At 34.6% G+C, this 72,089-nt stretch overlaps 4 protein-coding genes and 2 long non-coding RNA genes across 11 annotated transcripts in view; 3 read left to right on the forward strand and 3 right to left on the reverse strand.

Moving 5' to 3' along the window:
* The first annotated feature begins 1,273 nt into the window (after nucleotides 1–1,273).
* LOC135640922 (uncharacterized) lies at nucleotides 1,274–7,865 on the forward strand. The gene is made up of 3 exons (XR_010497496.1): nucleotides 1,274–1,338; nucleotides 1,932–2,147; nucleotides 3,193–7,865. It is a non-coding gene; the product is annotated as an uncharacterized LOC135640922 (long non-coding RNA).
* A 5,667-nt stretch (nucleotides 7,866–13,532) lies between these two features.
* Nucleotides 13,533–18,289, forward strand: LOC103988544 (uncharacterized). Its single transcript, XM_009407099.3, has 5 exons — nucleotides 13,533–14,486; nucleotides 17,077–17,156; nucleotides 17,303–17,567; nucleotides 17,673–17,980; nucleotides 18,098–18,289. Exons 1-4 carry the CDS (start codon nucleotides 13,616–13,618, stop codon nucleotides 17,957–17,959), a joined length of 1,503 nt encoding a protein of 500 aa, XP_009405374.3. The 5' UTR covers nucleotides 13,533–13,615; the 3' UTR covers nucleotides 17,960–17,980; nucleotides 18,098–18,289.
* A 962-nt stretch (nucleotides 18,290–19,251) lies between these two features.
* Nucleotides 19,252–21,652, forward strand: LOC135640265 (uncharacterized). The gene is made up of 2 exons (XR_010497244.1): nucleotides 19,252–19,389; nucleotides 21,386–21,652. It is a non-coding gene; the product is annotated as an uncharacterized LOC135640265 (long non-coding RNA).
* A 1,164-nt stretch (nucleotides 21,653–22,816) lies between these two features.
* Nucleotides 22,817–35,251, reverse strand: LOC135639737 (3-isopropylmalate dehydrogenase 2, chloroplastic-like). The gene is made up of 11 exons (XM_065153613.1): nucleotides 34,983–35,251; nucleotides 34,753–34,882; nucleotides 34,560–34,671; nucleotides 27,572–27,647; nucleotides 27,379–27,467; nucleotides 24,645–24,731; nucleotides 24,100–24,216; nucleotides 23,891–23,998; nucleotides 23,734–23,787; nucleotides 23,490–23,642; nucleotides 22,817–23,077 (listed from the first exon to the last, which is right to left on the reverse strand). Exons 1-11 carry the CDS (start codon nucleotides 35,200–35,202, stop codon nucleotides 22,997–22,999), a joined length of 1,227 nt encoding a protein of 408 aa, XP_065009685.1. The 5' UTR covers nucleotides 35,203–35,251; the 3' UTR covers nucleotides 22,817–22,996.
* A 1,182-nt stretch (nucleotides 35,252–36,433) lies between these two features.
* LOC103988547 (WD repeat-containing protein 26 homolog) lies at nucleotides 36,434–45,606 on the reverse strand. 5 transcript variants are annotated; one of them, XM_009407102.3, is made up of 6 exons: nucleotides 45,169–45,606; nucleotides 44,979–45,070; nucleotides 43,069–43,972; nucleotides 40,116–40,217; nucleotides 38,702–39,331; nucleotides 36,434–36,910 (listed from the first exon to the last, which is right to left on the reverse strand). In XM_009407102.3, exons 3-6 carry the CDS (start codon nucleotides 43,861–43,863, stop codon nucleotides 36,689–36,691), a joined length of 1,749 nt encoding a protein of 582 aa, XP_009405377.2. In that variant the 5' UTR covers nucleotides 43,864–43,972; nucleotides 44,979–45,070; nucleotides 45,169–45,606; the 3' UTR covers nucleotides 36,434–36,688. The 5 variants fall into 5 exon arrangements, with proteins under 5 accessions (XP_009405377.2, XP_009405378.2, XP_009405376.2 ...); XM_009407103.3 differs by lacking the exon at nucleotides 44,979–45,070; XM_009407101.3 differs by having other exon boundaries at nucleotides 44,979–45,606.
* A 19,247-nt stretch (nucleotides 45,607–64,853) lies between these two features.
* LOC135641224 (protein PAT1 homolog 2-like) overlaps nucleotides 64,854–72,089 on the reverse strand; it is a 9,839-nt gene continuing 2,603 nt past the window's right edge. For both annotated transcript variants that reach the window (XM_065156434.1, XM_065156433.1), the window contains exons 4-5: nucleotides 68,588–68,657; nucleotides 64,854–67,495 (exon numbers count right to left, since the gene is read on the reverse strand). In XM_065156434.1, coding sequence (XP_065012506.1) covers nucleotides 65,475–67,495; nucleotides 68,588–68,657 — 2,091 coding nt within the window. In that variant the 3' untranslated portion in view covers nucleotides 64,854–65,474. The remainder of the gene's footprint in view (nucleotides 67,496–68,587; nucleotides 68,658–72,089) is intronic.

Consider the following 72,089-nt stretch of genomic DNA (forward strand, 5'->3'; position numbering starts at 1 on the left):
AAAGCTCGACTCAATTTTACTTCATAAATACATTGATTTAGTAAAGCTCATAAATGTATTACTAGTAACTTGCATCGGAGCATTTTCGGTCGATCATTCAGGTTCAACAAAGTTAATGTACTAATTATCCCATCAAATCAAGTCATAATAAATAATATTAGAATAGACACGAATGAACTTGGCCTAATATAGCAAGCACCATGCTACGATAAACTTATCATCTCAAACGCAGATGCTATAACATTCATATTAGCTTTGATATGCATTTGCTTCAGATTAATAGAATTTTTCGAGACATGAATATCGATCGGTATGCATATGCTCCCGGTTGCATGAATCTAGCAAGTTCCATCTCTCAATAACACAATTCATGTTTGCAAATCAACCTAGATTCATGACAGGAAGCATCTAACCTACTTTCTATTTGCATAAGGCAATAGTGACTTGGATTGTGTATTAGAAAATAGGATGACCATCAAAATAGAATTTGTCTGAGAATTTTACATCTATTCATGTTGGGAGATGCAGATCAAGTAATATGGTACATTCAAAATGACATAACACTGATTTAAAATGACTGTTTAAAATGTCTGGAATTTCTATATGTGAATTGTGAATTGGGCCTTAAAACCTACCTTCTCATCCTTGCTGCCAATTGAGAGGATGAATTACTTGTGTATTCTCTCAGTAGAATCCTATGCTAATCTGAGTTTTCTGTGTTGCCGAACCAGAAAAAAGCTCTGGATTTGTGTGCTGAAAATTGTGATTGTGTTGTTGAGGAGTATGCATACATGTGGTACATATGGATCAAGCTAATTAAGGATGAGGATTAGTTGGTGTCTTCTAAACCAAGTGTTGACCTAACGATAGATATAGTTAAGGACTCGAGTAGGAAAGTACTCTCTATAGACGACGAGATTAGAGGGTCGATCACACTATATTATACATTGTTAAAATCAAATCTTTAAGTGAGTAAGATTGTAATGTCCTCTAAATCTAGTCTAGAAATTTAAAAATTAAATTTAGGTTAAAATTAATTAAGGGTATTTTTTTGATTAGATATGTATGTTATTCCTCTAATGTATATCTTTGAGTAAAAGGTGGAGGTGAAGATCTAATGAAAATCGTAATTGGATTAGAATCACAAATCAAACTAAGTTAATTAAATTAGGATTTCTAAATATATATTAGTGTTAGGATTCTTAGAGAGATAAGATATTCATCCTATAAATACAACTCCTCCTCCTCCTCCCCCCCCCCCCCCCTCTTTTCTCCCAAGCCATCATCAAAGGAGAAGCGAGGCCAAAATGCAAACAGTGGGAGAGAGGAGTAGACGACGTATGGATCCCTCCTCTTTTTCTCGTTAATATGTTTCGTCGATGCATTTTTCTCATCATCATCTGTTTAGGATGATATGGATCTCTCTCTTAAATCTTTTATAAACATACTTTTTTATTTACGGAGGAGAAAGATGAGTGAGTGGTACAATCTGCCTGTAGGGAGGGATCCTTAATTCTTATTATTTCTTATTCCTTTTACGATGTTTGTTGAGTTTAGTCTTAAAATCATTCAATCTTCCATGTTAAATTTACTCTATCTATGGTATGATACAATCTTGTTTGCTTTTCAAGTCAACGTCTGCTTAGCATATCCACAAGAAGATTATGATTGACTTGATGAATGGATTCTTTAGATCTCTGTAGTTTATGCTAATGCAATCAAAAGATCATCATATCCTAGAACATGTACACAGCAATTTTCTAAAGGATCGACTTGCGGCAAACAATAGACAGACTGTAATCATGAATCAAAACCATATATGCTAACTCAATTAAGCCTCATCCAGTCGAAGAAGCCATACTTACCAACATAAACCTGCAACTACGAGTCGACCCTAATCGTTTCCGTCGGTTTCCCTTCTTGCAAGCCAGTAGGTGCCGATCCTGGCGGCGATCTGCGGAGGCCAGCACGAGGCACGGTCCTCCTTCCTCTCCGAGATAGCTAACCCGATGTGCAGGCACAGGTTCTGAAACAACGTAGTGTGCCTGCTTGGCACACTACACCAACGCTTGGGACTCACGATGCTTGCATGGTCCTTCGCTGGACGTGTAGCCTGTCACCTTGTTGCCAGTCATGCGGCTCCCCAGGTTCTTCTTTCTTTTAGTCTCCAATATGCATCACTTAGGTTCCAATGAGCTATACGCAGTTATGCAACAATCCTTTTTTTTTTTTTTTACCTCGATAGTTTTACCCTTTAGAAAATTGAGAAATTTGAACTTATACGAGAAAAGTCAATTTTTTTTATTTTAATGTATTTTAATCTTTGACTTACTTAATTGATTTTAATGTATTTTAATCTTTGACTTACTTGTCCAATTAAGTAGGATTGATTGGCCTAATTTAAGGTTTTATATAGAATTAAAAAATAAATTATAATTTTTTATAGTTTTCTCATATATGATATATTGATAAAATTTTATATGTGATAAATAAAAATCTAATTATTGTTTTTGAATATTTATTTAATTTTTCACATACATATATTTGAAATTATAAAATAATATTTATTTTTCACATGAAGATATTATTTATCATGATTATAGTTATCATATGAGTTTTTTCTCTTGTTGATTAATATTTAATAATTATTATGATTATTCTTTTATTATTAATAAATTATTTTTACATACATTAGATTAATAGAGACTCAGTGAATATTATTTATAATTTATTTTTCTAAATTTTATCTAATTGATAGCTATCAAAGTGGCTAGACTTATGAGATATAAATTATAAAAAAATATTTTATCATTTTTAAGATATTTATATTTTATATTACTTTATTGGTCTTATAGTCACTAAAATGATTTAGATCAATAACTTATAAAATTATATTAAAAATTAATGTTAAATGATATTAAAGAAATAATATTTATAATGACACATATAATTAGAAAATTTAGATAATTTTCAAGAAAAATATACTTCAAATAATTATGTAATGAGGTACGATGATACTATTTTGGATAATCCTTATAGTTTAGAATTGTACACAACACTATTCCATATGGATATCATCTTTCAAAAATAATTTTTAATAAATATTAGATATGTCAATATTTCAATACGTGATATTAATAGTTCATCATATCTTGAAAATTTAAAGCATTAATATTATTTTATTTTTTGCAGTGATATTTTCTTTCATACACCCTCGTGTTTCTACGACTCAGCATTGTTTGTTGAAAGACCCGCAGACTTGACTGATGAAAGTACCGTGGAACAAATTAGTGAAATGAATATTTGGGAAAGATCTAATAGGCTTAGTTTAATGTTTATAAAAATGACGATTGTAAATAATATAAAGTTTTCATTACCGACTACAATTAGCACACAAGAATATCTAAGGGCTATTGAAGACATATTTAAATTTATTGATAAGTCATTGATCGATATATTAATGAAGGAATTAACTACGACTCAGTATGATGACACTTGAGGAATTCAAGATCACATCCTTATTATGATTGATACGACAACGAAATTTAAAGTATTAGGCATGAATGTTGATGATTTTTTTTCTTATGCAATTGATTCTTAATTCTCTTCCTTCTCAGTTTGACCCATTCAAAGATAAGTGGGACTTGAATGAGCTGATTAGTATGTGTGTTCAGGAAGAATTAAGATTAAGGCAGGAAATATCTCATAATATTCTGACTACTATTCAAGGGGCTAATAACAAGAAAAGAAGGTTGAAGCACTATCCATCAAATGAGCTTGTTGAGTTTGGAAATATTAAACACCCTACAAAAAAAAAAGTCATCGTAGTAAAGTGCTTCTTTTATAACGAGAAAGAACATGTGAAAAGAGACTGCATTAAATACAAGACTTGGTTCAAAAAGAAAGGTAAAAACTCAACTTTTGTATGTTTTGAATTCAATATTATAGAACTTCCTTCTAATATTTGATGGATTAATTTTAGTACTTCAACTCATGTTACTAATAATACGTAGGAATTTCTTTCAATTTGGAAGCTAAACGAACATGATAGATTCGTCATTATGGAAAATCAATTCAAAGCAAGTAATATCAATGAGAATTTATCGCCTATGCCTCAAGACAAATATCTGATGGATAATCTTGTTGACATATGTTCCTATTATTCTTAGAAATTTAGTTTCTCTATCTAGAATTGATGTGTTAGGATATTATTTTTCTTTTGTAACTATAAATCATTATATTTTATGATTTAATAAAAGTTGATTCTAAAATTTTATGTGATGATTTATATATAATTAATTTGAATCTTGACACTATAATCAAATGTTTAATTTATATATAGTTTTAATAATAAAATATCTTTGATATTATGACATAGACGTTGAGGGCATATCTTAAAGGAAAAAATTAAAAGATTAGTGAAGAATAAGATTTTTTAGGATATAGACTCTATTGATTTTGATGTTTACATAGATTATATTAAGAGAAAGTAAATTAAACATATAAAGAAAAATATCATAAGAAGTAAAGAACTCCTTAAGATTATTCATATTGATATTTATGGTCCACTCCATATTTTTTCTTTGAATAGAGAAAGATATTTCATCACATTTATAGATGATATGATCATGTATATCTAATACATAAAAAGTCTAAAAAATTGTTGACACTTTTGAAATATACATAAATGAGGTCGAGAGATAATTAGATAAAAAAAGTCATGATTGTTAGATTTGATAGAGATGGTGAATTTTATGATAAATATATTGAATTCAATTAGAATGTTAGTCCTTTTACTAGATTACTAAAAAAATGAGGTATTTATGCTTAGTATGTCTTAACAAATACTCTACGATAGAATGACATTATTAAAAGTGTAAAATTATACTCTTATGGACACGATTAGGAGTATGATGCTATTCCTCTATTCATAGGTCAATGTGAATGAAATTCTTAGTATAAGTATGTATATCTTAAACAGAGTTCATAATAAATCGATTTCATTAACTCCGAAACTTAGTTTGAGACATCTACATATTTGAAGGTGTCTTATAAAGATAAGAGTGTTTAGTCCACATGAAAAGAAATTAGATCCAAAAATTATTTTTTAATATTTTATTTATTATCCAGAAAAATCCAATGGATACAAATTTTATTGTCTTAATCATAGTATGCGGATAGTAGAATTTGTCAATATAAGATTCTCAAAAAATGATAAAATAAGAGTAAAAAAGTTTGAATGATCAATTTTGATATTGAGGAGATACAAGTTAATACTTCTTTTCATCTTCTATTCGAGAGATTACTATTTCTCAAATCACTGAGAGAACTAACGAGGATGAATAATAAAATAACATTGATAAACTCTCATATAATGTTAATATCATCGTTAATGATCTTATAGAACAATTATAATTAACAGTTTTGAGAATCTCAAAGAAAAAAAGGACATGATATTTTTGATAATTATATGGTATATTTATAAGAATCAGATTATAACATAGAGATGAAAGGGAACCCCTTATCATTTTTGTCATAAAAAGTAGTAATCTTGAAAAGTATATGTAATATCCCCCATTTTTGAAAATTTAGTAAATGCTTATTTGTAAATATGAGGATTATTTAATAATTTTTTATATTAAATAATATTATAATAGAAGTTTGATATGATTTATGAAAGTTTCAGATTTAAGTTAAAAAATAAAAAAAATTAGTGGACATGTGTCATTAGCTAACCTAATGGTGCCACCTAAGTTTGCTCTAAGGATGACATCTAGCACTTTTCATGCATGCTTGCCACCTTGAAACTTTGCAACTCTTGTGTTAACCAAAAGTAATTAAATAAGAGATTAAAGGAGAAACTAAATGTAACCTTCAGATGCTGCATCCAACGTGAGTCTAAGAAAAGAAGAGAAGGGAAGAAGAAGAAGAAGAAGAGGAATTGAAGAAGAAGATTTGATTGAGGTTTTTGCATCAACTCCCTCCATTTGGGAATCAAATTTGTTTAAGGCAAGTGTTCTGACCTCTTCCTATAGAATTCCTAATCTCTGTTTTCCTTTTAATTTTTCATAATTTAAAAGATTTCAGCTTAGTACCAAACCGTTCTTTCCTTTTGATACAAAGCTATGAATCTTAAATTTTTCGGTAATCTGACTTCTATACATTGTTTTGGATCTAACTTTTAGTACTAAACTCTGATTTATGCAAAACCTAATCCATTTGAAATTAGACTCAAATATCTCTATTTTGACACTAAGATTGAATGATTTGGAGTTTAAATGCCTACTAAGACTTCTGTTTCAATTAACCTTACAGATTCTGCAAAATAGGGACTGAAATATCTGACCTTCTATTACTAAATTGCTCATAACTCTCTAGAAAAAATTCTGAATTATACAAAGCTTGGTTCTTTTGAAACTAGATTCGCATATCTTTCTTTTGACATATAATTTAGTAATTTTGAAGTACGTTTGCCTTCTGAAACATCTGTTTAAATTGACTCTATCAATTCTGCAAAACAGAGATGATCAATTCTGACCTTTCTTTGCTCTATTTGTTGTAACTTACTGTTAAGAACTCAAAAAATTATAAATCTGAGTTTATCCGAAAATAGATTGATACAGCTTTCCAATGAAATCTATTTTTAGTGATTTGGAGCATGCTTGGTCACTCAAACAATTCAGGAAATGTACCATTCAAATTCTATCAGAATTGAAAACTTTGTTGGGTTTTGCCTATTCAATTTTCATCCTATTGGAAATATGATTTCTGCTAAATTCTTCTTCAATTGAGCTTTATATTAGTCCTTTGAAGTTCTTGTATTGTTCATCCTGAAATTATTGTATAACTGAAATTTATTATGTAATGCTTTGTTTGCATTTCCTTGTTTGATAAAGGCACATGCATATCTTCGTTGTTCCGCATGTGCTTCTGATATGTGTCAATGTTATTGTTCATACTACCCTTTTGTACTCTGGTATCTTGTGGGATATTATGAACCTTTGCTAGAAATGGTAAAGGGAGTTATGCTTAGAGCCCGCGATTACTCTGCCGGCCCTATTGACTTCACTCAGACGTGGGTGGATGGAGCTCCCAGACGTGAGAGACTTATGCTTGGTGGTCATCCAGAAATGGATGAATCACATTATATATGTGGTCCCACAGCGCCATCTATGTTTATTGATATGATATCCAAAGCTTTGTTTATGAGTTCATATTATGCTTTGGATAAAAATGGAATGCATTCTACAACAAAAATGACATACAAGCTTGTGTTTATTACTCGGTTCACTTGTTATACCTTGAAGTGTTTCGTATGTCATTGTTATGCTCTCAAACACTCTTATGCCTTTGATATGTATCTAAATGCTTCATGTGCCATTTGATACATGCCTAAATGTTTCTTTTGCCAATGAAATGCTCCAATTTCCTTTCTCCTATTGTTATGTCTAATGCCTGTTTTTGAACGAGGTAAACCTTTGTGATTTTATATCAAATGAGATGACTTCAAATGAACATTTGTATTTCTACTTTGTATCTTGATACTAAACCTGCTTGAACTTCTCCTATCGCCATGGATATGTTAGACACTTGCTAAGCTCTTTATGCTCACCCTGTTGATATATAAATTTTTCAGGGTAGCTTGTCACGCACTGAAAAGCTAGAATTGGGTTAAAGCAGTGAAAGGCTAGAAGATTTTTGAGCTAATTTTGTTGGATGATGGTTTTTGTTGTATAGTAAACTTTACTTCTGATGTAATGTTAAGGATCTGTTGATTCTTATGTGTTGTAAAAGTTTAAAGGACCGCTCATGTGTATGGAATGATAAGTTTAAGTCTTATAAGGATAAGAACTCATGGTAAATAATTATCTTTTTGTGATTGTATATACTTCTATGTTTATGGATTTGTGTTGTGGTTGATGTTTAGTTGAGTTGTCTTTGGATTTTGTGAATCTTTGAGTGAAGTGGATAATGATTTATGTAACGTATAGGCTTATGAATTGTGAATATTGATTTTGAATGATTCTTAGTATCCTCAAATTGTTAGATTGGATCCTGGATTGAATTGATGATGAATTATAATATAATTAATTTTAGACAGGGTCACACCTCCTGAATGTGATAATTTGGGGGGGGCGTGACAGTATATGATGCGAATGGTTAAAATTGATAAATTAGAATGGTGTTTGAAAATTTATTGAATTAACTAATAATTGTAAAAGAGTTAGTTACAAATGAGTTTTTAAGACAAAACGTAACTCAATATCAAATGATATAAAGTCAGACTTGTGACTAAAGATTTTTCTTAGAAAGAAGATATTGATTATAATGAAATTTTTTTTCAATTTATATAAATTATTTATTAAGGATTGTCATAATAATAGTAGTTCATTATGATCTTGATTACATCATATATATATATATATATATATATATATATATATATATATATATATATATATATATATATATATATATATATATATAGTATTTTTAAATAGAGATTTGGATGAAAAATTCTATATAATAATCTGAATGATTCATAGAAAAAAAAAAAAGGAAAGTTGGGCTTGCAAACTTTGTAAATTTATTTATGACCTTAAATAAGTTTTCATGATATCATTACTTCATTTGGACTTTAGAAAAATACTATTGATTAGTATATATATCTGAACATTAGTAGGAGTAAGTTTATTATATTTATCTTATATATAGATATATTTTACTTACTAATAGTGGTCTTAGTTTATTACATGAAATTAAAATATTTCTTACTAAAAATTTTAATATGGTTGATATGAATGAGGTAACCTGTGCTATTAGTATTGAGATATTCAAGGATAGTTTTCAAGGATTGTTAAGACTATCTCAAAAAGGATATATTGACTAACTCTTGGAGAGATTTAGTATGCATCTTTGTGTAGCTAGCGATATATATATTACTAGAGACGAAAGATTTAATCAAAGTTAGTGTCTGAAAAATAATTTAAAAAAGAATCAAATGAAGAATATTCCTCATGCATGTGTAATTAGAAGTCTATTATATACTCAAACTTGTACAAGACTAAATATTAATTTTATAGTTACAATACTTAGTAGATATCAAAACAACCCAAGAATAGAATATTAGAAAGTTGTAAAGAAATTAATGATATATCTATAAGGGACAAAAGATTATATATTCATATATAAGAGATCAGATCAATTTGAAGTGATAGGATATTCAAATATTAATTTTATAAATTGTTTTGATAGTAGGAAGTCCGATTTATATTCATGTTATATCATCAATATAATTTAAAAAATACAAAATAATTGCTTATTATATCATCAATAATGGAATCTAAATTTATAACATGCTTTGAGGTCACAAATTAAGTTTTATGGTTGTAAAATTTTATTTTATGACTTGGTGTGATTGACTCAATTGCCAAGCCACTGAAGATATTTTTATAATAATATTATAGTAGTTTTCTTCTCTAGAATAGCAAGTACTCTAGTATCTCTAGGTAGATCAAAATAAAGTACTTGGTGATTAGAGAAAGAGTTTAGAAACAACGTGTCAATTGATAACCTAAACACTACCTTAATAATTATTTATTAATTTACTAAAGTTTTAAAGTTTAAAATATTTAACGAATATGTTCGTAGAATGGAGCTTGTGAGTAAGCTATCAAGGATATATTGATGTATATTTAGGTGAATGATATTATTAAATTTTTTTACTTAATTAAAGTTATTTATTTTTACTATCTTATTTATATTTATGTTTATACATATTATAGTTGAATATAATACCATGATTATCTTAATAAAATAAATTACGAGAGTTATTATAGACTATGTTAGGAAACGTTGACAGTTTTATGGTATATGGAAGAGTATGACATTAATGACATACAATCACTCTAACTCGTATTGATAGTTAGACTTAATATAGTATTATTGTACTTATTGGATTTATTGGTATATTTTAAAATTCATAGACATGTATAAAATAATTTTAAATTTTTTTTAGAATCCAATTAGATAAAATTATTTTTAAATAAATTTTTATTTTTATTTTTATTTTTTTAATATCTTATGAATTAATGAATCAAATGAAAGATTATTAGATTATGTGGCTCTATTTAATTAGATAAAATATATTATAGATATAATTGGATTCTGATGATGATTATTAGCCAAATGAAATGAAGTCTAATTATGATAAGTTTCTTCGAACTTGATGGGAGGGACTTTCCTAATTATTTATCTTAGACCTTTCCTCTGCTCTCGCTTATAAATATATATGATCTCTTAGAAACTTAATATGGATATGTGACATTATCGAGTGATTATGAATTTTTTTTCTCATATTCGCTTAGTCACGTGAGTAGTTATTGAAATATTACAGATTTTTTTGCATTTCCCATTGTCACTAATTTATTGCTTATAGTGATCTTATAAAAAATAGAAAGAGATGAGAAGATGAGTCTAATTCTTATAAATCGACATTGTGACTTTCGGACTTGATGATAATGTCCCTACAGGTCAGATAAAAGTTTTTTTGGATGACATTGAAATGTATACATTATAAATTTAATCTATTATTATTTGATTTTAATTATGACATTAAAGTTTTTTACATAATAATAACATATTATGAATTTTTAGGTTTACAATGTAATTTGGGTAAGGGGACCTTATAAAGCTTGGCTCCCACTTTTCAATATGATCCAATTATTATATAATGCATTAGTAAACCTCTTCCACGATCTCATGGTAAAACCTTGTTGGCGAGAAATTATCATATATAAGATCAGAATGCATGACTAATTATAGAACATGTTTAAGGGTTATAGAACATTGACAACCTAACTACCTTGAAATTAGTCGAGTTCATGCTACCACAATTTGCTTTGTGCATTGGAGTAGTTGTGGCCTACACTAATATAATGATAATACAACTATAGTCAAGTGTCACATGACCCAACATTTATGCACAGGCTTAAGTCAAAATGCAAGCCAGGACAAGCCAAATCTAAGAGTATACGTTCCATTTACAGCTGTCTTACTCGACTAAACCTAAGAGTGCATGAGTGATTCTATCTGACTTCGCACAATAATGTGCATTATACAATGCATATAGAACAAGTGGCCGACGTGGCCTATCAACCCGAGCACTTACCCATCTTTGTCATCAACCACCTTAACCGTCATTACCCTCCTTGACGATCGAAACTGCCACCCTGTGTAGTTGGCATAGATGTGGAGCTCGAAGGTTCCACATCAGCTTCCCAGATCATCGGTGAATTGAGTTCAGCTTAAGAGTTTGCATTGTGTTGTAGAAGAACTTGCATCGAGCATTATCATGAGTGCTGAAGCTGATAAGGATGAGGATCAAAAAGAGTCTTCAACCCAGGAGTTAGGAGAATTGATGGACACCATATCATATGTGTAATGGCTGTCGAGTTTTGAGCACGGTATGTGTAATGCCTCAAACTTAGTAAAGTGGTAAAGATTTGAACTGACACTTGTATATTACTTGAACTCATATATTATCAGAGTCAATGATCATGATGAAAAGATACCTGTAGATGGAGCCAGAGTGTATCTCACGCTAAGATTTGATTTTTAGTTTATATTGTTTCTTGACGAGAACTTCAAACTTTAAGTAGGGAAGACCGATTCAGACGTCACATGCATCATTTTTAGATTTGATGGATGATTTCTTTTAAAAGTAATATTTTCTGATGAATTATCTGATCCGATCATATAAGGAATGCTGTGCACAACACAAGGAAAAGAGCGAAGCGAGAGTAGAAACTATCCAACTAAAGACAGCAGCAAATCGATCCCACCACCTGTTTTGAGAGATTGTCAGAATTCTCTTTTGAGAGCTGTGTTTCTACCTTCAACCTTCCACCCTAAATGTTGATGGTGGTAACTCGACGCTTTGATGCAGGAACTGATGTATAATATATATACATTGGGATGAGAGTTTTGCACATGATATAACATGGATTTAACTTGGTTGTGAATGAACTTGTTCTCTTCTTCATCATTATCAAGTGCTCTAACCAATGTAACTTGTGAAGCAAACACTTGAAGAAACTGCAGCAGGATAGACGTACATGACATCTAATGGTTCTCCATGCTTTTACATCTCCTTAGACTCGCCACAGCTGACATCCATGTCATTCTTCCATTGTAAGGTTCCAGATCTAATGATCTTTCAGACAGTAACCTGAGAGAAATGGCTTCTTTGTTTTTCTCTTCCTTGTACCAAGTTGAAACATACTGTGTGCACTGTGACTCATTTTGCCCCTGAATCTGTCATGAGTGTTTTTTTCCGAAGAAAATGGAAGATTGTTCCCCTTTTACTTTTTCTTTTGTCTTCAAGATGGAATTTATTGGTGCGCTAGCACTATATCCTTTTCCAACTTGACAAGAAACCGCAATGGATCTCAGACATATTTGGCATCTACCTCGTAAACAATCTACGCATGAACAGGGCACTTTATATAGATATGATTTCAGGGAAGCTACCCGGAAGGTGCTGCTAAATGGGTTGATTGACTACTCAACTTCACAGAAAGCACATTCCAGTCAACTATAATTTCTCAGATTAAGACTTGAACGTGTTTTTAGCTGGTGAAGTGGTTGTCCATTTGATGGACATGCTCAGAATACTAAATTCCAAGGAGATGAGAACATTGCTTCTTCTTTATCTTGTACCGGAAGCAAGCGACTTTGTCTAGAAGGTCGATGTTACGCTATCTAGCATGAGTGGTTCTTTGTTGAAGAACGTGATAACAGTTAACAGTCATGAACATGTTCTAGTCCGATCATAAAGCTGGTGCGGTTTTGGATGGCATGAGGAGGATGAAGAGATGGGTCGACTTGAAAAGCTTCGAGTAGCTCTGTGGCGCAGATTCCGTCCGGGGGAGAAGAGGCCGTGAGGTCGTCGCAATGGCCATGTCTGCTTCATGCTTCTCTCTCATCGGTGCATTCATGCTCCAGCAATGAACATCCACACAAGGCGAAGAAGAGCGGATTCGTCGTGCCCACACGCTCGAGGCATGAGCATCCACGAGGCGAGAGGGAGACGGCCATCCTGCTGCGTGTTGAACTCCGTCTTCTCCCGGACATGACCCCACCGAGCCGATACCCACTTCCAACAACACACAGTAATTAGACCGCTGTCATGGCCTACATAAACATGTGGGGGCCACTTTTAGCCGTGGGCCCACATAAAAATCCGGTTCCTTAGATGAACCAGTCCTGCCCGACCACTCCGTCACACGACCACACACCTACCTCTTAGACGACCGGTGGAGAGACCGGGTCCCACTGAGAATCGATCCTTTTTCTTTTCTTTTGGGCAGACGAACAATTTTCGGGTAAGTAGTCTTTCCCAAATTCGACGCAGGAGGTGGAGGGAAGTACGGATCGGAACTAACCAAAACGAAACTACTCCCAACCCAAATCTAAATCCAACTCCTCATCCATTAAGAACAGTTCGAATCCAATCATCATTAGTCTCTTCTTCCTCTATTTATCCATCTCCACGTAATTAATCTGATCCATTAATTACTTAATTACCTGTCCCTCGCCGTTAATTACTTCTTGGATGACCCACCACGCCATAACAAACAACAAGAGATCGATCTCCCGTTCCTTCTTCGACAACTCCACCATCGCCTTCTCCTCCTCCATGGAGCGTTTCCCGGCCGGGGCCGATGTCAACGGCGACTCCCCCGCCGGCAGTCCTAGCAAAGACCCCCCCTTCCTCTACCGCGCCCGCGCCCTGGACTCCTTGGACGCCGTCAAGCAGCGCGCCTACCGATTCGACGGCCTCGGCAACTACGTCGACAAGGCCTGGGACCTCTCCGAGGCCGCCGCCTGCCCGAAGGAGTTCCACTGGTACCACGTTGAGCTCCCTCGCGGCAATGTCAAGGGCTTCCGCAACCCGCGGCTCGCCGTCTCCACCCAGTGCCTCATCGACGCCCTCTGCCCGCCCCTCAAGTTGCAGGACATCCTCGCCCTCTCCAGCAATGGGCCCTTCTGCGCCCACGTCGACGGCGCGCTCATCTTCCGCATCAACTCCCCCGGCCCCGCCGCCTCCGACTTCACCCTCCGCCTCGCCGCCCGCGTCACCGAGTCCTCCGTCATCACCGTCTCCCTCGGCCGCGTGCCCCGCCTCGGATTCTCCCCCACCGGCCAGTCCCTGCTCTCCGAGATTCCCAAGGTCGAGCGTTGCAGCGGAGACGACGATGGCGCCTCGGACAAGGCGGACGGCGAGTCCGGCAGGGTCGTCATTCCGGTGCACGTTCTCGAGTTCTTGCTCACCATGAACCATTCGGAGGAGGCCGACAACCCGGTGCCCCGGAGCGTGTCCAATCTGCTGGTTCATATAGTCGACACTCATGTGGATCATCTGCAGGACATTGTCACCAGGCTTGAGATGGAATTGGATTCGGTCGAGCTTGAATTGGATAGAGGTATTTGCTGCAACTTATTTCATCTTAGTTGAACTGTAGCTGGTTGTTCTGCAATGAGCTTGATTTTTCTTGCAATTTCTATATTGTTGACCTATTATTATACATTTTAATTGGGAACGCATTGTTGAACGCTAAGGCATTAATACTTTAAGAGCTAAGTAATGTAAAATTTTAGACATAGGTGAAGAAAAAGGTTGGGTTCTTGGCACAGAAGCTAGCAGGAGATTTGTTCATTATGTTTGGGGCAAATCATAATGTATGGTTGACCAAACTTGACAGACATTGTTCCCATGCCAAAGAAAATATTAGTTCTAGTGATTTTAGAATGACTGTTCTGCTTTATGAATCTTAAAATGATGTGACAAATGAAATTCATATAGCTTAGGAAAAAGAAAAATCCCTATGGAAAGTTGGGAGAATTTACAAATTAAGATTATAATTTGTATCAGGCGTATTATCATCATTCTCTCTCTCTCTCTCTCTCTCTCTCTCTTTCTCTCTGTGTGTGTGTGTGTAGTTATGGTGCATCTTGGATAGAATTTTGGTGCCTAATACATGGTGAATGATAGCAAATTCATGGTAAGATTGCAGTTTGGGTACTGAAGATGTACATCAAGACATGTATATTCATCTGGTTTGTGGGGTTCATATATGTTGATTTTCAATCATAATGATGATTAGTATATATTATATCATGCAGTCTCACATGATCCGGTTGGTCGAACTAATTCACCTGAAAAGAAGGCTCTTTCAATAATTTGTGACAGTTATAATAGGTTAAGACAATTTAAGATGGTATATAAGATGAAAAATGAGTCCAAGCTTCAAAAACTAGTTACCTACAATGGATTCAAGAACTTGTTATGTCCTTAAATCAGATAATTGCAACATTTAGCTCATCTTAAAGATGTCACAACTTGAATTGATATCAGGCAGTGTCATTTATTTGATATCATTCTGTTCAGGAGTCCCTTTTATTATGCCTGTCTTCTCATATCATGACATTAATTTGACTTCATAGTTTGTTAATGGAATCTGTTATTATCTTAAGGATTATAACCTTCTTTGAGGTCTTGGTTTTCAATTGAGATGCTGAATTTTGCAAAGAAAAACAAGTGAACATTACTAGGAAGTATATGCCTTATGTGAAACCCTATTCTCTTGCACCCTCTGGAGGCCTCTCATGGCTGAATTTTCATGGCTGACTGGTTTGGAATCTCCCTAACTTTCACAACTTTATGCAGCTCTTACTTTATTGGATTGCTTCTAATGGGTAGATTACAATCAATTTTGTAATACTTTTGTCTTTGTTGCCATGTCTATTAACATGCTTTCAACTAAGTATATCTCTTTCTAGTCACAAAAGCGAGAACATTATTTTGAAAATTCTCCCTTCTTTTTCACAATTTTTTTTCAGTTACTATTGACCTATGTGAAAAATTCAACACTTTCATGGGAAAAAAAGATGTAATTTCTGACCTCAGATAGATAATAGTTTGTTAAATTCCTGAACCCTAGCTGTTGGCTACTCCATCATGCTGTCAGAGCATGGTGCAATTGCAAACCATGATAGTGAATTCAGAAAGATATTGCAAAGATTGTATGTATACCAAGCAAATTATTTTTTTCTGCACAATGAAGATATTATCAAGAATAATGAGTTTACTAAGTTCTGAAATTGGCTACTATTTTCAAGTGATTGTGGGTAACAAGATCTCCTCGTTTATGGTTTAGGCCATAATATGCCTATTTGACCTTTATCTGCTTTATAACAAACATTACCAAATTCTGAAATTGGTTAACTTTTTAAGTGCTTGTTTGCAGCACTCCTTGTTTGTGGTTAAGTAGGCCATAGTATTCCTGTCTGACCTTTATCTACATTATTCAACAAATACGCTTTCATTATAATATAAATAATCAAATATAAACAATAAATACTGTACTTTCATGTTGTCATCTAGTGGACATCATATTATTACTTCTCATACATTTTAATAGTATTATCTCTTTTAGTTGGAAGCTGTAGCTTCTGCTCAACTTGGTTTGACATTGTCATACTTCATTTCTCAATGTAGTTGGCCACTTCTCTTTTAAAGTTGACATTTTCAAAACCCTGACATGCATAGCAACCAACAACTAACTTTGTGGTATTAAACTTGTATGATTTGATGAGGAACTATGACTACTTGGTGGTCAAATTTCTTTGAACAAGTTATTCATACATGCTCATATACAATACTTGAACATGATTATATATGTCTTGGTTTGTTAAGCTAATTTAGATAAACTGTTTCATCTTAGTTATCAATAGTCTGTTGTTTGAAGACAGAATCCTGAGGTGTATGTGAAAAATATGACCCCAGTTATATAATTCTTCAAGTCTCTTTTATGCCATCAACGAATAATTTGCACAATTTACATTAATATACAACATCTGTACTTGCATGTTACGGTGTCCTTTCTGTTAGATTTAGAAAGTAATTTTTCTTTTGCTAAAAGAAAATTAATATCGGGTTAATTTTCTATTGTTGTCTCAATGTGTTGCTTATGCACGGTTTGCTTAAGTGCTATGCTGTCACTTCAATTGTAGGGGGTTCCTTACTAAAGAAACAAATGCTGGACGACCGAAGATTTCCAAAGATGCATCTGAACTTGCAACGTCTTCTACAGGTTCCTTAATTTTATTTATGATGAATAATAGAGAATTCGTGATGTCATCAAAAATACTACTTAATTTGCTATAGTGATTGTAGTATTTTGTTTGTGATCCATCCGCATTGGTCAAAATTAAAATCCTGAAGTTACTATTATTTCAGGTAGTGTCTCATGGGGAGCAAGTGTTCCCACGTGTTAAAGAGAAGTGTGCAACCAAGAGTTGGTTTGCAAATGAAGATATCATTGCTCTTGAAGAGCTAATTAGTCGTCTTAGGAGGCTAAAAGAGAACTTGGGATTTATTGTAAATCGTGTCACAGCAGTTCAGGCAGGTCTCGATAGTTGGCAGTCAGAGCAAATAAACAGAAAGCTGTACTATCTTTCTTTTCTCTCAATCATCTTTCTTCCATTGTCTATAGTCACTGGAAGTAAGTATATTTTTCCTTTTGTTTAGTAATTCACTTTGGTCTTTCAATTTTAACAAGACATTATTTGAAGTGGTGCAGTAACTTTTTTTGCATTTCCTGTTGCAGTTTTTGGAATGAATGTAGGAGGTGTACCATGGACTGGACAAAGAGATCCTGAATTACAGGATGGGTTTATTAATGTCATGATCCTATGTGCCATGGTAGTGTTTCTTCTTCTGTTATGCTTCATCTTCCCATCTCTTTATGCACATATATCTGCTTGGCAAAGAAAACATTCCTTGAAATGGAGTTGGTCTATCAATGGAAAATCATTCTTGCGAAGAAATCCTCCAAATGGCATTCGAAGGATTTCGGCAAATGGATGTTGGAGAAGTGATTACTTGCCCATCTAGAAAGATATTTGAGCCCTTGAGGTACTCTATCTCTATATTAATTATTCTTGCTAGTAAAAAATAATCAAATTATGCTTCGAATTTGAGATTCTAAAAATACCTTGTATGCTGACTAATGCATATTTGATCTTTTTGCAGTGAATTTTCCATCTCCAGCCTCTTGGAGGTGCTCTCTTAGCACTTCTTCGGCATGAATAACTAGAGAAAGATTCCTTGAATTTATTTGTAAAAATAAAACTGTTCGAGAAGCATAATTCTCAAATCGGAAGCATGGAAAGGGTTCGCGGCTGATGTACAGTTATCAATGGAAACAAAGATCATTATGCTGTAGTCCTTGAGAATTAGTTATTCATTATTGTTCGAGGATCATAGAACACCATCTCCTTCTAATAAAGGTGATCTCAGTTCCATCATGGAATGTTTTTGAATTCCCAAAACCATTTTCTTTTTAACAAGGAGATGAATTACACATGCAAGAATGGTGGTGTTTATAAAGATGTGTTTCGTGTCTCCCCTGAGAAAACAGATGCTGGAAAGAACATGTATAGGATGTCATAATGCTCGCTCTCCATATGCCAACTTATTCCACTTCATACATCAGAAATTGTTGTCATCCTCTATATGGGTACCTTTTATGAGCCATTACAGGTTAGCTCGATCTGAAACTGAACCCCATCCAACATGGGAATATTCTGAGGCTTAGTAGAGAGCTGATTAGAGAAGCAATGTCGATTAAAATTCCATGATAAGTTTTGCTTGTTTTCTGAAATTTGAGACTCGAAACATCTTAAGGAGATGGTCAGTGTGAACAACAACAATTGGGCATGCCTCCATGTCAAGAACAGCAGGCACCCATTTCAATGTTATATACAGAAACACCTTTTTTGTTCCCCTCCGATGTGTTTTCGGTCCAAACCAAAATCAACACTCGCTCCACACACAGAGAGAGGGCTTCAACTTGAACTGCATGTATTGTTATAATCATTATCACACTGGACATTTCAAATTGATCTCCTCGACATAATTTATCTAAAAGATTAAATTATCTCCTATCTTTGCAATAAATATATTATATATATATAAAGTAATAAATGAGGAATTATTAATATTTCTTCAGTGATATCTATGAAACAACATTCTAATTTCTTTTAGCCAAAATAATTTGGATCATCATTGATATGATGACCTCTTATGTGGTAACAAAGCTTTAAGAATAATTTAATCATCAAATCACGTCCGCCACTCTTTTTCCTATAATGACGAAATTACCCAGCGGCTTCGGCTCCTTTTATCGCCTCCAAACCCTAGCCCTATAAATCCAAGAAGATAACCTCCGCTGCACACCTCGAGACCCGGCGCCGCACGGCAGGAAGAGAGATCGCAAGGGGAGTTGTCGCACACTTGGCTGCTCCAACGAGATGAGGGCGAAGGTGAAATCTTTGATCTGAGTTGTATCTTCCTATCGTCTTCTATATTTCGTTTCGTGGTTACTGTTTTAGGATCCAAACTATTTCTCCTACCCTTCTCTTTTCTTGCGCTTTGTGGTGTCTATCGAGCAGCAATGTTTTCGGAGCTGGTATCAGGTTTTCTTAAAGTTTCGTCGTCGCTCAGGATCTTGATCATCGAAGTGGTCCGATTTTCTGATGTTTCTGATCCCGCACTCGGTCTTTTTGAAAGATTTTCTTCGTAAAGATGGCTTCTTTGCATGTTCTTTGAACTCGTACCGATTAGGATTTATTCGGTGTCCTTGTGAACTACATGGCCTCTTTTTTGGATTCGTGACGGTTGCTGTCGACATCCTGTAGTGGTATTTGGGGGTATTTCGGATACGATGTGGGATCTTTTATAATTTGGTCGAAAGTATAATTTGTGTTCGAAAACAAACACCGGAATATAGAATCTTGATCGTAGGATTTGACAGTGTTCTTGGATTGCTTTTGCCTTGATCATATCCCTGTCGCAACACATCTTTTTGTTTGTCATAGGGTTTTATTAGGGAAACAACATAGGGTAGAAAGTTATCCTTGAGAAGCATTGTTTATGTTTTTTCCTTTGTCTTGCGATACTTGATGTAATATGGGGGTTCATTTACCCATGGTTATCAGAAGTCAATCAAACCGGGTGGTCCGACTGAAAGAAATCGATGCTTGATGTAATATGGAGGTTCATTTACCCATGGTTATTAGGGAAACAACATAGGATAGAAAGTTATCCTTGCGAAGCATTGTTTGTGTTTTTCCTCTGTCTTGCGATACTTGATGTAATATAGGGGTTCATTTACCCATGGTTATCAGAAGTCAATCGAACCAGGCGGTCGGACTAAAAGAAATTGATACTTCATGTAATATGGGAGTTCATTTACCCATGGTTATTAGGGAAACAACATAGGTTAGAAAGTTATCCTTGCGAAGCATTGTTTGTGTTTTTCCTCTGTCTTGCGATACTTGATGTAATATAGGGGTTCATTTACCCATGGTTATCAGAAGCCAATCGAACCAGGCGGTCGGACTAAAAGAAATTGATACCTGATGTAATATGGGAGTTCATTTACCCATGGTTATTAGGGAAACAACATAGGTTAGAAAGTTATCCTTGCGAAGCATTGTTTGTGTCTTTCCTCTGTCTTGCGATACTTGATGTAATATAGAGGTTCATTTACCCATGGTTATCAGAAGCCAATCGAACCGGGTGGTCGGACTAAAAGAAATCGATTAACTGGTCTGATTGGATGTGATGTGATGAAAAAAATAGAATAACCCGATCGACCGAATCAAATCATGATAGTTCCATAAAACTGGTCTCGTTTTGTAATTTAATTTTTTCTTAATCGTTTGTTTTAGAGGATGTTTATGTCGATCATGAAATTATGATCGAGTTAAAAATAAATTAAAACTGATTCTGTTTAGTATATTTATCACCGATGTTTATGTTTATAATGTTGATTGGTATTATTTGTTTATACAACTTTTCCTTTTAATTTGTTTGATATTTTTATTTTATATAATTTTAAATCATTTAATATATTTTAAAATACTTTTTAATTAACCAAGTGACCCAAGGCTTCTGGATTAGGTTCTGATAACTATGCATTTACCTATTGTGCAAGGGTTTTTATCTACTCTGAAGAAACAAATAAATAAATTCCACGGTCTAAATACTAGAATGGTCTAGAAATTCGAGTCTAAAGTAATTTTTTTATTGTAATTCCATCATGGAAGAATTATAAATCTCCAAAATAACAGATGCTACTTAAATGTTCATCAATAACTTTTGTACAAGTTTCTGAGTTCATCAATAACTGGAGTATGGGATCTGGTGTTTCTTGAACTACTGATGCTACTTAAATGTTCTCGGTGAAAGTTTGACGATTCCATTCTGCTGTGTTTTTGTTTGTTCACATAGCTGAGCTACCTTTTGTGACTGCAGTGGAAGAAGAAGCGAATGAGGAGACTCAAGAGGAAGCGACGAAAGATGAGGCAGAGATCCAAGTAAGGTGGCTGTCTCTGGGATAGTCTTCACCTGCCCATTATTGACCAGAGATCCAAGGCCTAGTATTTCCCTAATTGCTAATGTTGGCTTAGAAGCCATATGTTATGCTTAGCAGGTGAACCAATTTGTGGTTTATTCACTGTTGGGGATGATTAAACATTTCCAGTATGTTATCAGTATCTATGGATGTTCTGTTTTTTCTTATGCTGTGTGTGAAATTGTTAGTCATGTCTACTTTCCTGTTATCGATTGTAATCTTTTTACCGCGGTGTTATTGGTATAAGATTACATTGGTTATACGTATGTGAGCGACAAGCGTGACATGAAGAGAGAGTTCAAAAACAAAAAAAAATTATATCTTGAAATAAAGTTGAGTAGTGTCGACAACGGTGAAACTATTTGATGACATCGAGTAGTTTTTCCTTCCATCATCAGTGGGTTCACCGTCGAGAGTTATTTATCTAAAGCTTTCGAGAGTGACATACATATCTTGGCAGAGAGTCTTATGTCTTGCTAATCCAAAGGACATTATAGATAGATCCCTTTGCTGAATTTGTGGAAAGCAATCTTGTATCTAACTTTGGTAAGAAAGAGTGCATTCGGTTCAAGAAAATTTCTCTTGTGAAATGAACTTTGGCCAGTTTATTACCATATCTACAAGATATGTGAAAATGCATTCGGTTCCTATATACGTAAATTCCAACATACGACAACGTTATGGATAATACTGTACATAAAAACAACACTGCATTCATCATCGATGCTAAAATAAAATATACATGTTCCATGCAATGCTTAAAAATAAATGATTAATAAACAGGGATAATAACCAACATTAATTTTTGTACATTGCAGGGCAAATCCTTCGAGGTAATACCGAGCAGCTTGCCTACGCACAATGTATAATTTCGACGATAAGAAAACAAAAACCCACAAAGGATCTCTGATCCCACGTCGGCATTCTATTCCAATAATGAATTATATAGAGTAAAGAAGGCAAAGACTGAAGTATGGCCAAGGAAAGGGTACACTGTCAAAAGATAAAAGAAGAATTTTCCAGCCATAAATATAACTGTAAATGAAACATGCCTCCGAGTTGTAATTAGATGACCAACCTGTTCTTCTACATCGAATCATCTAGTAGTTGAGTTATTCGATGGATTTAAAACGTGCTCATTTATAGCTGAAGCTATTCTAGCATGTCATCTAAACTAGCAAAATGATGATGGATACAACAACAGAATGTTTAGCGACAGACGTATATAATCCATCCATGACAATAGAAAAGAACTAATTAAAAATTCGGTCCTCACTTCAGAAATTATCTTGATTCATCTGTCTCATTGTACTCGGGTGCCGCTCACCATGTATCACTAGCAAAATGATGATGGATAGAACAACAGAATTCGTCCATGACAATAAAATAGAACCACTTATTAATTCGGTCCTCAGTTCAGAAATTATCTTGATTTGTCTGTCTCATTGTACTAGGGTGCCCCTCACCATGTATCACTAGCAAAATGATGATGGATAGAACAACAGAATGTATCAGTGCAGGGCAGCCACCTGTTTCCCAGCTTCGACAGATCTAAGCACTTCTTCTCCCATCTGCTTGCAGCCGACCAACGTCTGCAAAACAAAGGAACACATAATGCACTGTCAGATGGAACATCAAGTTTTCCACCATAACATACCAGGCTCAAATTTGATTGTAGAAATCATTGAGGCCACTTTTAGTACTTCACTAAAGCACACTTTGACCAGCTTCCAAGACTTGGTTCAACTAAATGAGTATTTAGCTGAGTAATGCATGCTCAGGATTTTGCAGTCACTCCTGTCTTGAAGATATTAATTGCTGGCTAACATATAATGACTAATTGTCCAAGGCAGAAGCCAATCCACATGAATAGGATAAGCTTGCAAGTTGTATTTCTTGTAAATCAATCGTTTAAAAACTCAATCCCAAGTGTTAAAAGAAGCTGTTTTCAGGTTATAGAAAATAAAACTTAAATTAATTGCAAATTCAAATAGATCCATTTACCGTTTCGCCAGAAAAAATATCACCAGTTCGGAACCCTCTGTTCAAGGTATTTATAACTGCAGCTTCGATCCTCTTTGCAGCTTCTTCTTCACCTAGTCCATATCGCAATAGCATCGCAGCGCTCAGTACCGTCGCTAATGGATTCGCTTTGTCCTAAAATTAAGGTAAGGAAGATTCTGTATTAAGATGCACTAAATCTAGAGAGTAGAATATAGAGCGAGATGAGATCGGTTATGAATCTAACCTGGCCAGCGATATCTGGAGCAGAGCCATGGATGGGCTCAAAAAGCCCGGGACCCTAAGAATTGGGGAACAAAAATAATGAAATAAACATTAGTCTACATGAATCCATGTAAGCGTATTAACTTGGAAAACTAAGGAAACCGCAGATTTACGCATACCAAATCACCAATGCTGGCAGATGGAAGCATACCGATGCTTCCAGTAAGCATGGATGCTTCATCGGACAATATGTCACCAAATATGTTATTTGTCACAATAGTATCAAACTGCAAATTATGTTTAAAAATATTAACTGATGGTAAATATCATGTAGCATCATGTGCACTATGAGCTCAAATACCCAAGTTTCATGAAGAAAAGAAAATACCTGTTTTGGGTTTCGAATAAGTTGCATTGCTGCATTGTCCACATACATGTGGGACAACTCAACATCAGGGAACTCAGAAGCCAGCCCATTCACCCTTTTCCTCCATAGCATCGAAGCCTAAAATTCAATAGCATACTAGATTGGAATATAATTCTAATGCAACAAAAACAAAAATTATTCTAATCCAAAACAACCAAATACTGCAACTCTTTATTGAAGTTGTACTTGACTTGAACAGTAATTAAGAATATCATGAACTGGTAAATATCATGAAGTGCTCAAAAAATGTGGTATGAATATGAATGATGTTCCAATGGCTGTTCCAAAATGCACATTTGAGGTATTACTTACAAACTTAAACTGGAAAAACAAAAACAAAAAAAACCTTTTATAAATCTTCAATATTAGTAGCAGTTGTTTAGGTGTAAGGTTAGAGTGGCAATTACAAAATTATTTTGGAACAGATATTATGATTCTTATCGTTAGTATGCAAGTCGCACTTGGAAGTTAACCTATCTATGTATCATGAGTTCCAGCAAGAGTACCTCCAAAACGTTGGCTTTGTCAACAGAGCACAACTTGCCATGTCGTTTTCGAGCAACCTCAAATGCTACTCGTGCAATTCGGTCAATCTGTGGGGGAATTGCTAGAAATAGTCAAAAATATTTGCAAGAAACAAAATGCATATAAACTTAAGAAAAGGCAATCTAAAGATGACACAAGAGCACATGTTTCCTACTAATTATCAAAAGATACACTTTCATGTTGTTTCTACTTATTATCACCTCCTAATTATAGACTTGTTATTAGTGCCTTGGTACTTGCAAAGCATAGTTTTATAACCTACTGTATTCAAGAGGCTGTGACTTAAAATTACAATATGAAGAAAGCATAAGTAGCCTTTTTTGAAAAGAACATACTATATTGTGAATTAACAAATTCTACAGTTCAATCACTAATCATATGTTTGTTGAAAGAAGATAACTAAATACAAGAAAAAAGTTGATATACAGACAACTGAAATCCATCTTGCACAATGTGCACAAGAAAGAAAATGCAAGTCCAGGCACAGACACCAAGTGTCATAACTAAAGGTTCTTTTAAGACAGTTTCTAGAATAAATAGATCTTCTAGGCTAAGCTAACTGCAGCATGTTGATAGAACTCTCTGTCATTTAGTAGCTCTTGGTGCATAAACATTCATTTTCTTGCTTCACAATTATCATATATCCAGTTGTATAAGCTTAAATGAGCTTATACTGGAGAAATTTCAAAATCCTCAAACTTCAATACTGTTTTATTTCAAAGTTCAGATTTCTTTTTTTGTTTTTTGCCAGTTTCAGGTCCAGCCAGTAGTCCAACTCACATGCTTTTCAATGGTCAATAACAAGTATAATTTTATCATGTTTAAAAGTTAAAACATGTAAGTTCTTTATGCCCATTTTGTAAAATTTTCATAGCAACCGACCATCAAGCAGATCTTTGCTTTTACATCCTTTGTCCATGTGGAATCTAGAAAATGACAGTTTTGGAAAGAAAATAAAGAAAGCAGGAAATGAGTTTTGTCAGGATGGGAGTAAGTCCCGGGTAAATGAGGACCATGAGGAGTATATTATGTTACCGCTCACCTTCAATAACTGACAGAGAGCCTGTATCAGGCCCCACTTAAGACTAAGTCAACTGCAACTTTTGAGTTTATTAAGATGGCTGAAAGTATATCTAAAACGAATCAGTTTAAGCAGGTCTCCTCGAGACTGATAACTATCTTTTTAAAATTGGTTTCAACTGCTGTAACCAGAGTTCAAACCAGGTTTCTGCCTTGTTTCTCAATAAATTAATGGAGAACTTGCATATCATATAATTTTCATATGGTTAACATATCAAACAATTATTTACATAGTATTTTATCTGGTCTTAATCGGCCTGACTAGAATGTGAATGAGCCTTTCATTTTGATCTATGTATCTGTTTCCATAGTACAATTTGGTGTCTGAAACTGATATTGCCAAAGCTTTATTCATATACATGCAAAATAAGTTGTCCACAATAACACTAAATTTTCTATTACATTTGATGCTGCTTTTGCAAAGTGCTGAAAACCTTGATCTTTCTTTGGTTCATTTAACTAAATAGCCATAAAGGAAACTGTATAATAGAAGGGATTTTTTAATCTTCAATGTTTAGAAGCACGGTAAGGCACAAGAGGCAGTAAGACAATTTTACCCTCACTTCAACTGAGGCCCATAGGCTTTGTGAGGCATATGCTTTAGACACATTTAGTGAGCTTTTCCAAGAAGCCCACACAATGAAAAGGCATGCCCTATGTAATTCCTTATTAAAACTTCATCATTTTTAAGTATTCTCAATTTTGAACATTGAGCTTATGAGTTGTTTTGATTTAATGTTTATGTTCAGATCCCATTATCTTTATAATGCTGGATTTTCAATGATTTCATTTGAGACAAATTTTTTTTATATAATTATACAACTATAATCCTAAATGATGTCCTGAATTTGTTATTATTATTGTCACTTATCCATAAAATCTGCTTCTCTTAATTAATGAAGATTTTTACCTATCTTTCTGCTACTTAAATTTGCAATTAATAAGCAAAAGCAAAGTTTTGATTAAACTCTCCGTAAATGGCACATGCATCTATTTTTTGTTAATCCTTAAGATCAGTTTTTTATATATTTTCATGCTAAAAGAACTGTGAGTTTACAAAGTTATGTGCTCAATGATTCTAATCGCCAAGAAACCTTCGCATATTAAGCCTTAAGCTTTAACAAGGTGTTTGTCATGAGCATTTATTCTTATGTCACAACATCCAACCCTTTTTTTTCTCTTATCATTCTTCCTTGTAGTAACTTGCAATGAGAGTGGCCACAGGATATACCTTATTTCGTTATAACTTTTTTCATTTCTTTCTTTCAGGGGTGGGAAAGGGGTACAAGTGGGAAAAAGCAGTCAAAAAGCAACATTAACCGTCGCAATCTTTGTTAAATTTGCTCAAGTGTACCAGCAAAGTATCATTACTTTATGAGCAACTAAAATGTTGATGGGATCATGGGACATTTAAGTACTTTGTCTTTGGTGGGCATATATAATCTTTATGAAAGACATATTTCAAAGAACCTGAACACAAATAATGAAAGTCTTCTTTACAGAGAACAACAAAAGCACATGTGAAAACAGAACAGAGAAATTAATGATGCAAGCTCAGAAAAATCTAGAATAAGACTAGAATAAATAAAAATGAATCAGTTTGATTTTTAGCACCTCAGAAGCAGAATAGACTTCAGTATTGAATCCAATGTCCTCACCCCTGTCATTAGATCCAAAACCTCTTGGTTTTCCAAAATAAATTCCTAAGAGTGACCAACTTGTTATGGTTTATCTCACATTCTCTAGAATCATGGCACCAAGCCAGTTTTACAATGAAAATTAAAAATAAACCACATTAAACATTCACCTCCAGTAAGCTCTCTCACAACCATTATGTCAACTCCCTCTGCCACCTCTTTCTTCAAAGTTGATGAGTCTACTAGCTGATGAAAAGAACACAATACTGTATGATAAGGGAAGATGAATATTACACATCATCAATAATTCACTATGCTTATTATAAGATCAGATAATTTTAGGACAAGGTAGAAGTGCAAAAATGAATCAGTGCATCTAAGTTAAACAATATATAATCAAGAATACTATCAGAAAAAAAGCAAATAGGAAAAACACAACCATTTGATTTACTAACAAAGCTGCAAGTTATCCACAAGTTTGTCTCAATGTAAGGCAACACAAGATTGAATTAAATAAATTCAGAAGTGATGCAGTGATAGGAAACAAATAAAAGAACGATTTAATTTACTAACAAAGCTGCAAGATATCCACAAGTATGTATGAAAGCCAACACAAGATTGAATTAAATAAATTCAGAAGTGATGTGATGATAGGAAACATATAAAGGGGTAGTACATCAGAAAATATTTAAATAGAAGGTTGAAATACAAAGAAATATCACCTGATCAAACCTAAAATATAATAAACACTCGATAACATTATAAACACTAATAAGAATGTTATCTGCTCTTTGAGAAACATGCAATGCAAGTTGCCCACAAAGTGTAATGATTCGGGAGCAATTTAATTGGTTTATTAATAAAATTAATTTGATTAGTTTATGGATATTTTGCATATGTAATAAGTTGTCACATAACATATACTCAACGAGAAGAAAAACGAAACAAATGCAAAAAAAAATCCGATTAGAACTTTATTTCTTTATTGAAAATTGTAAATCTTGACTGAGATTAATCTCTATAAAGATGAAAGTTTATCAATCAAGAATATCATGAAGAGAGAGTCAATATTATTACTTTTTTAAAGAAAATATATTATATATTTAATTTGATACAATTGTAATCTTTCTTACGTCTGTATTTTCCTTTTTACTCTTGTATTTGGACCTATAAAAAAGGACTAAATTATTATAATGGGAATAATTAGAAGATGAATCAATAAATTGAGTTCTTTCCCACTAAGAGATGTGAGGCTACAATTATCTTTTTGATGGTATGAATTCATCATCCACCTGTGAGACATGCGAAGGTACAAGACATTCATCCTCGAAGTATTTTTCTTGAGTCAGAGTGAGTCTAGTAGTTGTCCCTTTATTTTTCTCTTATCTTTCGACTATTATCTTTCTCTTCCCATTTTTGTAGTCCTCTATCATAAAAATAAAAAAACCACCATTATTCGTCTTATATTAGATTTGGTATCAAAAATCTTAGTTTAGCCAAGATAATTTATAATCAAGGTTGATTTATATCTCCACTATATGAACTTGAGACGAGTTTTTATGCAACAAAAGCATATGATATTGGAGCAATTTAGTTGGTTTATTAATAAAACAAATTTGATTGATTTAGATATATTTTGCATATGGAATAAATTATCACATGACAACATCAACTCAACAATGAGAAAAATGAAGCAAATGCAAAAAAAAAAAAAAAAGATTAGATCTTTGTTGAAAATTAAAATCTTAACTGAAGATTCGACTCCATAAAGAAGAAAGTTTATCAGTCAAGAATATCATCAAGAGAAGGAGATTATTTTTCAAATAAAGTCTGAATTATTATCTTCTTCAAAGGGAACATATTATATATTTAATTTGATACAATTGTAATTTTTTATTTCTGTATTTTCCTTTTTATTCTTATACTTGAACCTATAAAAGGGTTTAGAACATTGATAAGACCTTAAAGTCTTATCATAAAAAAAGGAAGATAAAAGGGGATGATTACTTCGAGAGGATTGACCTTCTAGGATTTGACTACAGACTGGAATAATATTTCATTGATTGTCCAAAAAAAAGGGTTACATCACTATTTATAGAGTTCCACCTAGAGTCCATCAGGACTTGGACTCTTAATATTAAATAAACATTAAATAAACCTTTATCCGACTCTAACTGAACTAAACAAACTCAATAAGCATTATTCAAAAGCTCAAAAAATAAAGAGATCTTAAGGGATCTTAACAATTCCTCCCCCTTCAAATCAGCCTTGTCCTCAAAGCTGAGCAGCATCAAACTCGGGGAGCTTCTCTTTCAGCACTTTAGTCATAGGCTATATGTAATGCATCATAACCCGTTGATCAAGTAAGTATGGTCTCAATTTTTTGATTGTGTAAGCAATAGGTCGGTCGTTCAGTGTAGTAACCATTACAAGAAGCTCCTGGCCCTGTATAATCAATTTTATCTTTGAACATTTGCTATCACAAGTTAAAATCCGTCCATCAGCGATCTTTACTTCGAATCTACCACAACCTTCAATGTGGTGGGTCAATCGGTCAACAGTCTCACTGTTCATAAAATTATTAGTGCTACTAATATCAATCAAAACTATAATATGTTGATGTTCTAGAGTTCCGCCAACTTTCATAGTTTGCGGGTTAGAGTAGCCGATTAATGCATGCATTGTATGTATGGTAGGTCCAACATCTTTTCATTAGAATCTAATACCTTTATGATCGGAGTCCACATTCTTAGCTTCCGGTTCCTCTCTAATTGGTTCCATCATCAGAAGTTGCCCTTGTTTACATCAATGCTTCATACTCCACTTTTCATCATAGTACAAACCCCTTTCTGATCTTTCCTTGAGTTTTTCTTGGGTTAGTCTTCGGGTGTTAGGGTTTCGATTAGGACTAGATAGGGCGGGTGGCTTGCTGATCATTTGGTTGTTGTCACTTCTGTTTCCATGATTTTCCTTGCTAATTTTTTTCTCATGTAGATGTGCGAATAAGATCGCAGCTATCATAGTGCGGGGTTGACAACCCTTAACTTCACATCGAATATCTGGATTAAGTCCTTCGATAAATGTACACACGAGTTGTCGTTTAGACCAATCTCTAGCTTGATTTGATAATCTTTCAAACCTGCTCTGTGTTAGGATCCCTTTATTTACTGAGCTTTTGAATAATATTTATTGAGTCTGTTTAGTTCAGTTAGAGTCGGATAAATGTTTATTTAATGTTTATTTATTATTAAGAGTCCAAGTCTTTGTGGACTCTAGGTGGAAGTCTATAAATAGTTATATAACCCTTTCTTTTCAGCAATCAATGAAATATTATTCTAGTCTATGGACAAACCCTAGGAGGCCGATCCCCTCGAAGTGATCATCCCCTTTTATCTTCCTTCTTTTACGATAAGACTTTAGGGTCTTATCATTTGGTATCAGAGCAGCAATCCTCAGCCTTCTCGTTGTAGTTATCTTCATCTTAAAAAAAAAAAAAGAGAAGAAGAAGAAGCCACAACCATGCACCCCTGCTTTCAGCTAGCCCACCCGCCGCCGCTACTCTCCGACCAACGACCTACTCTGCCCCGCTTCCCGGCCAGAGTCCATCGCCGCCCGTCACCTCCCACCCGAGACACCACCGCTGCAAGGAGACGACGCTGACAGCGTCCATCCCAACCCTACTGCCACAGCCCCCTCATCGATGCCAGCCCTCGATGACCGTTGGTGATGTTGCTCCCAGCCACGCCACCACCATTGCCTCCTTCTCCACCACCGCCCACCTCCCCTTGGGCCGCAACCGCTCGACCTCCCCTCCTCGCGGCGACCAAAACAGGGCAACCGAGAAAGGGCCGTCGTTGCTATTCCCGACCAACGGACCACCCCCCGGCAGCGCCTAGCCTTGGCGACCCTTTGCTGCTCCTCGCCCTCGACGACCTTGCTCCCAACCGCACCGCCACTGCTGCCTCTCAACCCCGGCAACAACCTTTCCTTCCGCAGTGCGACAGAAACAGAGCTCCCTCTGTTGTCGCAGCCCCCCTTCGATCCTTGTCGTAACCCTCGTTGCCTCCTCCACCGCCACCGTTGCTCCCCGACCACCAACCTCCCCCTCTCCAACACCGCCGCCCCTGCTTCTGGACAACCCACACCCCTGCTTCCCTTCTTCCCCACCGTCGCTGCAAGGCAACTCCTCCACCGTCGCCGTTGCTTCCCGGCCGCTCGACCACCGCCACCACTGCTCCCCAGCTAGCGACCTTCGCCTCCTCGCTGCCCCATCTCGCTCGAGCGAGAAGGGCCACGACCGCTACTTTGTAGCCAGCGGACCACCCCCTCGTCGCTTCTACTGTCGGCGATGTTGCCCCCAACCGCGCCACCATCGCTGCCTCCCCTTGGGTCACAACTGCAGTCGCTCGACCATCCCTCCTTGTGGTGATCAAAACCATGGTATGCAATTTCGAATGGTACCGCCCGGTACGGGCAATATGTTCCGGTCCGACGGTACACCGATACGCGGACTGCCCACTACCGGACTATAGCAGTGCTACAGTACACACTGTAACATTGCTACAGTAAGAGGAAGAAATATATAAAACCGCTTGGTACGCCCTGGTGTATCGCTCGATATGCCCTGGTGTACCGCTCGATACACGATACCGTACTATACCGAGTCAACTTCGAAGCACCGATACGGTACGGTATTGCATACCTTGATCAAAACAAGGCAACCACGACCGCCGTAGCCACCGTCGTTAACTCAACCGCTCGCGATCTCTCGGCGTCACCAACGCCTCCTTCCGCAGTGCGACAAAGACAGAGCAACGCTGCCTTCCATCCGCGCCGTCGCAACCACCGCAGCGGCGAGCCCTCGGTGGCGCTGCCCCCCAGCAACACCACCATCGCTGCCTCCCAGCCCTCAGCAGCAACGATCCTTCCACGCAACAACCGCAACAAGCATCACTGCCTCCCACGCAACGACCGCAGCTACATCCCCGCATCCTCGTAGCAACTCTTCATTCCCACAGTGCTGCCACCGACTGCATCACAACAGCAGCATCGAATAGGGCAGTGATTGATGCCCTAGTCCCGACACCAGAAACAGGAGTTGAGATTACAAATTTGCAGTCTTACGCAATGGCCACCAATAACTCAGTGAAAGCACAAATGGAAGCATTGGAAATCAGAATTGAGAACCGACTACAAGAAACACTTAATGATTTCAAAAAGAGCCTACTGGAGAGCTTCAATAAATTTCAACAAGATGGGGGCTCAAGTTCTACGTTGCACAGATCTGGAAATACAGGAAAAGGACCCCAAAATTGTGACACAAACTACTCACACATGAAGGTGAAATTTTCGAGATGGGAATATGGAGATCCGACCAATTGGATCTTTAGGACAGAAATTTTTTTCCGTTTTTATATAACTCCAAAAGAATCCAAGGTGGAAATAGCCTCAATCCAACTAGAGGGAGATGCAATCCAGTGGTATGATTAGTATGAAACTTGCCACGGAGTTCCATTATAGGAGCAGTTCAAGAGAGGCTTCTTGTTCGCTTTGACCCATCAGAATATGAGAACGTTGATGGACAGCTCGCCAAAATTCGTCAGACTTCTACAGTGTTAGAATATCAGAGTGATAAAACCCTAAGGTATTATTGTAAAATAAAGAAGAGAAAGAGGATGATCACTTCGAGGGGATCGACCTCCTAGGGTTTGTCCACAGATTGGAATAATATTTCATTGATTGAAAAAAAGAAACGGTTATTTCACTATTTATAGAGTTCCACATAGAGCCCACCAAGACTTGGTCTCTTAATAATAAATAAACATTAAATAAACATCTATCCGACTCTAACTGAACTAAACAGACTCAATAAACATTATTCAAAAGCTTAGAAAATAAAGGGATCCTCAGGGATCCTAACAAATGATACCAAATGATAAGACCCTAAAGTCTTATCGTAAAAGAAGGAAGATAAAAAGGGATGATCACTTCGAGGGGATCGGCATCCTTGATCACTTCAAGGGGATCGACTTCCTTGATCACTTCGAGAGGATCGACCTCCTAGGGTTTGTCCACAGACTGGAATAATATTTCATTGATTGCCGAAAAAAAAGGATTACATTACTATTTGTAGAGTTCCACCTAGAGTCCACCAAGACTTGGACTCTTAATAATAAATAAACATTAAATAAACCTCTATCCGATTCTAACTGAACTAAACAGACTCAATAAACATTATTCAAAAGCTTAGAAAATAAAGGGATCCTAACAAACATTATAATGAGAATAATTAAAAGATTAATGAATTGATTTTTTTTCCCACCTTGTGTATGAGTGGTATGAGGTCACAATTATATTTCTAATGGTATAATTTCATCGTCAGCGTGCAAGACGTGCGGAGATACGATGCCTTTATCCTAGGAGTATTCCGCTTGAACCAGAACAAGTGTAGTAGTTATCTCTTTATTTTTTTATTATCTTTCTCTTCCCATCTTTCTAGTCCTCTATCATCAAAAAAAAAAAAACCTGCCATTATTCATCCTACATCAGATAACCTGACCAAGTTGAGAAGACATGCAATAGAAAATATTCTCTATAATAATTCAGACCAAATTAGGCAAGCCTGTCTTCTCAAAATTGTATGTTGAAAAGATCTTCAAGGCATATTAGACTCATTTGTGCAATCCACCATTGAAGTGCCATTTGGATGAAAAGACAATTGACATAGAATACTGGAACCAATTAAACACACCACCTAATTGAACTTCACAAAGAAAAATTCAGTGCAATCATGAGAAATTTAACATAATGGACAGTTGATTCACATTCATATCCTAAACAGTCAAATACGTAAAAGACACATGATAATATGTGCTCTTTTTTTATGGCCGACAACCAGAGTTAACTGTGTTCCATCCCATGGATCCGCTTGGTCCTTATTTTTGAACAGAAGTAGCAGTAGGACTTATTCTCATAAACCTTGTTAATTACCAGACAGCATATAGACCTTGCAAAAACAGAAGATAAACTATAGGAATTGCTCTTTCCAAGTCAGGCCACCTTAAGATGAAAATGGAACATGATGAACCAAAAATTCCACTTTTACTCTTTAGAAAATTTAATTACAACGTCATCTAAACATGTATGAAGCCACGGTACCTGTGGCAACACAGTAGCTGGCCTCAAGTTTGCAAACACGCCGAGACCCGCGCGAAGCTGAAGTAACCCAGTTTCGGGCTTCAGATGCTTCTCGTTAGCATCCCATTTATACCTAGAAGGAACCCCCATAAAAAGGTGTTAACCCCCGTAACCGAAGTCCAAGCCTAAAAAAATTCGGCCCATCAGCAAATACCCTCCGATGGCTCCCAAAAGGACCGCGTCCGACTCCTTGGCGGCTGCGAGGGTCTCATCCGGTAAAGGGACCCCCGTAGAATCCAGCGCCGCACCGCCGACCGGCACCTCCCGGAACCGGAACTCAATACCTGCAGAGAAAAAGCACAAGGAAGCCAACCTTCTGAGCCCTTAGATCGCACAAACCCTAAACCCTAGGAAAAGGAAGGATCTTTTGTCAGGGTCCAATGCCTTGGAGAGAGCCAACGAGGGAAAGGACGTCCTTGGCGACCGAGACGACCTCAGGGCCGATGCCGTCCCCGGGGAGGAGGGTAATGCTGTAGCTCCGTCGGGGCGAGGCGGCGGCTGAGCAGCGGATTCTCGCCGACCGCCAAGGATGGACCAGTCTCCGCGAGCCCAGGATTAGGGTCTCGAAGGGCCGGGAAAGGTTCGCCTGCACAGCCGCCGCCATACTCAGTGCCTGTGGACTTCGAGACCCGATGACGCAAAACAGATCCCATTCTCAGGTATGCGAATTTTATCTGAACGGAAAATAGAATATATATATATATATATATATATATATATATATATATACGATTTATACAAAAATTGAAGATGTTGAAATTAAAAATTTGAGATAGGTCTTTTCGGTAATGATCAAGTTCATTTGATTTATTTATATAATTATATAAGTCAACTTAAATGGTTGATCGAAGGAGATCAGAACACCTCTTATTATCATAGTATTATTGTCCTTAATAGACGTATCAATCGTATTCATTGGTATTTAAAGTGGATTAGGAGATTGTCGCTGATGTGTATAAAATTTTAGATACCTGTGTGACTTTTTATAAAAAAAAAAAAAAATAGATCAATTTTAAAATTAATGATAACTAAAGAGATCTTATCATTATAACTAAATCTATATCGCATCTAATGTACACTAATTGATATCTTGTTTGTTTTTCGTTCTCTAATAAGAAATTATGTACAACTATTACTAATATCCATTACTATTTTATTCCATAATAGTAATTTTAATGATGGCTTTACAAAGAAATAATCCAAGTTTCAGCTAATCAATCATATTTATCCCATTCGCTTGGGGACAGATAATAATGCTGCCTATTCCCTTGCAATGCATGCTAAACTTACAAGTAGGGTGTGGAAGTCTCCACGGCCTCGTTCCCATCTTCTATACTTGGGTACATTCCAAAATCTAGAACACTTTCCAAACTCTCAGCAACTTTACTAACGACTGATCTCAACGCACCCCAGCCATTATCTTTGCAAGTAACATTCAAATTAATTGTAAGAACATCTAAAGGAGAGAGTCTTGATTCTAAAGATACAACAGATTTTCAAAATATATATATATATATGTTGGATAAATTCCTATATGTGAATCTGACGGTCAATTTCGGTACTACTAATAACATTCTAATACCTTTGTGGATGAGAAGAGCACTATGCCTGAGATAGATATGGATTCTAACAGTGAAGAAACCAATCATATAAATATAAGAAGCTCGCTAAATTATCTGTCTCGCACCTTAATGAGGATAGGATGATGATGGCAACCAAGGCAAGGCGGAGCACTGAAATTAAAAGACAATTCTTCTTCTCTTCTTTTTCGGTGAAGGAAGCAAGACAGACGAGCAAATTGATAATCTATTTGGACATTTAGGTAACCTCAGAAATCAACATAAACTGCACACAAGTAATTTCCAAAGAGGCCAACAGCAAATTGCCATGAAATTAACAGACCAATGTCAACGACTGAAATTTTTATCCTGCTTCAATCGAAGAAATTACCGTCCAAACTAAAACAGTCATTAGACTTCATATCAGCAAACAGCAACTGTGTCATTACAGGCGCATTTGCCACCGAAGCCGTGGACAAGGATTTAAACAGTCGATGATGCAGAGTCAAGGTACTTGACTGCTATCTTAATTCATTTGATGTTTCCGTTGCACAGGTGAACCGTTCCGTTGCTGTAGATCTCCTTGCGTTTCAGATTCACCCTGTTTAATCCCCAAATACGGATCGTGTGGTCGTCACTGGCGGATGCAAGCATGTGAGGATTCGATGGGTTCCAGCTGACACAGTTGACGGTGCCAGAATGACCAGGAAGAGTTTGAATAAGATCTCCTGAACTTCGATGCCATATGTACACCTGATAATAGGGATCTCACCAAAATCAATAAGACAAGTTATCAAGGTTCAACACTAAAAATATCTGTATTTCTTGAGGAAAGAGGACCAATACCTTGCGATGACATTTACTTGTAGCAAGTTGAAATTTGTTGTGTGTATAGTTTAAGAATTTCAAACATATTTTCCTAACCCAGATTGAGGTTTTTTGCAAGCATAAAAGAGTAAACTATAAGTTGACTAGCGGAAAATATAACTGTTCCTAAAAGAAACAAATTTGATTTATTCATGTTCTTGCATATCTGGTCCCTTAGGTTTAGCTGAAAAATGAATAGTTATTCATAAAGAGGATGATCTACTTTTATAAAATATTGCTGAAGATATCAATGTTCAATATTATGAATTCAAAAGCACATATGAAAAGGAGAAACAACAGACATTATTGCTTGAATTGTCCAAATCATTAATATTTCATGATGGCCTAAATTAGACAGTAGAGATGATTATTATTTTTCTAAGCAGTCATTTACCAAGCTATCGACTAAAAAATAGTTAACAGACAATTTGCACAAAAAGTTGGTGCAGCTAAGATACAAATGTTTAGATAGACATGGAAATATTGGGAAAGACAGCAAAAATACTAAACTTTCCATTTGTGAACAGTTGTGTTAACCTGATAAGTGATATAATTATTGAGAATCATCTAAGACAATATGAGAATATTTAAAGAAAACTTATAACTGTGACTAAATGAGGTAAATCTATTAATTCTAGTGCTGCAAGAAAAGTTAGCAAATTTATAAAGCTTAACTAAAAAAAATAAAAGGCTAAATGCTCTTTGATTTAAATAGAGGTATTACTTTATATAAAGGACATTATGGTTTGTCGTTGTACAAAACATGCAGCTTAAAAGTCACCTGTTATAACTACTTCTGTATTTTCCATTGGTAAACAGAAAAAGAAAAAACATCAAGAACAATCTCAAGCAAATAACAGGTATTTAGAATATCAAGACAGGAACATGTTTAAATCCCTTGCGCCCAGGAATGCAGATCATCTGGCCAGGTGATAAGAGGCATTAGCATTGGTCCAAAGCCTCACATGAAATACAAGGTCAAACATGAGAGGCAGACATCGAAGAAACGACATCGATATGAAGTCTCAAATGAATTGCATGGTAATAATATGACAGGCTAGTACATACAATTATTTCTCAGCCTATGCAGCATGAGCTGATAGATCATATGCCTTGCCAGCTTCGCACAACCCAAAAGACTGTTATCAATAGAACATCAATTTCCAGATTCCTTAATTGTTTGATCATAGATTTTTGTATCAATACATACTAAACAATAGTGACACTAGTCATTTATCAGACATTTTAAGACATGCCAGCATCAAGACAACAGCAACTTTTTCTGACTGCATTACACATAACATGATCACAAATCTCCTAGGTTCAGAACTTCCTCTAATTGTCACATTGGACAATAGCAGCCAAAAGAACTGGTCACAAGTCATCAAAGCCTGTGGATTTTCTTTTCCAAAACTCTCATGCGGTGCGTCCACAAAGTGAAAATTTAATTTACAAAATCGAAGTATTGTGTATATTTAACTTCCTAAGGAACAAATTGAGCAGAGCAAAAAGCATCAATAAAGATTCTCAAGCAATTAAGCAATTTTGAAACTTATTAAAGCATACAGTAAGAGTAGGAAGAATGTATTTGCAAAGCAACTCTATCAACATCCACAGCTGCAAGTTCAAGGTAATAGATGTATACAGTTCATAATGTCTTTAGTGGCAGTTGCATACCTGTGAATCTTCACTTCCACTGGCAATGAAAGCCTGCTCAGTTCCTCCAAAACAAGACCTTATTAAAAACCGACTGCGCTTGTGACCTTTATATCTGGTAACTAGTTTTGGATCATCCTTTATGTTCCACAAATGAATCTCCTGGTTTATCAGATTTATAAGCAAAAACTTATCATCCTTTGATAGTGAGAATGAAGTAATTGTCTGTTCCTCTTCTATCAGCCTCTCAGTCTTTGTTTCCCTATCTAGCAACAAAATCACAGTTTCTCGGCACAAACTTATCATATGTCTACCATCTTTTGTGACAGCAACATCAGAAGTTTTACTTGTTCGCTGCCCTTTCCAAGAATCCAGCTCCTTTCCATCCAAATCCCAGAAGCAAATAGTCCTATCTGTAACACCAGAAAAGAGTTCTTTTCCATCCGGAAACCAGCCACAGGATATCAATCCAACACCATTTTTTTCATATACATGGAGGCATTCACCAGAGTGAACGTCCCAGCGCCTAACAACTTCTTCCATTCCACAAGTTAGAAGCTGGCTGTCATCAGGGCTCCAAGCAACCATTAGAACAGGCTTCAGATGACCAGATAGCTTGTGCTTCAGTGTTAGTTCTCCATCTTCACGAACCTAATGCAATATATAACATGTACTTCAGAAAAGAAAAGTTAACGTCTACTACAGCAAAACCAATATTACTCTTACCGCGTTAAACAGATAGTGTTTACCTTTATCACATTACATAGTTGCATTACATTGATCAGGAAATATTGTAATGTTGCAAAGCATGAAAATACATTTTAGACATTAGTGGGTCACTAGGATACAATCAAAACAAATGCAAGTCATGACAAATAATATCTATCAGACCATCTATAAAGACAAGTAAATACTGCAATGTGTAAATAAAGATTTCCCAACATGCCTCAACTTTTCTACGTCGTGGTCTCATGTTCCCTGCAACAGCTAAAAACAAATCAAGCTCGTTTACAATTTTACTAGATGCTCTATCGAGTATAACATGATATGATACCAACAGCACCAATAATGATATGCCAATTGTACCTTGTAATGGCCATCTTAATGTATTATCTAACAAATGAGGGAAAATTATCTTGAATCATTTTCCATACTCAAGGAAAATAAGACTTGGAAGGTCCAGTTATCACAGAGACAAAAAGATATTTCTCCAATAAAAGCTTCATTCATTATTCATTCAACATGATGATTCCCACTTTGGATATATCTGTGTGTATATTAAAACAAAAGATCAATCAGTTAAATGCAAAATGTCATATTCACTGCTGAGCATATGAAGCATCCAAAAAAGTAAACCTCAACTGTCATTGATGTCAAACAAGCGTGCTAAAATGGAGGAACTAAACCAATTAAATCAAATTACAAGAAACTTTACCTCCCATATAATTGCAGATCTATCAATTGACGATGATGCCAAATATTTTCCTTGGTTTGAGAACTGCAAAAACCATACTTCATCATGGTGTTCTCGCAATACCTGTAAAAATTCAGTAAGAATAGTTCAGAAGTACACAAAACAGTTACATTCACTTATTAATTGTCTATCAAAAACACATTACTAGAAATGCTTCAATGATTTGGAACCCCACTACAAACCCATCCCAAACCAAAGGCCAAAAATGTAAAATAATTAGGGCCTGATCAAGTATTTAGAAAGTTCATATTGACTAGGACCTCCTTTACAAATATCATATATCTAGTATGAAGGAATGTTGTTTTGGGTACTAGATCGATATCAGTCCCTTGTTGGACCAAAATATGCATCGACGTGTAACGACACACGAAACACCAATTGCTATTTTGAATGCGAAAAAAAGAGGAAAGAACATATGGCGATGGAGAAAGAGAAGGAAGGAAGAGGAAAGAAGAGGCAACGGGGGAAAAGGAGAGAAGGCAGTAGGGAAGAGGAGGAAGGTGTTAGACGAAGGAAGAAGAGGAGACAACAGAGGAGGAGGAGGAAGGATGAAGAGGAAGAGGAGGAAGCATACTGCATGCAATGGGTGGCAATGAGATAAGGTAATGGTGAACGGTCACGGCAGGGAGGTATGCGATGTCAATCAGTAGCGACGATTCCACACTCCTTGCACACAAAGAAGAGGGGTCGTGTTCACGAGCCCTAATCGGCGAGAAAATTTATTTTTTATTATTTTTTATTTTCTAATGAGTTGGACCATACTATCCGAAACGGGGGCAGTCCATGTACCCATTCACATCCTGATTGGTATGTACCGCCTTTTCATATCAATCCGATGAAACATCACTCCTTGTCCGATATCCATATTTAATGATAGTTGACAAATTCTGCTTGCTTTGGATATATTAAAATTGTGAAAATAACTGGATGCATAGATTACAAACCTAACTTGATGCATTGCGATGGTAAATCCATGTAGAGCACTATATAAAAAAGTTCAAAATGAATAGTCACATAATTCTAAGTTCCAAGTAGTATCAGATGGAATCCTACAAGATTTGATTCAAGACATCCCTGCAATTCAAGATATTCAATATATATGCTTTGACGGGCGCCCAGCGTTAGGCAAGATTTATCATACAACAAAAAAATGGTCACAAATCATTACAATTTTATAATGGCTGGAGAATCATATTGAATCTAAGTATGCTTTCAATAGAATTAAATTTCACAAACATATTTTAGTTCCTCATCTCTCTTTTAGTCATATTCCTTTGGTTGTTACCCTTACTTTATGATAATGTTAACCTAAAATGGAAACAATATCTTCAACTCCTTACAAGTGAGAAGAGAAGAGAGCAGAGTGATGAAAAGCAAAAGAAATCTTGTCTCTAACAATGCAATAGCTTATTGTAATTACATGAAGTTTCCAAGCAGCCAAAGTTCTTTCCTCATTAGAGGATAAAAAAGGATTCCCTTGGTGAGATACAATGAGGTTGGAACCTAGATGACAGAAAAAACAGCATCGAAGAACAGATAATCAAGTAAACTAATTACCTAGCTTCTCTATTGCTAAAATATCTTAAACTATTTTCCTGCAGATGCCTCAGAAACCAGAAAAACAATACAAATGAGGAATAGTTCTCCTATTGTATGCTTTAAAAATGAAACTTACAACACCTCTAATGGGAAATGCCGAGTTTTGCAATATTTTAGTAATAGCATAGTTCACTGTTATCATGTAAAGTGTTAAGAAGTTAAAGACATTGTAAAAATTAGAAACTATGCTGGGAACAGATAACATAGCTCGCAAGCTGCAAATCTATCGACCATAAAGTCATTCACTGCAGAGGAGATAGGCTTAAGCAAGAAAGAAAGCATTTCTATTTTGAGGATATAGCACATTAGGTATCATTTTCATGTCAGCTCTTTCAATATATGATGGTTTACTATGAATCGTTGGAATCTTGCAGTATTCATGTCAACCTTTCAGAAACACCTTGACAAAAATTGAAAAGGCCAAACTTCATTCTTCTGAAATTTTAATGCTAGTAATATGTATGAAAACTATGTTGATCACTCCAACACATATTGCAACTGTATATGCATGTACAACTACAAATGTTCTTCCAGAAATCCTTGTGGTAGATAAGTTCCCATATAATCCACCCTCCAAGATATTTGACCTTGGCAGGCTTTTCTGAAAAATGAATGGATTTTCTACTTTGCATGAATCATGACCATGACCAAGGGTTTAAATGTCCGCCTACTTATGGTTTTGGCAACCAGTTGGAAAGGTGCAGTACTGGTACACCGATCTGCACCACTTGGTATCACAAAAAAATAATAAAAATTAAGCACTGGCGTATATTATTTGATACCCAACTTTGGTTGGACCAGTAACTGCCGATCGGTATTGGTCCAACCAGAATTTATAACCTTGATCATGATGCTATTGTTACTACTGATTTCCACTCTTGGATCAAACTCTAAATATTGCACCTTTTTCACAAGTTACATCATCTCATTCTCCACCTATCTTTGACTATCCTCCATGCTCTGTGTTCCCATTTAACAAAAATCAGTATTCTGTTGTAGCATACTTGTGTTAGTCAAAGAAAACATCCAATTGGAATCATTCAATATTCTCTTCTTGAAAATGATTCAAAGTACCAACACCCACATTCATTTCCAGGAATCATCTTCTTTGCCATCCAAAAGTGAGTGTATAGATTGTGCATTAAAATTTTCAGTACATGAATGCAAACATAACTTTCTCAAAGAAGTTTCAAACAACTATATCTGTTGAAAATGGCATTTGAACAAATGTGCAAGAAGAAACAAGTGGACATGGAGATTAGCATGCTTATGTGTGAGAGAGTTTAAGAAAAATCACTAAAAAATTATTTCCAACCTGAGTTGTATGAGAAGGTAGCTGGTCCTTTCCACACTGATGATCAGTGTACAATGAAAAACAGCTTTCATGGGAGTTGTGAAAGTAGCAAGCTTCTCTTTGGACTCTAAGTGCCTGTTCAACCAAGTGCTCCAGTCTCCTTTCAGGTATCATGATCGATGGAGGAAGCAGTTTCTGCAATTCCTCTAAAAGCCTCATTCGTGCATTTGAAGTTTCTATTTCCAAACTAGCAAACCCAAGTAACATATGCTGTGAAGGAGATATGACACAACAGGAAAGCTCATGCACTCGCTTTTTGTTAATGCTAAGTGGAGTGATATCACTTCTCAATGTGTCCAATGCTTCCATTACCCTGTTCTTTCCCAAAAGTTCTAAGAACTTTTGCTCCAAAATTAAAAAGGATGCAGACTTCAGAATATTTTCATCATCAAGACCTATTTTTTGCAGTGCAATCACACTTTCATCCCAATTCCCTTCAAGAACTTGCTTCCGGAAGATATCGACTGCAGAAGAGTGCAAGGGTATTCCTGACTCTTCCTCCAGAACTGCTCCACTTCTCTCATAACCAAGAGAATAAAGAGCCTTGGTAATAATTCGCACAAATTCTACTTTCTTAATAACTCCTTTAGAACCGACCATGTCTTCTCTCCCTTGGGATGGTAAAGGCCTGGCCATTAGGCCTCCCAAAGGATTGATGAACTCAGAAAGAGACGAAGTATTTGAGAGGTTCTCCAATTCTAGTGAGGATGTTTTGACACGTTTTGAGGGTGGTTCATTGTCTTCTACACCTCCCATGAAATGCCAGAATCAGCCCATATATATCTAAGTGAACAAGATATAAGCTGCAAACAACATAGATTCCAATGTTCTGGAAAGCTAGAGAAACTGATATGAAAAAGAATTCCTGCATCGAAAAAAAGAAAGAAAGGTTATCCCAAAACTTATGCAACTAGTTCATCAAAATCATTACCAAATGCATAAACCTAAAAATTAACAAAGTAAGAGAAAAGGAAAAGAAGTTATATAAAAATCAGGAAGCCCTAGATAAACAAATTTATAAAATTTCACAAAGACAGCAAATGCACAACAGCAATTGAGGGTATTCTTATCCTTAGGGTCACCAACATGACAACAGAAAAGGATCAAGCTTGGGATCATCCCATGTTGTGGTCCAGTCAGATTATTTATTTCTCTCATTAGCAAGTTCTCTTCTCTAAGAAGCTAGAACCTTCTTGGTTGTGTTTGAGTATATACAATGAATGAAAGCTTTTCTGTCATTAACCCCATTAAAGAGACAGAACAAGCAACTATAGAACTACAGAGATGGAGCACACAGCAGTGAACTGGAGATCAAGCAGAGCTTTAAAGTATGTTCTATTTACCTCTTTTTCATGCAGGAGCAGAAGACAGGGACGAAGTGACTAACTTTTTTGCTCCGTTTTACAGTTTGAATGAGATAAACATGTAGAATTACAGAATGTAGGTTCCACACAGTATTAGACAATGACTGAAGCTATAGAGAGACAGGTCAAAAACAGAAGAGCAATCCTTTACAATCTCCAGATCCACTAGAATAATTATGCAGCAAGAAGTTCAACTGACCACACACATTGAACAGATGAGGGTAGCAGTGATCAGATGATCCATTTATGGTTCAGAAAATTACATTTGAGTTATCTAGAAGTCGTCTTTTTTGCATCAGAACAAAGAACACACAATCATCCAAAGAAACAAAGGGAATCTAAATATGTTCCCATAAAATGAGCAGCTTAGCCACAATCTCTCAGATAAAACGATCATTTTGCTCCTAAGATTTACCACGGCAAGAAATAGGCACCTTCTCCTCCCAAAAACATCATCTACACAACAAAGCAGAAACGAATCCACAGTTGCCAGGGCATATTCCATACCTACAGCTAGGGAACTCCCCCAAGGCATCAACTTTCCTTCCTCCGTCGGAATTCCAACAATCAACAGGAAAGGTTTCAAGAACTACGACAATCTAAGCATCCAGAATCAAGAAAAAACACCCGGTGCATCAAAACACCAGCACAACAATACAACAAAGGGAAAAATAATAGATCAATAGGAGAATCGCACCCTTCAACTCTACTACGAAATCAAGTGCTCGAGGATCTAGGACCTAATCAGGAACAGCAGAAATCGGTGGAGAAACCCTCAATCAAGCACCGACTTAGAGGCCCAAACAGGGGAAATCCCTCGATCCCAAGCGGCGATCGGGGTATGAAACTCGATTCCAGCCCCAAATCCTCAAATCCCAACGATAAACCCCTCACACCAAGCGATTGGGTTGGATTCTGGCACCACCCGCAGGGCAACCGCAAGGAATTGGTTCCAAATGGGTCAGCGGTTAAACCACAGAAGCAAGCAAGGAGAGAGAGAGAGAGATTAGAGAAAAGGAAACGAGATATAGGAGCAGACAATAACGGTATTTATAGCGTAGGAGGAAGGAAGGGGAAGGGGATGAGGAAGAGGAAGGGGGAAGAGGAGGTGTGTTAGGCTTTGGTGAGCAAAATATTTTCTTATAGGTGATGAAGTGTTTGTTTTGATCAAAATGCAAATAAATACTACATCACATTGTAAAATTTATCAAAATATCTTAAAATTTTATGGGTATCTTTGAATTTGATCAGTGCCTTTCCATTTTTATAAATTTATTCCATATTTTTTTAAAAAATTATTCCATTTTCTTTTTTTAATTTTTTATAAAAATATCATGCACTCATGGTTTTTTTTTTTTTTGTTTGACATTTGACCTTCTAATTAGATCTCACACACCTAGAATAAATTTGGCCATAAAAAATGTTTTACTAATATTATTTTTGTTATCAAAATTCATAAATAATTCATCGAATAGTAAAACTTGTCAAAATAATCTAAAAGTTTTTCGATATCTTTTAATGAGATCCGAATGAACATATATCAGTGTTTTGCTATTTTAAAGTTTTTTATATTTAAAAAAAAAAAATAGTTCATGTATAGTGTGCCATTTTCTAATTTTTTAAAACTTTTTAATTTTTTACAAAAATATCATGCACTCATGTAATGATTTTTGATGATTAATCTTCTAATAAGGTCATAATCGCCTATTAAAAATTTGACTCTTAAAAAATATTTTCTTATATGCGATATATTATTTTTGGTCAAAATAAAAAAAATAGTGCATCACAAAGTAGGATTTATCAAAATATCTTATAATTATATAAATATCTTTGAATTTGATCCAGATGAACTCATTTTAGATAATTTTTTCGATATTTTTTAGAATTATTCGGCTCATGCATATTGTGTCATTTTCTATTTTTAATTTTTTTTTCAAATGTTTGTAAAAATATCGTGCACTCATGCGAGTTTTTTTTACATTTGACCTTCTAATTGAGTAAAAATCTGGCCATTAAAAAAGTTTTCCTAATATACAATACACTATTTTTTACCAAACTCTAGAATCAATGCATCACATAATAGGACTTCTCAAAATACACCAAAAGTTTTTGTATATATTTTAAAGGGATTAGATGGACATTTGTTAATATTTTTCTATTTTAAGAAATTTATTCTATATTTTTTCAGAGTTTCTTAGTTCTTGCATAGTATCATTTTTTTAATTTTTAAAACTATTTTTAAATTTTCATAAAAATATCATGTACTAATGTAATGATTTTTTACATTTAACCTTCTAATAAGATCACAATCACCTACTTAAAATTTAGCCCTTAGAAAATATTTTCTTATATGCGATGTACTACAACTTATAAAAAATTTCTTTAAATTTTGGAGATATCTTTGAATTTGTTTCATATGGACATATGTCAATGTCTTTTTATTTTTAGAAAATTTATTCAATATTTTTTAAAGTTATTCAGCTCATGCATATTATGTCATTTTATGTTTTTCAATTTTTTATAAAAATATCATGCACTCCTGTAAATTTTTTTTTTTTTTTTTTTTTTTGACCTTTAACCTTCTAATCGTTGAATCTCTCATTATGAAACCAATTGATAATGCTTATTTGATTTGCGTTTTGAGTGACGTAGAAAGCTGAGGGTAAGGCATAAAGAATCATGTTGGGCCGGAATGGAACATGTCAGAAGATTGGACGTCTAGTCGAAGGATCGATCGATGTATCAACATAAGGCTTTGGGTCATGGGTTCAGATATCGGGCTAAAAAAAGCGAAAATTGTACCAAGAAAATTGGAGTTGCGGAGGTCAACTAGCCAATTGGGCAATAGGCTACAAGAGAGGACGATGCACCGAAGAATCAGACGAAGCGTCGATGAACAAATGACATACCGGACAACATTTGATTTAAGCCATATAATAATTGTCTAGATCGAAGTATGTTTTAAGTGTACAGGATTAACTACGAAAGCGATCAAGGCGTAAAGAAAAATGAAGTCCCGGAGTCAAGAACGAGATTTCATTGGGAGTTCAAGAGTTCATCGGAAGTTCTGCCGGAATTGACCAAGAAGTCTAGGAATTTGCCAAAGAAGCTTGTCAGAACTCACCAAGAAGATCATCGTAAAGTCCAGGAGCTTGCCGAGAGTCCGTTGGAACATTGCCGAGAGATCGTAGGAAGTTCGTTGGAAGATCACCGGAAGAAACCTAGACTTACGGACTTATTTAGCTTAGTAAATATCTTAAAATTCGTAGTTAGCACATAATTGGGTTGGAATTGGGCCAACTCAATTAGGGGTCAATCGAGCCCAAGTTTAGGCTATGTTAGGCCAAGTGCAAGGCTCAAACAGTGAGCCAACAAGTGGCACAGTCTCCGAAACTATGTCAAGTAGTGGTACCGCCCAGTGGCAGTGTCAGGCGGTGGTACCACCCAATGTCAATGCTGCAGGCAGTGGTACCGCTAGGACCCGGGAAACCTGGGAAGAGATCTTTTTAGGCTCCAAGTTTAAATCCACTTGAGGCCTATAAATACCCCTCTCATCCTTGGGTAATATATATAAGCACAAAGATTTTAAAAGTGAGAAAACGCTGTAGTAATTACTTGAGAGATTCTGGCCTTTAAAGTTCTAAGTTTAGAATTCTGTATATGAAGGAGTGAGTGCTTGTAAAATATTGTCTCCTAAACCTGTGAAAAGGGGAAGAGGGGTGTAAGAAGGTGGTTGGTCTTCGCCTATTGAAGGAAGATCGTTAGTGGATAATGGTGGCCTTGACATAAGTGAAATCGGTGGAGTGAATATAGGTCACGACGACCGAATCACTATAAAAATCTGGTTTACATTTCTTTTGAGCAATCTACTTTTACTGTAAACCACTTTACTTTTACTACGCTTCTATATGCTTTCAAGTTAAACTCACATTTTCGAAATCACTTTTTATCGTAGGAAGTTTTTCAAACCGACGTGTTTTATCCGCTGCACTAATTCACCCCCTCTCTTAATGTTGACTCGTTCCTAACTGTTGGTATCAGAGAAATGACTCTTTTCGGCTTTCAAGAGGGTCACTCTCTCATTCGTCCTCCCATGTTCAATGGGACAGACTAGGAAAACTCGAATGAAAGTTTTCTTGCTTTCTATGGATTTAAATTTATGAAATATTGTTGAAAACTGTTTTAAAAAGTCTTCTACTCCAATAAAAGAATGGAATGATTTGGAGACGAAAACTTTTTCTTTAAATGCTAGAGCTATAAATACTCTATTTTGTGCCTCAGACAAAAATGAATTCAATCGAGTTTCTACTTATGAAATAGCTTTTGACATTTGGTATACACTTAGAAATCACACACGAAGGCACAAGTAGGGTAAAAGATTTTGAAGTTAATCTTTTGATGCATGATTTTGAGTTATTTTGTATGAAGCCAGCGAGACTATTGGAGACATGTATACTCGTTTTAGAAATGTCATCAATAGTCTAAAAGCTCTTGGTAAATGTTTTTTAAATTTTAAACTTGTTAATAAAATTTTACGATCTCTTTCTAAAATTTGGGATTCGAAAGTAATGAAAATACAAGAATTAAAAAAATTGAACCATTTTCCTATTGAAGAACTGATTGGTTCGTTGATGACCTACGAAATGAGTTGAACGGAACTTGATGAACATGAGAACAACTTTTTAAAGAATAGAAAATATTTGACACTTAGAACAAAACTATCATAGTTAATCCTACACACTTAAAACCTACTTCGATTTAGACAATTATTACAAAGCTTGAATCAAATGTTGTCCGGCATGTCATTGGTTCAACGACGCTTCGTCCGATTCTTCGGCGCATTGTCTTCTCTTGCGACCTATTGCTCAATCGACCAGTTGACCTCCGTAACTCTGATTTTCTTAGCGTAATTTTCGCTCTTCTTGGCTCGATGCTCGAACCCACATCCCGAAGCCTTCTGCCGACACGTCGATTGGTCTTCCGGCTCAACGTCTAATCTTCTGATATATTCCACTCCGGCCTAACATGATTTTTCTTACAACTTTAATTGTCTCTCCCTGATCGAAACTTCCTGCGTCACTCAAAACGTAAATCAAATAAACACTATCAATTGGTTTCATCATCAAAATGCAATATTCAACAAAAGTCTTACTAATATACGATATACTAATTTTGGTCAAAATCTAAAACAGTGCATTGTATAGTAAGACTCATCAAAATATTTTGAAAGTTTTTTATACCTATTAATGGGATCTGAATGGATGTATGTCAGTATATTTCTATTTAAAAAAATTATATTTTAAAAATTTTCAATTCTTACATATTATGCAATTTTTATTTTTTTATTTTTAATAGAAATATCATGCACTCGTGTAATGATTTTTGACATTTAAGCTTCTAATAAGATCACAATCACCTAATAAAAATATAGCCCTCAGCAAATATTTCCTTATATGTCATATACACTATTGATTATTGAAATCCAAAAATAATGCACCACATAACAAGATTTATCAAAATATCTTAAAATTTTGGAGATATCTTTGAATTTGATCGAGATGGACATATGTTAGTGCCTTTTCATTTTAGGAAATTTGTTCGATATTTTTTTAGAATTATTCAGCTTATGCACATTGTGTGATTTTCTACTTTTTATTTTTTTAATTTTTTTACAAAAATATCATGCACTAATGTAAGTTTTTTTGACATTTGACTTTCTAACTATATCTCACACGCTTGGTAAAAATTTGGCTGTCAAAAAAGTTTTACTAATATGCAATGCACTATTCTTGACTAAAATTCAAGAAAAATACATTACATGGTAGGACTTGCCAAAATAACGTAAAATGTTTTTGGATACATTTTAATGGGATCTAGATGAACATATGTCAGTGTTTCTCTATTTTAGAAATTTTTTTGTTTATATTTTTTAGAATTTTTTCATTCTTTCATAGTGTGTCATTTTTTATTTTTTATTTTTTATTTCCAAATGTTCACAAAAATATCATGCACTCATGCAATGATTTTTGACATTTGAGCTTCTAATAAGGTCATAATTACCTAGTAAAAATTTAACCTCCAGAAAATATTTTATAATATGCAATGCACTATTTTTGGTGAAAATTCAAATACAGTGCATCAACTTGTCAAAATATCTTAAAATTTTGAAAACATCTTTGAATTTGATTCAAATGGACATATGACAATGTCTTTTCATTTTAGAGAATTTATTCAATAATTTTTAGAATTATTCAACTCATGCATATTGTGTCATTTTTATTTTTATTTTTTTTATAAAAATATCATGCACTCATGCAAGGTTTTTTTTACATTCAACCTTCTAATTAGATCCCACACACCTGGTAAAAATTTGACCATCAAAAAAAGTTTTACTAATATGCAATACACTATGCTAGTGTTTTGATCAAAGTATGAATAAATACAACGCATAGAAAACTTGTCAAAATGTCTTGAAAGTTTTTGTATATCTTTCGATGAGATCTGAATCGACATATGCTAGTGTTTTTCTATTTTAGATTTTTTTCTATTTTTCAGATTTTTTTTAGTTCTTGTGTAATGTACTATTTTCTATTTTTTTAACTTTTTAAAATTTTCATAAAAATATCATACAATCATATAATAATTTTTGGTATTTAAGCTTCTAATAAAGTCACAATACCTAATAAAAATATGGCCCTCAGAAAATATGTCCTTAGTGTTAGGATTAAATCGACACTAAGAGAAGGGGGTGAATTAGTGCTTTCGGAAAAATTACGTCGATTCAAAAATCTCGTTCGATAAATCCCGTATTTGAAATAAGTAAATCACTTTGCAATACGAATGAAAAGCATAAAGTAAATATAAACCAGATTTATAATAGCTCGGTCGTCGTGACATACGTCTACACGTGATTCCTCTTCACTTGAGGCCATTGGCTTCCACTACCGATCTTCTTTCCAACGGACGAAGATCAACTACCTTTACAAAAAAAATTTCTGATTTTTATAGGTTTAGGAGATAACCTTTACAACCCACTCTCCTTTAGACCTCACTCCTCCCTTAGAGAGATTACAATACTTTTTTTCTCAAGTATATTTTTTTTTCCTTTTTTACTCAATTTCGTGCTCCTTTAAGCAGGAATAGCTGAGGTATTTATAGACCCCAAATGACTTCAAAAATGGAGCCCAAAAATATCTCATCCCAAGTTTTCGGGGTTCTGACAATACCATCGCCTATGCTAAGTGGTACCACCGCCTACAGCACTAATATTGGATGGTACCACCGTCCAGTCTAGCGGTACCACTGCCTAACACAGTTTGAGAGACTGTGTCTAGGCGGTATCACTGTCAGACTAAGCTATAGGTCACTAAATGGGCCAAACAACAAGTCTAATTTAGCCCTGATAAAGACCTAATTGGCCCCTAATTGAGTTTGCATTGTTTCATCCCAAAACTGACTCAATTAGTCCTAAACTAACTTGATCTAGACACACGATTACAAGTATGAATCCTATGTTGTCTGACATATCATTGGTTCATCCGACGCTTCAAATGATCCTTCGACACATCGTCCTCTCCTTCAGCGTATTACTCAATCGGCATATTGACTCCCACAACTTTCGATCTCTTTGATACAATATTCGATCCTTTGGCTCGATGCCCGAACTCATGATACAAAGTCCTTCTATCGGTACGTCGATCGATCCTTCGGCTCGACGTCCAATCTCCTGACATGTTTTACTTCGACCCAACGTATAATTCCTCATGCTTTAATCGATTTATCTTTTCTGATTAAGGTTAGTCTTACATCACTCAAAACGTAGATTAGATCGTAAATTTGTTAATTAATTTCATCATCAAAATCCGAGATTCAATAATCTCCTAGTTTTTTATAATTATAACCAATTGATGATGGAGTTTACACTAAACTCCCCCTATCAATATGCCATAATTTTAATCATGAATTATATGCAATACATCATATCATTACTTATATCATAAGTCCAAGTATTACATTCAAACCATTATAATTAATAAAATTTCACTATACCATGCATGATCATTATCATATCTTCTCCCCCTTTGTCATCAAAAAAAAAAAAAAAAAGTGTAACTAACAAGTTTTGAGATATAATTTTAAATCATTGCATTATAAACATAAACATAATTTCAAGTTTTTAAAACATCATTGCATATATCATCATGCAAGCTAGCAAGTTTTTCAAATATAAAAGTTAGTAAAATTTTTGCATCTTTTGATATATGTAAGATAATATGTTTTTGCATCTTCTTGAAATGTGTAAGTTAGCAAACTTTGCTTCTCTTTTGAGATGAGCAAGCTAGAAATTTGCTTTTCTTTATAATGTTCAAGCTAATAAGTTTTACTTCCGTTTACAATGTGCAAGCTAGCAAATTTAGCAAGTTTTACATCATTTTTGAACATGCAAGCTAGCAAATTTTATATCATTTTAGAATATACAAGCTAACAATTTTGATTTTCTTTGTAATGTGAAAGCTAATAATCTTTGCTTCTCTTTTGAGATATGCAAACTAGCAATTTTATCACTTCCTTTGTCATTATCAAAAAAGAAGGGAATAATATAATATTATAATTCTTTTCATTTTACATTAATTTTTAAATCATGACAAATGAGATATTAAGAAAAATTTATATCAATATTTCAATCATTAAAAATGAAAGATCAAGTCATGAATACCGAAAGACCATGAGTCATTTTTAACATATCTCTTCTTGTGTAAATAGAAGGAATGATAGGAAATGATCTTGATTCATATAAAAAAACTCAAGTCATAAAAATCGAGAATTCAAGATCATGTAAATACTAAAAGATATAATTTATTTTGATAAATTACCTCTTAAATAATCAAAAAGAAATCTTAAGAGATCAAATAGCAAAAGATCTTCAAAAGAAATTTTAAGTCATGAATTCCGAGAAATCAAGAGAAAATTCATGATTCATTTGGATAAATATTCTCTTTAATAAAATACAAGAATCATATGAGAATAAAGAGTAAGGGATATTGATTCGTATAAAGAGAATCTCAAGTTATAATTCTAAGAATTTAAGATCATGATTTCGATAAAATTCGTGTTCCTTCAAGCAGAAATAACTGAGGTATTTATAGACCCCAAATGACTTCCCAGGTCATCATCTCGGGTTTTTCTGGTCCTGATGATACCACTGCTTATATTAGGCGGTACCACCGCCTACAGCACTAATACTAGGTGGTATAACCGCTTGACATAATTGAGAGATTGTATTTGGGCAGTACCATCACCCAGTCTGGGCAGTACCATCACCCAGTCTGGGCGGTACCACCGCTAGACCCTGCTATAGGTTACTGAATGGGACAAACAGCAAACCCAATTCAACCCTGATGCAAGCCCAATTGTTCCCTAATTGAGCTAGTATTGTTTTATCCTAAAACTGACTCAATTAGTCCTAAACTAACTCAATCTAGACATACGATTACAAGCATGAATCGTATGTTGTCCAGTATGTCATTAGTTCATCCGGCACTTCGTTCGATCCTTCAGTTCATCGTCCTCTCCTTCGGCGTATTGTTCAATCGGCAAATTGACTCCTACAACTTCCGATCTCCTTGGCGTAATATCCGATCCTTCGACCCAATGCTTGAACTCATGACATGAAGTCTTTCTGTCGATACGTCGACCGATCCTCCAACTCGATGTTCAATCTTCTGTCATGTTTCACTCGGACCCAACGTCTGATTCCTCCTACTTTAATCGATTTGTCTTTTCTAATCGAGGTTAGTCCTACGTCACTCAAAACACAAATTAGATCGTAAACTCATCAATTGATTTCATAATCAAAATTCGAAATTCAACATATATATGTAATGTATTATTTTTTATCAAAATATAAAAAAATAATGCATCACATAGACTTACCAAAATATCTTAATGGAGACATCTTTGAATTTGATCAGTCTTTTCATTTTAGAGAATTTGTTTGATATTTTTAAGAATTATTTAGTTTATACACATTATGTGATTTTCTATTTTTTTTATTTTTATAAAAAAATATCTTGCACTTATGCAAGTTTTTTTTTTTGTTTTGATATTTGACCTTCTAATTACATCTCACACACCTGACAAAAATTTGGCCATCAAAAAAGGTTTTACTAATATGTGATGCACTATCCTTAGCTAAAATCCAAAAAAAATGCATCATATAATAGGACTTGCCAAAATAGTTTAAAAGGTTTTGGATATCTTTTAATGGTATCTAGATGAACATATGTTAGTGTTTCTCTATTTTAGAAAATCTTTTTCTATACTTTTCAGAAATTTTCACTTCTTGCACAGTATGTCATTTTTTAATTTATTTTTTTTTAATTTAAAAAAATCATGTACTCATGCAATAATTTTTGAAATTTGAGCTTCTAAAAAAGTCATAATCATCTAGTAAGAGCTTGACCTTCAGAAAACATTTCCTTATATTCAATGCACTATTTTTTTTGGGTCAAAATCCAAAAACAGTAAATCACATAGCAGGACTTATTAGAATATCTTGAAATTTTAGGGATATCTTTCAATTTGATCCAAATGGAGATATGTCAGTGTCATTTCATTTTAGGTAATTTTTCCGATATTTTTTAGAATTATTCAACTCGTGCACATTGTGTCATTTTTTTATTTTTTATTTTTTTTACAAAAATATCATGCACTTACGTAAGTCTTTAGGCATTTGACCTTTTAATTAGATCCCATACACCAAGTAAATATTTGGCCATCAAAAATATTTTACTAATATGCGATGCATTATTTTTAGTCAAAATTATAAAATTTTTAGTAAATCTTATAAGGATTTGTCAAAATGTTTTGAAAGTTTTTAGATACCTTTTAATGGGATATGGATGGATAAATATTTGTGTTTTTCTTTTTCAGGAATCTTTTTCCTATAATTTTCAGAATTTTTCAGTCCTTACATAATGTTTTATTTTATTTTATTTTTTTTAAATTTCTAACAAAAATATCATGCACTCATAGAATATTTTTTAACATCTAACCTTCAAATTATATCCTAAACACTTGATAAAAATTTGGTCACAAAAAAGGTTTTACTAATATGCAATATATTATTTTTAGTCGAAATACAAATATAGTGCATTGCATAGTAGGACTTATCAAAATGCCTTGAAAGTTTTTGGATACCTTTGAATTAGATCCAAATGGACATGTGTCAGTGTTTTTCTATTTTAATTTTTTTAATATTTTTTATTCAGGTCCTACACAATATGTCATTTTCTAATTTTCAAATAAATTTTCAAATTTCATCAAAAATATGATGCACTCATGTAATTTTTTTTGTGCATTTAACCTTCTAATTAGGTTATAAAAACTTGGTAAAGATTTTACTAATATGCAATGTACTATTTTTAGCCAAAATTCAAAGACAGTACATTACATAGCAAGACATCCCAAAATGTTTTGAAAGTTTTAAGATACCTTTGAATTGGAATTGAATATATGTCAGTGTTTTTCTTCTTTTATGAAATTGTTTTTATTTTTTCAGAATTATTCAAGTCCTATATTTTATGTCATTTTTATAATTTTTAAATTTGTTTAAAAAAATATCATGCACTCATGCAATGTTTTTTGACATTTGACCTTATAAGTTATGTCTCAAACACCTACTAAAAATTTGACTATCATAAATTTTTCACTAATATATGATACATTGTTTTTTAAAAATAATAATAAATAGTAATAAAGATATATGCAATGTTTTTTTTGTAAAGCTCATTATTTTTGGCTTAAATGAAAGTATAATATGAAAACCCTCAATGCTCACAGATTTAACAATAAATATCAATGTCACAATATTCATGAAAACCCTATATATATATATATATTATTTTATCTAAATAACTATTAAATGATCGAACAGTAATAAAAATGATTTAAATACCATAATATATATATATATATATATACATATTTTATCTTATCTAAATAACCAGCAAATGATCGATCGAATAGTAACAAAGACAATAGTACAGCTACATGATGTTTTTATGTTCTTGATTCAAGAACAAAGAGAAAAACGCAAAGAACAAACGAGAAGACAAAGAACAGCAACAAAAGAAAATAATAATAATAATAATAATAATAATAATAATAATAATAATAGTAAATTGTTAAACTTAATATGAACCATTTCAACTTGAATCGGTCAGCAAAATCTTTTGGGTGAAAAAACTTGATTGAGTAGGAATGTTACAAAGATCAATTTCTGTCCAAATTAGATACTCTCCCTCAGCCAAATCAATCATTTAGACTACTTTGCTAAAATTGTTAAAACCATTCTAAAAAACAAGGCTCGAAGAGATAGGGAAATATAATAATACAAGATAAACAACTTACTCATAAGAGCTGGACTTTCTAATCACCTTAAAATTAGGGATCAACCATAAAACCAAATATTACTAGGAGAAAAGGGAATTTTGAGATTTTTGTTATAGAATATGTACTTGAATGAAAAAAATAGAAGAGGGAATTCTAAATGCTCTGAACCTTTTGATAGAAAGAGGAAACCGAATAAGATCGGAAGGGCAAAGAATTTTTTTTCGTTTCGGAAAGATTTAATAGAAAGAGAGAAACCTACTCGCTATAAATGCGGGCAAAAGATTCATTACGCTATAAAAGTTTCGAAATAAACTATATTTATTTCAAATTTAAAGATGATGATAAAGAAAAGCTTGAACAAGTAATCCAAATTTAAAGAGTGCTTCCTCTAAAAGTCTACATGAGGGCTATTTTAAAATGACTATAAGCCTATCTTTGCCCATTTAACTTTGTAATTTTAAGAAAAGCTATTCTGAAAAAGACTATATATGTAAGTAAAATTTAAGATTTTTTATGCCCATATAATTGGTTTTTATTTAGGAATTTTTTTTTTGTTAATCTAGATAAATAAAAAATTCAATATTAGATTTTTTATGCCCATTTAATTAGTTTTTATTTAGGACTTTTTTTTGTTAATCTAGATAAATAAATAAAAAAATAAGTGTGTATAATTCAATAATTAAGTTAGCTTAATTTTTTTTGTTAAATCATATATTTTAATGATCAAATCAATTGATAATCTTGATGAATTAATGTGCTTTTGAGATAATTGACACAAGAAATACTTCGATCGTAAACTCGAATCACCGAATGACTAAATATTAAGCTAGAGAGACTGATATAGTACCAAAAGATTATCGTGTCAGAATTGGACGTTAAGTCAAAAGATTAGTCAACATGTTCGAGGTAAGACTTTGTGTTATAGATTTGGGCATCGTGTCGAAAAGATCAGATATTATGTCAAAAGATTAGATATCATAAGAAAGCCAACATGCCGGTGGAAGATCGACATGTAAGAGGTTTGGGTAAAGTCCTAGAAGATTAGATGATATGTTAGAACTTATCAAAAAAAAAAAAAGATGATATGTTAGAAGAGTTGACAATATACCGAAAACTTCAAAGATGTACCGAATGAGTAGTTGATAAGTCAATATATTGATCGAGATCATTTTGGAAGGACTGAATTGATTTAAAATAGAGCTCATTTATCGTGAAAACTATTAGATTTAAAAAATGGTTGAATTGAGCTCGTTAGAAGGCCAAACAATATCTTGCTGTCTTAGTTACTACGCTATGCTGGGAACTCCACTATCAAGACATCCTACTAAAGCTACGATAGAGGGTTAGGGAGTTATTGAGGCCTTCGATTTGTTGGAAGGATCAAGGATGAGGCCTGCACTAGTTGGCAGCCCAAAATAGAGATGTTGGCGACTTGATTCTGGGCAACAATGCCTCGTCTACCTTCTCCTCTTGTTCTCTGGGCTAGAGCAGCCTCTAAACTGGTTGGTGGTCGAGGGAACTTGCTGGAACAACTTGAGGTAGAGTCCTTTATGACCGACCGTCAACGAAAAGTATCTCTCCTCGCTGTAGAATTTTGTTGTTGTAGGGTGTAACAAGAGAAAGAAGGTTGGTTTCTCGCATGATAGATCTAGCTTGTCACAGGGTTGGGTTTCTCTTCCATATGTTTAAGGTTACAATTCAATTCCCTTCCTTAAGAAGCTATGATTGGTTGGAATCCCGAAGAAATTGAGACTCCTTTGAGATTGGGTGAAGAGATAATCCTAAGCATGCAAGGAGCTCCATGAGCACGTCTCCTACGACACAATGCAACTTTGTTCTAGTCATATGTATCTTTATTGGGTTCCAAATCCTACTTGGATTATGACGTGGCCAAGTGGTGTGCCGATATGGATAAGTCACCCCTTACTTCAATGGTTGAGATTTGCCCTGGTCCGAATGAGTTGCATCTTGCTTCAATGGTTGAGATTGATCTTAATCTCGACTCGACAAGATGATCGCTGATTACTACTCCCCCAATTAGGTGATTCACATCCCATTGTATCTTGTTTTGAGGCTTCTTCTCTCTTCATCTATAGGTCGGAGGTTTTTCGTGTGACGATGTGGTCTGTGTCGTTATGCTCAATTATACTATCTATGTATGTTATTTTAATGGGGTTCTCCTTATTACCAATCATCGTTAACTTGAGGACTTTCTTTTTGCGATTGTACCTCTTGGTTTTTCTTTCTCTTTTCTTTATGTTAGAGGTAGACTTTAGTTTTCTGTATGCTAAAGTGATTGCCACGAGCTTTCAACAAGCACTCACCATCCTTTTTGCTTGGCTGGCGATTGTCAAGTCTTCTGTTGAACCAATTGGATCTTGAATAATGAGAAACTTTCTTCCATCCTTTTGAAGTTAATACTTATGGGGTCAAAAAGTAAATAATATCTCGATTCAGGGCTCTCAAGAATGACTTAGCATATGTCAAACGGGACCATCTCGCATGTCACTCGTCAATAAATTCTTTTGTGATGGTGAAGTATATCTTGTATTGCTTATCGATCTTTATTTTCACATCATCGTAAAGCCGTCCAAGATGATATGGTTGCAAATGTGATGTTATTTCTACGCAGAGCTTCTTGATTGGGCTCACCGAGATGAGATTCTTTTGACACTTAGTGTTAAAAATCACACAAGTGATTTCTTTTTTCACTTGGATCTTTCTAGTGAAGAACTCTTCTTGAATATTTAGAGTGGAGTCAAACTCAAGTTTGTACCTTTGGTTTAGCCACCAATGATAGTATCAAATTCATACAAGGAACCGATGAAAGGTTGATGGAGTCGTTGTCTATAATTGTGGCCACGATTTGCCAACTTTAATTGTTCTTCAACTACTTCCTCAGGAAGTGTTTTAGATGATCCTTCTAACACTTATGTATAGAGTGACATACAATTTTATACTATTTATAAAAAATTATTTTGCTTTGATGAAGAACTTTTTACTATTCTTCAAATTCTTTTGAACCTTCGGGTGGCTCCATTTGACCTTCTCCATGCGCTTCTCACTGCGGGTAAAATTCTCTCTCAATTATTATCATCATGTTAGCGATCAAAACATCATATATATACTTTAAAGAAGCTCAACTCTATATAAATTTATACGCGGAGGCTATCGGTATATTTTATCATCATCAAGGGAGATTTCTATTATCACCTCTTGTCATCAAAACTCGATAGTATATTTTATTATCATTGACTGATCGTTTCCTTTGCGTTAGTAATGCTACTTCCTCCATTTGACTTTTCTTCTATATGTTCAACACTATGATTCCCTTCCTTAAATAGTTGTGATTGGTTGGAGTCACGAAGAAATCGAGACTCTTTTGAGATTGCGTGAAGAGGTATTCCTAGACGCGCAAGGAGTTCCACGTGTCTCCTACCGTACAGCATTGATCTGGCCATCCATCTTTGTTGGGGCCCAAGTCCTTCTCGGATTAGGACTCGGCCAAGTGGCATGCTGATGTGGGATAAGTTATCCCTTGCTTCCATCGGTGCTTCAATAGTTAAGATTTGTCTCGATTTGGATATTGCATTTCACTTCAATGGTGAAATATTACATTATGGACAAAATCATCATTCATGCAGACTTTTCACAGAATTGGCAACCATATATGATTTTGTGCTTTATGATGTAATTTTGAAATATTACATTGTGACAATGTATTTTGTGTTCTTTTTTATTTGCATTTTATCATCAAATTGAATAAAAAAACCTCAAAGCCATAATATGCAAATATTTTTGTAAATCATGCTTTAATTTGTAAAATTTTTTAAATTTCAGACTTTGAAGCTTATAAAAAAAAATGGTATAACTGAGGTTAAAAACTATAATTTTCTAAAAAATACATTTCTAATGATACAAGAGTTGTATTTTAAAAAAAAATAAAAATCTCATCTTGAGTCCTCAAAATAAGTCCTAAAGTAGAAATTGCAAAATATTTCAGCCTATTTATGGCTGAATTTTTTTCCAAATTGATATACCAATATTTTAAAAAATAGAAAATATGATTATTTAAGTGTCCACAACTCATTTTCAAAATGTGCAACTTTAGTTATACTGATTTTTGAAGGGGGGTTATATTATTTTTGGATCTCATTCAAAAATAGTATAATTAGGGTGATTTTTATTTTTCATGTGAAGACTTTACGCAGAATCTATGATCATATTAAAGGGGTCCTACGAAAGAATATCAGCTTGAATCCTTAAAATAAGACATAAATAGGAAATTTTAGAAAAATTTTAACTTAATTTTCTCAAATTGATCTATTAATCTTTGAAAAAAAATAGAAAGATGGTCATTTATATCTCTTTTTTTTTTTTTCACAACTGCTTTATCCCTCTCAAAATTTTAATTAGTTTTATCCTGACTCAATCTTCTTCTTATTACTGTGAAACTCCTTCATATTATTCTTTCCTTTTCTTCCTCATTTTATAGGGATTGCAATCTTTACCCAACTTGTTGGATATCCATTTAGTTTCTGTTCTAATTTTTCTTTGCGACTAAGGAATTCAAATACAATATCACTTAGCCATATTCTACCAAGGTTGTGATCTACCTCCCAAGCTTCTTATAATATCAACGAGATTGTTGTATCATTTGGAAGCTATTGTTGTATCACATAAAGTTGGCTTTGCTATCGTGACATCTTTGAGTGCAACATAAAAAAGGTGGATAATCAAGAGATGTTAAGATATTATACGAACACATATCGTATTGATATTTACGTGTTCAGGTGGGATCATAAATACTAGTTTGTTGATTGCTTTCCAATGCCATACTTAGATTGACCATTTCGATAATCATGAAGATTCTACATCAATTATCAACTTAAAGCTTGGCACATATGCTCACAAAATCACCTCTATGGAATGCAAATGCAAATGCTAACATACTTGATGGAACCGATAGGGATCATATCATTTCGCTTCAATAAATTTATCATACAAAATAATTCATTCATTATACCCATGATAGGCGTGAGCAACTACTTAAATAATAATCGATAGACATCAGTTCTACCATGTCCTCGGATGAAGAAGAATAGAAACATTGAATACCAAGAATGATAAATTGACCCCATTGATTGGAAACCTGTCATCTTCAAGAATGCATGATAAAAAGTGTTCGAGAAAGAGAAAAATAAAATATCTATGAAATATCCAAATGGGGTATTTATTATCTTAGTAACATTATTGACACAAAAAAATCTCTATTATACTTAGTTGGTATTATAACTAAGTGTTGAAAATGATCAATAAAAGCTATGACCAGTTACCATCCTGTTTGGATAAGATTTTTTTTTCTTCTTTTATTTCTCTTCCACATATGATAATTTAGGTGGACATATGTACTACAAATATATGTTTTAAAAAAATTATAATAATAATATATACACACACATATATATATATATATATATATATATATATATATAAAAGAAAAAGTCAAATAATCAAATTATTTTATTATGATTGATAATATTAAATAATCAAATTATTTACTATCATTGTCAATAATCAGATCAATATTAAAAACTGGTCCACTGAGCTAATCAGCAATGGAAAGAGGAGGTTGGCTAATAAGTATCAACCAAAGTCAATTGGTCAATCAAGGGGGGTATTTTCGTCTTTTAATAAAAAGGACAATGGGCTTTTGTGGGAGAAATTGCTGGCATCGTCCTAATTATTGTGGAACTTATTATTTAAAATCCCTTCTTATTATTCACAACTTTTATGATTTATAATTTTTAAAATTCATTAACTATTATTTTATTATTTATAACTCCTCTAATTTAGTTTTTTATTTTTATTTTTTCCTATTAGGTAATTAGTAAAAGTTTGAAACATTATTAGTTTTTGGGTTGAGACAATTGATCTAAAGTATAATATCTTCTGAATTATTACAAAATATATATAATTCTAAAAATATTAAATTAATATAATAAATATAAAAAAATTATTTCTTATCTTCCCTTTTTCGATCTTCAATTTATCTTATTTCATTAATATTTTTTAAATTACATTACATAACTTTAGGTGATTAAAAGGAGGAAGAAGAGGAGAAAGAAGAAGATGAGGCATAGATAAGAAGTAAAAATATTATATTAAAATTAAATTATAAATTAAGAATATACATCTCTTTTTGCAAAGGATAACTAAGCATATTCAAAATGAATTCTAAACCTCGAAAGAAAACTGGATTGCAATTGACTATCGCCTTCCGATTACACTATATTCACCAACTTCATCTTTTTGCCTAAGGCATTGGTTTGTCTACCCAAACCTCCAAAGAGGAAGTAGTCGAATGAGCTATTAAGCGAAAATCTCATATGTAGTCAGAAAAACCTATTTGGATGTCCAATTCTCTTCTAAAATAAATAATGATCACTTTAGAATTAGCTCTTATTACTTAAAGTATTGCTCCACGTCTAAAGAAAATTTTTGAGTTCCTTTACGTCCTTAGCAGTGACATCGGAGTTGCCTCCTCTCGCATATAGAGCTCATTTGAGCATTGTAATTCTTGTTGTGAGATCAGCCACTACTTTTTATATGTGTTGCGTGGACTCTTTAAAATCTTCTATCAATCGGTTGACTCAGGACTACATCATGTTGATATAAGATTTTGTCTATTCTTACGGGTTCTCTACCTCAAAGAGTTGTCAGTGGTGTTGGTAATATTTCTCTAAGCTTGTTTCGAGGAACTTGCATTGAGTTCCTTTAACTTTGTATTAGGTAAATCTGCCCACACTTTGTATATAAACTTATGCATGAAAATAGGGCCTAACACTACCTCAAAGCCCTATTCAAGGGTTTGAGATGACTAATGTTTTGCATCGAATCGTAGAATATTTTTAGCCTAAAAGTATAAAAACTGCAAAGGCTTAAAAAAGAAAATATAAAAACTAGGGGCTGAACAATTGTATAAGCAAAATGAAATGACAAATAGTCCGTGAAAATATTATGGATGCGATAGTTGATGACAATCAACGTGCATATCATTAATTATATTACGTGGTTATGTCACAAATAAATATTTAATTCTTTCTGAAATTATTCTGTAATTTTAATTGTGACATCTTCTAATTAAGATCGGGCAATGTAAGATTTGTGTGTGTATTATTATGACGAGGGAGGAGAATGAAACTTGCATAAGTGGAGAATGGACTCAAAATAAAAGGAAAGCGGTTCCTTGTTGATCTATATCTTTATTGCTACTATTACTATTATTCTTTGTTGCAATTTGGGGAATTCCTATTCTCTCTCTCTTCTTTCTTGTAACTGGGGAATGAGGCCATTTGATGAGAGCTATATCTTCCTTTTTATTACTATTATTCTTTTAACGTAAATGCCAAGTCCAGATTGATCTTTTAATATAGTAAATGAGATCCAATTCATAAAGGCTATGAATTATTATGATACAAATTCTCCTTCGATACTGAATTCAGCATAAATAAAAAAATAAAATATTAAAAAAAACTTTTACGTAATTGGAGAATATGGACAGAACCAACCAAATAAGTGTTTGGTTCAATTTATCTTATCAAACAAGACCAATTTAGATTGATCAGCAGGCTTGCTCATTTTTCATTTATATTTTAGTAAGGTATAAGCATCTAGTGATGAATTCTACTCTCAGAATTTATTTCTTTACTCATCAAAATAAATAAAAAATCATACAAAATTCCAAAAATATAATATATAATAATGATAATAAATAACTTAGTCCGGTAGCAATGGTAGGGATAGCTGAGGTAACATAAAGATGATAACCAGGATACAAGGAAAGCTTCTTGCAAGTCAACCAAATAAGCTTCATCCACCAGGAATGAACACACATCTTAAATATGTGATGCAAGTAGCAAGATTTGGATCAATGTGTGCAGCCGATATCCAAAACCAAGTGCAGTAAAAACCTGACCAAATGCCATCTAACCAGCCAATCGAAACCAATTAAATTCATATGGGAAAACAGGTAAATTATTCATGGTTTTCTCCAAAGAACAACAAATGATCAAAAGCAATTTATGCAGATAAAACATAAAACAGTAGCATGGTTTTCACAACTCCCTCACGAGTACAGCTGAAGGCTAACTCCTCCAAAACAAGCAATTAAACAAGAAAAGAAGAAAAGGTTTACACGCCTCGCCTACGTCTACCAGAACCAACCTTGGACAACGGCCGATGAGGAAATGCTTCCGAATGCAACAGAATCTGTACAATTTCCTATCCCTACTTATCTGGAGTTCCAATCCAGAGCACCAAAATAAGCTCCCCAGAAGAAATCTTCCAGTCAAAACTCCAACAATGTTTTGGTTCGTAAAAGCAAATGCAATATACGAAGTAGTTCTATGGGTTTCTAAAAACAGCAGCGAAAGCGGAAGTTCAAAATAATAAGAGGATAGTAACACTGTGCGAATCTGCCCAACAGTCTTTTCCCCTTCCCCAGGCAACAGCTTGTCTTGGTTGTTTGGAGGGAGAAGAATGTCAAATAACCAACTGCTTTTTCTTCATAGCATTATGCGGCACATGAACCCTGAACTAATTGATAAGTTAATGCCCATTGTTCCCCCCATCAGCATTGTGTTCAGTAGCAGGGATCGTTCTTTGAGCAAAATCAAGCAGTAGCTTACGCTGATGATCGTTCGTATGAGGGAGACTAGCTCGTAACAACTCCACAGGCATCTCCCTGCGTATAGCTCCGGTGACTTCTGGCCCAGCAATAGCAGCATTTGGAGCCTGGAGAGGTACAGACTGCATTATACTGTCATATTTACTAAGACAGTACTTTGTGAGAAGCCCAAAGAAGGCATCAAATGATGCCTGCCACATATTACGACTAGGTATGCTATGGTTGGTAGCAGTATTACGGTCTGTCAGCAGCTCAGTTGCCTTATCAAGAAGGGATTTTATGATGACAGTGGCACAATCACCAGCAGAGCTTCCAAGTGGACGAAGAGGTGGCTGTTCCGAGGAACAAACAATGGCAGCTAGGCAAGCACTGAGAGCACTAAGGTCCATGCCATTTATGCATAAAGAAATAGTCTTTGCAAGATTAACTGTGCTTTCAGGTGCACTAGAATCCAATGGCAGGACCCCAAATAGAAATCTCAGGTGGCGGAATATAGCCATGCAAATGACACGGATTAGCTCACTACTGCTTGGGATTAGGAGTTGAAGGTACCGGGAAAGAAGCTTCCGGCCCTTTGGCAGAAAGACTAGGCGAAGAAACACAATATCATCATTTGGGGTTAGCCCAGAGTGGCCAGATTTACCAGGGCTAAATGGATCAACTAGCTGAAGTGATGCAACAAGCTCTTGTAAGAGGAATTCCCTTTTCCTCCTAAGTTGGGAGCCACCATCCTGTGGCTGGCTGAATTTTAAGAGGCGATCGATGTCATCTACAGCAAGCAGAAGGCAAAAGCCATCCTCAATGGTGATTCTAGCAGCCAACATAGGTTCCTGCTCTAGAGGCTTTATAGGTGATTTCTGGTCGTAGATGTTATCCACTGATGCTGATTGTGATTCAACTTCAAGAAGCGGACGAGGTCTACGGATTGAGGAGAAGGAAAGTCTTCCAAGAGCATCCACCCGGAGATACGCATGTGGCTCGTCCTTTGACCGTGCTCTAAAAGACAGATCCTTGGTGACATTTGGGCAGAAATGGTGCTTCATACTTGATCCAGCAGATTTTTTTCCTAGGCAAGCTTGGTGATAATAATCATCTATGTAGGGGTCATTGCAATGAGTTGCAGCGTGTTGCATTCTCAAAATATTTTCAAGCTCTTCAGTTGTCATGTACTTTGAACGAAATTTTGGCCACCCATTATCTAACTTCTGGCTGCCAATATCAGAAGACTGTTGAGAAAAGCTCTGTCTGCCCCTGGACATTGGTCTCAATCTCGGGTCTCTAAACTCAGCTTCAAACCTATTCATCATCTGTGATGGGGAATGACCAGGGTGGAACTGCTGAGGCTGCATGTGGGGAAAATGTGATATTGGAGGCAAAAGTTGGTGAATTCCATGTTGTTGTTGTTGTGTCAGCAGTTGAGAAGGAACTGAATTGTTTAACTGAGGCCTGTGATGCTGGGTGACATCAGATAACATATTTGAATTGTCCCATGAAAGGAAACTAGGTCGTTCTGACCAATGATTCTGTTGCCTGATATTACCGGGGAGCCCAGGTGGACAAAACTGAGCCAGTGCTGCTGAAGGACGAAGTTGGGATAAAGGATAGGGATTTGGTGGAGAGAAAGGCACCTGGACACCAGGAGGAGATGAAACCATTCCATGGTGTGTGTGATGTGGGAAAAACTGTGAGGGTGCACCAGGTGGAGGAAAGGAAATGTGATGAGATTTTGGTATATGAATTGGTTCACTAGGTTGGAATTGTTGTTGCTGCTGAGGAGAGGAGGATGTTCTGTACAGAGGTCTGGAGTCCGTAAAATGCCCTGAATGAGGATGTGGATGTGACCACCACCTTCTACCATCCTGGACATTTTCGACATCTAATATATGCTGATCTTGCCAGTTTGAGAATCCTGGCTCCTGTGCCCAGTTTGCTGTTGATGAACCTAAACAGAGAATATTAGTCAAAAAGTGTTCATTGACCAAGTTGTCGGACAGGTCAACAAGCTTGGAATATCAAATTCATTAAGAATTATGTTACCAAATTAAGTCCTAACAGGTATATGAAACAATTTAATTCACACAGAAAGTAAATCAACAATTTAACTTGATGCAAAGAAAAGGATATCATAAGCAAGCAAACGAGTCGCAAATATGACACTATATATGCAAGGAAAGAGAATTTAATCATACATATTGGATAATACTCATTACATCTTATGTAGTTTCTAGGAACTTCTTCAGAAACTTACAAAAACTGAAAACACAGGTCTCAAGAGATGTGCCTGAAACTTATACAGGAAAATTTTGCTAAAGATCTTCAAAAGGAGGGGACTTCATGTAAAAAGTTACATCTTAGTTCTAGCATGCAAAAACCAGATATTGAAGGTTTCAAAGACAAGTCGTACATATCAAGCCAAGACAGGAAGCATAAAGCATGTATCAGGTATTATGCCTCTGTACAAAAGGCAATCACAAGACCCCTTAACATCATAACATTACTATTTTTCTACCAATCTTAACTGGAGTAGCAATTGGAAGCCTTGCTGTTACCCTTGTGAAATTGTAGTCACGGAATATACAGTCATCAAAAGAAGTTGGGAAGATGATGACTAAATGGGCAAGTTCCATTGCAATTGATATAACTCTAGAAGACACCTCTCAATAAGGAAAGAGGTAGCACAAATAGAATTATAGTCATGCTGTACCATTTATAACATCAATCATGCTCGTCCAAAAATTTGAAAACAATCAGATCCAGTGAAAAATTACCGCCATATATCTTTCAGCATGCAGTTTCCAATGAACCACAGCCATATATTTTTAACATGCAGTTTTCAACAGACCACCATGTCTTCCACTCTAAAAATAATTAAGAATCATCAAGAAGTTTAGCCTATGACTTCTTATATTCTAATAAACCATGGCACACACAACCATAAACTGATGTTCCCCTTTGCATATATCTTCACAAAACAATTTTTTTTCAAAAAAACACTCTACTTATTGGAATATCTTATTAACAGAAATAACCTTACCTTCCCTAGATAAAGAACCCCTATCACCAATTACCCCCGTGCTCCTCAGTTCAACAGTATTCTTGTTCAACTAAAAGAAACCAAAAATAAATATAATTAACAAAATATGGTGCAGCAGCATATAACCATGAGCATCTGATACATGGACAAATAAATTTCCAGGTTTAACAGCTATAACAACAAATATAGCACAATAATAGACTACTTATGATCATTCACAGTGAACATATTTTCTACAAACAAAGTGTCAACCCATTGAAACTTGCAATATCAAGATGCTTAGAGTATTGCCAGGACAAACAATGTGTTTCTTAAACAGCTGCCTTTGCAAAAGTAATCATTCGAATGAAATGCATATATCTCATTGGTCTTCAAATCCAAGACAACTGAATGTAATGAATCGTAGCCTATCTGAACATGCCTAAGTTGTGCTAACTATATGGTACTAAAGAAACAAAAAAAAGGAACCAAAATTCACCAGTCATAACCATCAATTGAAGATTCAAGGTTAGCACAATTAGAACTAAACAAGGGGAAGAAACTTACAAGATTAAAATTTGTAGCAAATGTAGAAGTGGAGTACCATAATGCATAGTTTTTTTAAACCCATCACAATATTTTGCTAATATCCAATCATAGAAAAATTACCCACAATAGGCCTCCAAGGAACATAAATGCTTCCATTTTGAACATAGAAGAGTTGGAAGTACATGCATTGTTGCTTGTTTCAACATAGAATAGGTACATAGTTCTACATTTCTCCTAGACTGGTATGTCCTGTACGATAGACGCCATGGACCATGGCACATACCTCTTCATATGTGCTCGAATCTTAAAAAAAGTTCTGTGGCATGTGCAGCATATCGTGTATCAGTATGCTGGCACATGCCGAACCTGTATCGGTCCATTTCGGGACAGGCATGGGCCTGATACCCAAAACATCAAACCATGATAGGTGGTGCCTTCTCATCTTCATAAAACAGTCATTCATGCAAATATATAGCAAAAGAGGTTGTTCGTACAGTTTAATCTATAAAAAAAGGCAAAAACACATTCCTACTTCCTGCTGTGGAGAGCAAAATCTTTCAACATATTCCAGCTGTATTATCATATAATGGCCGCATGTTGTCATATAGGAAAGTCAACCACAGAAAACAATTCTAAAAAAGAGGATGGCCAAGGTATCACATCCAGTATCTTGATAAGGTGAGATCTATGTATTAAGCCCCAAACTCATACAGTCTTTGAAAATTATATAAGATCATGTTAATAGAAAAACAACAGAGCTACATAAATTGCATGCTTAAGCTTATTTAATGACAAGAGCTTCTATAGCAAAAATTCAGAAAGCTTGGCATTTCAGTCCATAACAAGAAAGAAAAGAAATCAAACTTTCCCTCTACTGGTTGTGGAAGGACTATGTAACATATTTGTGTTCCATTTAAGACATGAGATCGTGCACCAGACACACATCTAATGTAAGCATCAAGCAGATGCGTCAGGCCCTTGACTAATATGACATATTCATGAACGCCAATACATGAAAAATTTAAATCTTAAAGCTTTAGGAGAAGCAATATCTAAGGAGCCTTTAGTTGGAAGTCGTAGATTCTAGAAACCTAGACCAAATTTTGGTCAACTGACAAAGCCTTAAGGTGTTAATTTTTAGGAAACACGTTACAAAAAATCGATGCCCTCAAGGTGAAATCTTGTAACTCTCAACTAGTCATCGATATTTCAAATTCTGGTTTACAACAACACTGAGGCATGCTGAAAGCATCGGACTGCACCCGGTTATATGCAATCTTCACTTTATTAATTCTCATTTACCAAAAGTTGCATAAGAATGAACCAATCATGAGAACTAAATATGGATGCATATGTGAGCATCTAATGCAGCAAGAAGAATAAAACAGAAGATACAATGACACTAAGGTACAATAACAACAATAGCAACAACAACAAAGCTATAAATCACAACTATTAGGGTCTCCTACATGGATCTTTTGCCGCCGTTGAGATCTATAAAAAGTCATATGTTAACTTTAGAATACTTAATCTTTATTTATAATTTCTATTAAGCTTTTTTTAGGTCTTCCTCTACCTTTCCTCGTACCAGTAATATTAATCATTTCACCTCTTTTGATTAAGACATCCATAGGCATCCTAAGCACATGTCTATACCATCTTAAATAATTTTCTCTCATCTTATCCTCTATCAATACAATACAATGATACCTAATTATTCACAGATAAAAATATTTTCTTTATTATCTTTCTTAGTAAGTTCACACATCCATCTCAGCAACACTAACTTTTTGTATATATTGTTTCTTAACTACCCAACACTCAAATCCATAAAGCATTGTTGGTCTCACAACTGTCTTCTTTCTTTTAATCTGAATGGTATCCAATGATCACATAAAATTCCTTACGTCCATCGTCATCTTAACCATCCTATTTTACTCTATGAATAATATTTTTATCGATCTCTTCAACTTGTTAAATGATTGATTCAAAATGCCTAAATCCTTTACTTGAAGAAACTTCTTGTCCATCCAACTTAACCATATTCTCCTGTCTATTCCTAATATTACTAAAATTATGTCTCGTATATTCAGTTTTCGTCCTACTTAATCTAAAACCTTTAGTTTATAAGAATCATCTCCATAGCTGAAGTTTATAATTAATTTCACCTAGACTCTCATCAACTAAGACAATATCATCATCAAATAACATATACCAAAGAGGTCTATTATGTAAATGACTAGAAAATTCATCCATTATCAATGTGAAAAGGTAGGGACTTAATGCGAAACATTGATGTAATCTTATGCTAATAGGAAACTCACTAGACACACTCCCTTTAGTTCTAACACTAGTGGTTCCATTATTATGCATAACCTTAATAACATCAATATAATTGATGGATATATCTTTTTTAAAAACCGACCATAATAAATCTCTAGGAACTCTATCATAGGTTTTCTCTAAATCAATAAAAATCATATACAAATCTTTCTTTTTTTCCCTATACTTTTTCGTTAAGTATCTTAATAAATAAATAAATTCTATGGTTGATCTTCGTGTCATAAAACCAAATTGACTTTCAGAGATATTTGTTTCAAGTCTTATCCTGCTTTCAATAACTCTTTCCTAAAGCTTAATGGTAGAGTTATCAAAATGCCAAATAATACCAAGAAACCAAGGTATATAGGAATTTTCAAGCTATTAATATGATACCAGCTAATGGCAGAATGTGAAATAATAGAAGATATAATAAGCCTCAAAATCCAAAATAACTTACTTCATGTCATGATGATAGGGAAAGCCACTGTAAGTTAATAGTAGATATTCTATAGGCAAACAGTCTAGCAAGCATTTGACTCAAGAATATGTAAAGTCAGATAGCACTATATATGTCAATTATCCAGCAGAAAGATAGCGCCTGTCTTAAACCAAATGAGACAAATATGTGCCTCAGATTGGTACTTTATCATAT

This window comes from Musa acuminata, chromosome BXJ3-6 (assembly GCF_036884655.1).
Source record: "Musa acuminata AAA Group cultivar baxijiao chromosome BXJ3-6, Cavendish_Baxijiao_AAA, whole genome shotgun sequence".
NCBI classification, from domain to species: Eukaryota; Viridiplantae; Streptophyta; class Magnoliopsida; order Zingiberales; family Musaceae; genus Musa; species Musa acuminata.

What these genes read in the sequence shown, in the direction of transcription:
- LOC103988544 (XM_009407099.3), top strand. Translation starts at nt 13,616, where the DNA reads ATGACCCACCACGCCATAACAAACAACAAGAGATCGATCTCCCGTTCC. An exon ending in CGAGCTTGAATTGGATAGAG is followed by an intron (nt 14,487 to 17,076) that starts GTATTTGCTGCA and finishes CTTCAATTGTAG; the next exon opens with GGGGTTCCTTACTAAAGAAA. An exon ending in ATTGTCTATAGTCACTGGAA is followed by an intron (nt 17,568 to 17,672) that starts GTAAGTATATTT and finishes TTCCTGTTGCAG; the next exon opens with TTTTTGGAATGAATGTAGGA.
- LOC103988547 (XM_009407103.3), bottom strand. Translation starts at nt 43,863, where the DNA reads ATGGGAGGTGTAGAAGACAATGAACCACCCTCAAAACGTGTCAAAACA. An exon ending in TACCTTCTCATACAACTCAG is followed by an intron (nt 40,218 to 43,068) that starts GTTGGAAATAAT and finishes GAATTTTTACAG; the next exon opens with GTATTGCGAGAACACCATGA. An exon ending in GATCTGCAATTATATGGGAG is followed by an intron (nt 39,332 to 40,115) that starts GTAAAGTTTCTT and finishes ATATTGCATTAG; the next exon opens with GTTCGTGAAGATGGAGAACT.
- LOC135639737 (XM_065153613.1), bottom strand. Translation starts at nt 35,202, where the DNA reads ATGGCGGCGGCTGTGCAGGCGAACCTTTCCCGGCCCTTCGAGACCCTA. An exon ending in AAGTCTATTCTGCTTCTGAG is followed by an intron (nt 24,732 to 27,378) that starts GTGCTAAAAATC and finishes ATTCCCCCACAG; the next exon opens with ATTGACCGAATTGCACGAGT. An exon ending in ATATTTTTTCTGGCGAAACG is followed by an intron (nt 23,078 to 23,489) that starts GTAAATGGATCT and finishes TTTGTTTTGCAG; the next exon opens with ACGTTGGTCGGCTGCAAGCA.